Here is a 72089-nt window from a genome sequence, read left to right as displayed (position 1 = left end):
TGGGATATATCAGAGTGTTACAGTGAGGGGTGTGGGATATATCACTGTGTTTCAGTGAGGGGTGTGGGATATATCAGAGTGTTACAGTGAGGGGTGTGGGATATATCAGAGTGTTACAGTGAGGGGTGTGGGATATATCAGAGTGTTACAGTGAGGGGTGTGGGATATATCAGAGTGTTACAGTGAGGGGTGTGGGATATGTCAGAGTGTTACAGTGAGGGGTGTGGGATATATTAGAGTGTTACAGTGAGGGGTGTGGGATATATCAGATTGTTACAGTGAGGGGTGTGGGATATACCAGAGTGTTACAGTGAGGGGTGTGGGGTATATCAGAGTGTTACAGTGAGGGGTGTCGGATATATCAGGGTGTTACAGTGAGGGGTGTGGGATATATCAGGGTGTTACAGTGAGGGGTGTGGGATATATCAGAGTGTTACAGTGAGGGGTGTGGGATATATCACTGTGTTTCAGTGAGGGGTGTGGGATATATCAGAGTGTTACAGTGAGGGGTGTGGGATATATCAGAGTGTTACAGTGAGGGGTGTGGGATATATCAGAGTGTTACAGTGAGGGGTGTGGGATATATCAGAGTGTTACAGTGAGGGGTGTGGGGTATATCAGTGTGTTACAGTGAGGGGTGTGGGATATATTAGAGTGTTACAGTGAGGGGTGTGGGATATATCAGAGTGTTACAGTGAGGGGTGTGGGGTATATCAGAGTGTTACAGTGAGGGGTGTGGGGTACATCAGAGTGTTACAGTGAGAGGTGTGGGATACATCAGAGTGTTACAGTGAGTGGTGTGGGATATATCAGAGTGTTACAGTGAGGGGTGTGGGGTATATCAGATTGTTACAGTGAGGGGTGTGGGATATACCAGAGTGTTACAGTGAGGGGTGTGGGGTATATCAGAGTGTTACAGTGAGGGGTGTCGGATATATCAGGGTGTTACAGTGAGGGGTGTGGGATATATCAGGGTGTTACAGTGAGGGGTGTGGGATATATCAGAGTGTTACAGTGAGGGGTGTGGGATATATCACTGTGTTTCAGTGAGGGGTGTGGGATATATCAGAGTGTTACAGTGAGGGGTGTGGGATATATCAGAGTGTTACAGTGAGGGGTGTGGGATATATCAGAGTGTTACAGTGAGGGGTGTGGGATATATCAGAGTGTTACAGTGAGGGGTGTGGGATATATCAGAGTGTTACAGTGAGGGGAGTGGGATATATCAGAGTGTTACAGTGAGGGGTGTGGGATATATCAGAGTGTTACAGTGAGGGGTGTGGGATATATCCGAGTGTTACAGTGAAGGGTGTGGAATATATCTGAATGTTACAGTGAGGGGTGTGGGATATATTAGAGTGTTACAGTGAGGGGTGTGGGATATATCAGAGTGTTACAGTGAGGGGTGTGGGGTATATCAGAGTGTTACAGTGAGGGGTGTGGGGTACATCAGAGTGTTACAGTGAGAGGTGTGGGATTCATCAGAGTGTTACAGTGAGTAGTGTGGGATATATCAGAGTGTTACAGTGAGGGGTGTGGGGTATATCAGAGTGTTACAGTGAGGGGTGTGGGATATACCAGAGTGTTACAGTGAGGGGTGTGGGATATATCAGAGTGTTACAGTGAGGGGTGTGTGATATATCAGAGTGTTACAGTGAGGGGTGTGGGATATATCAGAGTGTTACAGTGAGGGGTGTGGGATATATCAGAGTGTTACAGTGAGGGGTGTGGGATATATCAGACTGTTACAGTGAGGGGTGTGGGATATATCAGAGTGTCACAGTGAGGGGTGTGGGATATATCAGAGTGTTACAGTGAGGGGTGTGGGATATATCAGAGTGTTACAGTGAGGGGTGTGGGATATATCAGAGTGTTACAGTGAGGGGTGTGGTGTATATCAGAGTGTTACAGTGAGGGGTGTGGGATATATCAGAGTGTTACAGTGAGGGGTGTGGGATATATCAGAGTGTTACAGTGAGGGGTGTGGGATATATCAGAGTGTTACAGTGAGGGGTGTGGGATATATCAGAGTGTTACAGTGAGGGGTGTGGGATATATCAGAGTGTTACAGTGAGGGGTGTGGGGTATATCAGAGTGTTACAGTGAGGGGTGTGGGATATATCAGAGTGTTACAGTGAGAGGTATGGGATATATCAGAGTGTTACAGTGAGGGGTGTGGGATATATCAGAGTGTTACAGTGAGGGGTGTGGGATATATCAGAGTGTTACAGTGAGGGGTGTGGGATATATCAGAGTGTTACAGTGAGGGGTGTGGGATATATCAGTGTGTTACAGTGAGGGGTGTGGGATATATCAGAGTGTTACAGTGAGGGGTGTGGGATATATCAGAGTGTTACAGTGAGGGGTGTGGGATATATCAGAGTGTTACAGTGAGGGGTGTGGGATATATCAGAGTGTTACAGTGAGGGGTGTGGGATATATCAGAGTGTTACAGTGAGGGGTGTGGGATATATCAGAGTGTTACAGTGAGGGGTGTGGGATATATCAGAGTGTTACAGTGAGGGGTGTGGGATATATCAGAGTGTTACAGTGAGGGGTGTGCGATATATCAGTGTGTTTCAGTGAGGGGTGTGGGATATATCAGAGTGTTACAGTGAGGGGTGTGGGATATATCAGAGTGTTACAGTGAGGGATGTGGGATATATCAGAGTGTTACAGTGAGGGGTGTGTGATATATCAGAGTGTTACAGTGAGGGGTGTGGGATATATCAATTTGCTATGTTCAGCAGTGTTGGATATATCATAATTATGAAACATTAAACTTGTGATATATCAGAGTTTTCCTATCATGTCGGTATGATGTGAAATTAATTATTATTTGTTGCAATCTATCATTTCATTTTTTCCCAATTGAAATCTGAGCTCTGCCAAAAAATGTCTGCTGTAAGTCACATGATTTATTTTCACACAATGTTCAGTAAATTCCCAAGAGAGTTTACTGGACTGATGTCCAATGCTCCTCCTTTTCTGTGTGTCTAAATCTCTTCCCTCCACATCCCAATTAACATCAGACACGTTTTGTAAATTCTGTTTCAGATATTTGAACCCACCTGAACTGTAATTCCTCCGTGAATTGTCGCTCAGTGGACTCGAAGCTTCTGGACTAACATGAACTGATCTCCATATCAGTGGTGATTATTATTTGAACATTCCTCCAAGTTGACATATCTCCTCTCTCCTCATTTTGCCTTGTGTGTGTTTATATATTTGTGACTATTCCCCGGGTTTGAATGTATGAGTAAATTAAACTTCTAATTGAGCCTTGCAGTGAGTTCACAGCAAGTTACTTGACACAGTGATGTCACAGGGTTTGTTTACCACTGCACAAATTATTAAACAATTAAAGAATCCCTGGTTACTGAAGGAGGACTGAGAAAATAAAGAATTTAGTTTCCCCTCCCCTCCCCTCTCTGTAACGGTTACAGTGCGAGACACATTTACCTACCCTGGACTCTCAGTCCAATAGCAATGGCCAGACTGATGATTAAGACAATGAGGGCGATTCGGCCCAGATGTGTTGAAGTTATTGAACATCTTCCTCCAGCTGTTTCCTGTCCAAATTCATCTGTAACAGAGAAGTTCAGAATGTTGTGAAACTTGTACAACTTTACGGGACAGAGAATTAGAAACATAGAAAACTACAGCACAAAACAGGCCCTTCGGCCCCACAAGTTGTGCCGAACATATCCCTACCTTTTAGGTCTACCTATAACCCTCCATCCTATTAAGTCCCATGTACTCATCCAGGAGTCTCTTAAAAGACCCTATTGAGTTCGCCTCCACCACCACTGACGGCAGCCGATTCCACTCGCCCACCACCCTCTGTGTGAAAAACTTCCCCCTAACATCTCCCCTGTACCTCCCCCCCAGCACCTTAAACCTGTGTCCTCTCGTAGCAGACATTTCCACCCTGGGAAAAAGCCTCTGAGAGTCCACCCGATCTATGCCTCTCAACATCTTATATACCTCTATTAGGTCTCCTCTCATCCTATGTCTCTCCAAGGAGAAAAGACTGAGCTCCCTCAGCCTATCCTCATAAGGCATGCCACTCAATCCAGGCAACATCCCTGTAAATCTCCTCTGCACCCTTTCAATCTTTTCCACATCCTTCCTGTAATAAGGCGACCAGAACTGAGCACCGTACTCCATATGGGGTCTGACGAGGGTCTTACATAGCTCGAATTGTGAGAACTATACACACGGGGTTAAATACAGAGCAAAGTACTCGACAATGTCCCCATCAAACACTCCCAGGACAGGTACAGCACGGGGTTAGATACAGAGTAAAGCTCCCTCTACACTGTCCCCATCAAACACTCCCAGGACAGGTACAGCACGGAGTTAGATGGAGAGTAAAGCTCCCTCTACACTGTCCCCATCAATCACTCTCAGGACAGGTACAGCATGGGGTTAGATACAGAGTAAAGCTCCCTCTACACTGTCCCCATCAAACACTCCCAGGACAGGTACAGCACGGGGTTAGATACAGAGTAAAGCTCCCTCTGCACTGTCCCCCATCAAACACTCCCAGGACAGGTACAGCACGGGGTTAGATACAGAGTAAAGCTCCCTCTCCACTGTCCCCCATCAAACACCCCCAGGACAGGTACAGCACGGGGTTAGATGCAGAGTAAAGCTCCCTCTACACTGTCCCCCATCAAACACTCCCAGGACAGGTACAACACGGGGTTAGATACAGAGTAAAGCTCCCTCTACACTGTCCCCCATCAAACACTCCCAGGACAGGTACAGCACGGGGTTAGATACAGAGTAAAGCTCCCTCTACACTGCCCCCATCAAACACCCCCAGGACAGGTACAGCACGGGGTTAGATACAGAGTAAAGCTCCCTCTACACTGCCCCCATCAAACACCCCCAGGACAGGTACAGCACGGGATTAGATACAGAGTAAAGCTCCCTCTACACTGTCCCCCATCAAACACCCCCAGGACAGCTCCAGCCCAATGTTAAATACAGAGTAAAGCTCCCTCTACCCTGTCCCCCATCGAACACTCCCAGGACAGGTACAGCACGGGGTTAGATACAGAGTATAGCTCCCTCTACACTGTCCCCCATCAAACACTCCCAGGACAGGTACAGCACGGAGTCAGATGGAGAGTAAAGCTCCCTCTACACTGTCCCCATCGAACACTCCCAGGACAGGTACAGCATGGGATTTGATACAGAGTAAAGCTCCTTATACACTGTCCCCATCAAACACTCCCAGGACAGGTACAGCACGGTGTTAGATACAGAGTAAAGCTCCCTCTACACTGTCCCCATCAAACACTCCCAGGACAGGTACAGCATGGGGTTAGATACAGAGTAAAGTTCCCGCTACACTGTCCCCATCAAACACTCCCAGGACAGGTACAGCACGGGGTTAGATACAGATTAAAGCTCCCTCTACACTGTCCCCATCAAACACTCCCAGGACAGGGACAGCACGGGGTTAGATACAGAGTAAAGCTCCCTCTGCACATTCCCCATCAAACACTCCCAGGACAGGTACAACATGGGGTTCAATACAGAGTAAAGCTCCCACTACACTGTCCCCCACTGTCCCTCTGTCGTTGGAATTGTATCCCTCATCTCCCTGTCTCTCTCTCTCTGTCTCTCTCCATGTCTCTCTCTTTCTCTCTCTGTCTCTCTCCATGTCTCTCTCTCTCTTACCCTCTCTCTCTCTGTCTCTCTCACTGTCTCTCTCTCTCTCTGTCTCTCTCTGTCTCTCTCCATGTATCTCTCTCTCTTACCCTCTCTCTCTCTCTCACTGTTTCTCTTTCTCTCTGTCTCTCTCTCTGTCCCTCTCTCTCTGTCTCTGTCTCTATCCCTCCCTCTCTCTCTGTCTCTCTCTCTTACCCTCTCTCTCTCTCTGTGTGTCTCTCTCTCTGTCTCTGTCTATCTTTCTCTGTCTCTATCCCTCCCTCTCTCTCTGTCTCTATCCCTCCGTCTCCCTCTCTATCTCTCTCTGCTTCTCTATTAAGAATTTCTCTTACCTGCTCTGGGTGTTGTTCTGTCCTTGTTCTTTCCTCGCGTATTGATATAGACTCCGTCTGGCTCCATTCTTTGTGTCTGTCTGTCCCCCTCTGTCTCTCTCTCTCTGCCTCCCTCACTTTCACCCTCCATTCCTCTCCCGTCTCCTTCTCTCTCTCCCACTTGTGTCTCAGTCTCTCCTCAGAGTCGATGTGAGTGTGAGAACTTCCTTCAAACTCTTTGTGACGGTTTGTTCCTTTCGCAATGCCCCTTCCCCTGAGATCGGAGTGAGAGACTGGTTGTACTGACTCCCTGGGCACCAACCTCTCAGTCTCAAGCTCTCTCCCTCTCCATCTCTCAAACTCTCCAATTGGTTTGTGTCCAATTATCTCTCTGTCTCTCTCTGTCTCTCTTCCTCTCTCAAGCTCTCTCTGTCTCTTTCTGCTTCTTTCTCTGTTCCTCAGTGGTTAACACTGCTGTCTCACAGCGCCAGCAACCCCGGTTCGATTCCCCGCTTGGGTCACAATCTGTGCAGAGTCTGCACATTCTCCCCGTGTCTGCGTGGGTTTCCTCTGGGCGCTCCGGCTTCCTCCCACAGTCCGAAAGACGTGCTGGTTAGGGTGCATTGGGTCGTGCTAAATTCTCCTTCAGTGTACCCGAACAGGCGCCGGGGTGTGGCGACTCGGGGATTTTCACAGTAACTTCATTGCAGCGTTAATATAAGCCGACTTGTGACACTAATAAATAAACTTTGCCTCATCAAACTCTCCCTGTCTTTTCCTCCCTCTCTCTTCATCTCTCTATCTGAAGATTTCTACCTTTCTCTTTCACTTGCGTGCTTGACTTCCAAGTTGAATGTTGGATTGGAAAAGGAACATATACAATTGGGAGATCGTAAAGGTGAAAGGCAAAATAATCAGTTAAATTGATACATATTGGAGCCAGAAGGTCATATAACGAAAACTTGATCTGTTCTGGAGAGTGGAAATTCTAAAGCCTTGTGTACCTGGAGTATTGGGCAAAGTTTTGGTTCCCATCTTTGAGGAAAGATGTAGTGACATTGGAGGCAGTTCGGAGGAGGTTCACTAGATTGATTCCAGAGATGAGAGGTTTGTCGTATGAAGAGAGATTGAACAGTTTAGGCCAAAATTCTCTGGAATTGAGAAGAATGAGGGGAGATCAAATTGAGGTATTCAAGATGACAAAAGGTTTGGATAAAGTAGACGTGGAGCGGATGCTTCCTCTTGTTGTACATTCTAGGACGAGAGGTCATCGTCTGAGGATAAGGAGCAGCAAATTTAAAACAGAGTTGAGGAGGAACGACTTCTCCCAAAGGGTTGTGAATCTGTGGAATTCGCTGCCCCAAAGCGCGGTGGATGCCGGGACAGTGAGTAAATTTAAGGAGGAGTTGGACAGATTTTTAATTGGGAATGGGGTTGAAGGGTTATGGGGGGGAGGCAGGAAAATGGGGATGAGGAGCGTATCAGCCATGATAGAATGGCGGAGCGGACTCGATGGGCCGAGTGGCCTAATTCTGCTCCTATATCTTATGAACTAATGAAATTATTTTCCCGAGAGTGGCAGGGAAATGTTTGGGACTTTAACTGGATGTTTCGCATTGAGACAATCTGTTAGGACTGTTGCCTTGGAAAGGGGTGTTATGCATGATTTTATTGAGGACAATGTGCTCTGAGGAATTGTACCAGAATGTAAATGCTTTGATTACAGAGTGTTTGTTTAAGTCTTTCCCCCGATGCAGTTGTTCTACAGCTGTCTGCCTGGAGTGTGTGGGTTCTGGCGGGCTTTTGGGCATAATTCCCTGAGCAAGACCTGTTTTTCCAGTGCTCCTGTTTTCATTATTGTTCCTGTTATTCTCATTCTGCTGAGTTACTGGTCATTGTTAAACTTTGCAATTAGCCGTTAAATTTAAGAGAATCATCTGAAAGAAAACGCATTCCATGACCTTCTTTGTGTCACCAAGTTACCGTGTCACCCTGGCGACGAGGAAAAAATTGGAAAATGAAGGGAAAACATTGTGTTTCCATGTTCAGTATGACAACACGGGATCGCATGCCATGAGCAGCTGGTTAGAAGATTCATCAGTAGTCTACTGTAGGTCGCAACACAACCGTCAAGCTTCTGTCAGGGTTTCCGAGAGTGTGTGGGCTTTTGGAGGGATCTCCAGTCTGCAAGAGCATGTTCCTGAAAACAAGGACTGTTTTTCTAGTGCTCCTGTTTTCAAACACTTGTTCATGTTCTGCTGAGTTTCTGTTATTGTTAAACATCGTTAATTATTGATATAAGGAAGATCATTCCTGAACCAGCACATTAAACAACCTTAGTTGTGGTCTCCAGTGACCACAGACATGTTGTTAGAAGGCACTGTTAATTGTGGGAAGTTATTCCCTGTGTTTTCAGATGTTACTGGTATTCTTTATTTCAATAAATGTTTAAATTCAAAAGATAAAATCATTATAAGAGGTCAGATGGTTAATTACCCTGATTTCAGATACATCCTCATAATATACAAATTGCAAACTGTTGTGGCAGCTTCTCTTTTTTTCCCTTTGGGGTTTGGGCAGACGGGCACTGACCACCTACAGTGCCGGGACATGTGGAAAAAAACATTGAACCAACCATTCGAAGTATGTAAGCTTCCAAAAAAGAAAGATTTTATTTCTTGCAAATGCCGGGTGGGATGATTCCCGGTTTGTTTTCCAGGATCCGTCTCCGATACAAAGTCTGGGCAACAAATGTAAAGCTTTTAGTAATTAGGTTTCACAACAGTGTTCAGTGCAAACTTCAAAAACAGCAAAAGATCCAGACACGGGGACGTGGAGAACAAACACGGTGGAACAGAGGGATATAGAGAGAGGACACACTGGGGAACAGAGGGATATAGAGAGAGGACACACTGGGGAACAGAGGGATATAGAGAGAGGACACACTGGGGAACAGAGGGATATAGAGAGAGGACACACTGGGGAACAGAGGGATATAGAGAGAGGACACACTGGGGAACAGAGGGATACAGAGAGAGGGCACACTGGAGAACAGAGGGATATAGAGAGAGGACACACTGGGGAACAGAGGGATACAGAGAGAGGACACACTGGGGAACAGATGGATATAGAGAGAGGACACACTGGGGAACAGAGGGATATAGAGAGAGGACACACTGGGGAACAGAGGGATATAGAGAGAGGACACACTGGGGAACAGAGGGATATAGAGAGAGGGCACACTGGGGAACAGAGGGATATAGAGAGAGGACACACTGGGGAACAGAGGGATATAGAGAGAGGGCACACTGGGGAACAGAGGGATATAGAGAGAGGACACACTGGGGAACAGAGGGATATAGAGAGAGGACACACTGGGGAACAGAGGGATATAGAGATAGGACACACTGGGGAACAGAGAGAAATAGAGAGAGGACACACTGGGGAACAGAGGGATATAGAGAGAGGACACACTGGGGAACAGAGGGATATAGAGAGAGGACACACTGGGGAACAGAGGGATATAGAGAGAGGACACACTGGGGAACAGAGGGATATAGAGAGAGGACACACTGGGGAACAGAGGGATACAGAGAGAGGACACACTGGGGAACAGAGGGATACAGAGAGAGGACACACTGGGGAACAGAGGGATATAGAGAGAGGACACACTGGGGAACAGAGGGATATAGAGAGAGGACACACTGGGGAACAGAGGGATATAGAGAGAGGACACACTGGGGAACAGAGGGATATAGAGAGAGGACACACTGGGGAACAGAGGGATATAGAGAGAGGACACACTGGGGAACAGAGGGATATAGAGAGAGGACACACTGGGGAACAGAGGGATATAGAAAGGACACACTGGGGAACAGAGGGATATAGAGAGAGGACACACTGGGGAACAGAGGGATATAGAGAGAGGACACACTGGGGAACAGAGGGATATAGAGAGAGGACACACTGGGGAACAGAGGGGGATAGAGAGAGGACACACTGGGGAACAGAGGGATATAGAGAGAGGACACACTGGGGAACAGAGGGATATAGAGAGAGGACACACTGGGGAACAGAGGGATATAGAGAGAGGACACACTGGGGAACAGAGGGATATAGAGAGAGGACACACTGGGGAACAGAGGGATATAGAAAGGACACACTGGGGAACAGAGGGATATAGAGAGAGGACACACTGGGGAACAGAGGGATATAGAGAGAGGACACACTGGGGAACAGAGGGATATAGAGAGAGGACACACTGGGGAACAGAGGGGGATAGAGAGAGGACACACTGGGGAACAGAGGGATATAGAGAGAGGGCACACTGGTGAACAGAGGGATATAGAGAGAGGACACACTGGGGAACAGAGGGATATAGAGAGAGGACACACTGGGGAACAGAGGGATATAGAAAGGACACACTGGGGAACAGAGGGATATAGAGAGAGGACACACTGGGGAACAGAGGGATATAGAGAGAGGACACACTGGGGAACAGAGGGATATAGAGAGAGGACACACTGGGGAACAGAGGGGGATAGAGAGAGGACACACTGGGGAACAGAGGGATATAGAGAGAGGGCACACTGGTGAACAGAGGGATATAGAGAGAGGACACACTGGGGAACAGAGGGATATAGAGAGAGGATACACTGGGGAACAGAGGGATATAGAGAGAGGACACACTGTGGAACAGAGGGATACAGGGAGAGGACACATAAGAACATAAGAAATAGGAGCCGGATTAGGCCATCTAGCCCCTTGAGCCTGCCCCGCCATTCAACAAGATCATGGCTGATCTGAAGCGAATCAGTTCCACTTACCCGCCTGCTCCCCATATCCCTTAATTCCCTTATCGATCAGAAATCTATCCACCCGTGATTTAAACATATTCAACGAGGTAGCCTCCACCACTTCAATGGGCAGAGAATTCCAGAGATTCACCACCCTCTGAGAGAAGAAGTTCCCCCTCAACTCTCTTCTGAACCGGCCCCCACTTATTTTGAGGCTGAGCCCTCTGTTCTGGCTTACCTTCTAAGTGGAAAGAATCTCTCCACCTCTACCCTATCCAGCCCCTTCATTATCTTATATGTCTCGAAAAGATCACCCCTCATCCTGCTAAACTCCAACAAGTACAGACCCAATCTGTTCAAGCTCTCCTCATAAGCTACACCCCTCATCTCCAATATCAACCTGGTGAACCTTCTCTGCACTCCCTCCAAGGCCAATATATCCTTTCGCAAATAAGGGGACCAAAACTGCACACAGTACTCCAGTTGTGGCCTCACCAGTGCCTTGTACAGTTGCAGCAAGACCTCCCTGCTTTTATATTCTATCCCCCTCGCGATAAAGGCCAATATTCCATTCGCCTTCTTGATCACCTGCTGCACCTGCAGACTGAGTTGTTGCGATTCGTGCACAAGGACCCCCAGGTCCCTCTGCACAGTCGCACGATGTAATTTTTCTCCATTTAAATAATATTCCAATTTACTATTATTTCTTCCAAAGTGGATAACCTCACATTTGCCAATGTTATATTCCATCTGCCAGATCCTCGCCCACTTGCTCAGCCTATCCAAATCTCTCTGCAGACTTTCCGCGTCCTCCACACAATTTGCTTTCCCACTCATCTTCGTGTCATCAGCAAACTTTGATACCCTACACTCAGTCCCCTCCTCCAGATCATCTATGTAAATGGTAAACAGTTGAGGCCCCAGCACCGATCCCTGCGGCACGCCACTGGTCACCAACTGCCAACCAGAAAAAGCACCCATTTATTCCAACTCTCTGCTTCCTGTTAGATAGCCAATCCCCAATCCACGCCAACACCTTACCCCCAACTCCGTGTGACCCAATCTTCTGCAGCAAACGTTCGTTGGGGCATCTTATCGAATGCCTTCTGAAAATCTCAAAACACCACATCCACCGGTTCCCCTCTGTCAACCGCACTAGTCACATCTTCAGAAAAATCCAGTAAATTCGTCAAACACGACTTTCCCTTCATGAATCCATGCTGCGTCTGCTTGATCGAACCACTCTTGTCCAGGTGCTCTGCTATTTCCTCTTTAATGATGGACTCCAGCATCTTCCCAACCTCGGACGTTAAGCTAACCGGCCTGTAGTTACCCGCCTTTTGTCTACTTCCTTTTTTAAACAGCGGCGTAACAGTAGCTGTTTTCCAGTCAGCCGGCACTACCCCAGAGTCCAGCGAATTTTGATAAATAACGACTAACGCATCTGCTATTACCTCAGCCATTTCTTTCAGTACCCTGGGATGCATTCCATCCGGGCCCGGGGACTTGTCTGCCTTCAGTCCCATTAGTCTACCAAGCACTACCTCTTTGGGAGCAGCAATTGTATTAAGGACCTCCCCTCCCACCAACTCTCCATCTCTAATATTCGGTAAACTATTTGTGTCTTCCACCGTGAAGACCGACACAAAGAACTTATTCAAAGTCTCAGCCATTTCCTCGTTTCCCACTATTAAATCCCCCCTCTCGTCCTCCAAGGGTCCAACATTCACTCTTGCCACTCTATTCCTTTTTATATGCTTGTAAAAACTTTTACTATCATTTTTTTATATTTTGAGCTCGTTTAGTTTCATAATCTATCTTTCCTGTCTTAATCGCTTTCTCAGTCGTTCTTTGTTGTTTTTTAAAGCTTTCCCAATCCACTAATTCTCCACTAATTTTGGCCACTCTATACGCATCTGTTTTTATCTTAATACTCTCCTTTATTTCCTTCATTGTCCAAGTCTGGTTATCCCTATTCTCTCATCCTATTCGACCTGCCAAAGTGAACCACCACACACTTATCTGGGTTGAAGTCCATCTGCCACTTCTCCGCCCAGTCTTGCATTTTATCTATGTCTCGTTGCAACTGCTGACATCCCTCTACACTATCCACAACCCCACCAACCTTTGTGTCATCAGCAAACTTGCCAACCTATCCTTCCACTTCCTCATCCAGGTCATTTATAAAAACCACAAAGAGCAAGGGTCCCAGAACAGATCCCTGGGGCACTCGACTAGTGACCGAACTCCATGCTGAAAAAAACCCATCTACAAACACTCTTTGCCTTCTGTGGGCAAGCCAGTTCTGAATCCACAAGGCAACGTCCCCTTGTATCCCATGCCCCTTCACTTTCTCAATAAGCCTTGCATGGGGCACCTTATCAAACGCCTTGCTGAAATCCATATAAACTACATCTACCGCTCTTCCCTTGTCAATGCGTCTCGTTACATTTTCAAAAAAATCACCGAGGCTCGTAAGGCATGATCTGCCTCGGACAAAGCCGTGCTGGCTATTTCTGATCATACTATTCTTCTCCAGATGTCCATAAATCCTGCCTCTCAGAATCTTCTCCATCAACTTACCAACCACTGAGGTTAGACTCACTGGTCTATAATTTCGCGGGCTATCTCTTCTCCCTTTCTTGAATAATGGAACAACATCCGCAATCCTCCAATCCTCCGGAACCTCTCCCGTCTCCATTGATGACGCATTGATGATTTACCCGAAGTTTCCAAACAGCAGAGAAATCTACAATCTGCGATATCTTTGTGGGACAGAAACTCTGGGTAGTGCACACACACAGGGAGGGCACAAACCCAACTACACTGGTTTCTTCAGGTTCACTTATATACATACATACAAAGACAAATGGGCTCTATTGCCGGGAGACAGAGTGGGAGAATGGGAGATTATAGCCCTGTATCAATCCCAAATTAATCCAACTGCCCCACTCTCCCCATAGCCCTGTATCAATCCCCAAAATAATCCCACTGCCCCGCTCTCCCCATACCCCTGTACCAACCCCAAACTAATCCCACTGTCCCACTCTCTCCCCATAGCCCTGTATCAATCCACAAACTAATCCACTGTCGCACTCTCTCCCCATAGCCCTGTATCAAACCACAAACTAATCCCACTGTCCCACTCTCTCCCCATAGCCCTGTATCAAACCCCAATTGGGGGAGGGGAAAAGGGAATGGGAGTGAGATGGGAAGGTGGTGGCAAAGATGAAATAGCACACACTGGGGAACAGAGGGATATAGAGAGAGGACACACTGGGGAACAGAGGGATACAGAGAGAGGACACACTGGGGAACAGAGGGATATAGAGAGAGGACACACTGGGGAACAGAGGGATATAGAGAGAGGACACACTGGGGAACAGAGGGATATAGAGAGAGGACACACTGGGGAACAGAGGGATATAGAGAGAGGACACACTGGGGAACAGAGGGACATAAAGAGAGGACACACTGGGAACAGAGGGATATAGAGAGAGGACACACTGGGAACAGAGGGATATAGAGAGAGGACACACTGGGGAACAGAGGGATATAGAGAGAGGACACACTGGGAACAGAGGGATATAGAGAGAGGACTCACTGGGAACAGAGGGATATAGAGAGAGGACACACTGGGGAACAGAGGGATATAGAGAGAGGACACACTGGGGAACAGAGGGATATAGAGAGAGAGGACACACTGGGGAACAGAGGGATATAGAGAGAGGACACACTGGGGAACAGAGGGATATAGAGAGAGGACACACTGGGGAACAGAGGGATATAGAGAGAGGACACACTGGGGAACAGAGGGACATAAAGAGAGGACACACTGGGGAACAGAGGGATATAGAGAGAGGACACACTGGGAACAGAGGGATATAGAGAGAGGACACACTGGGGAACAGAGGGATACAGAGAGAGGACACACTGGGGAACAGAGGGATATAGAGAGAGGACACACTGGGGAACAGAGGGATATAGAGAGAGGACACACTGGGGAACAGAGGGATATAGAGAGAGGACACACTGGGGAACAGAGGGATATAGAGAGAGGACACACTGGGGAACAGAGGGACATAAAGAGAGGACACACTGGGAACAGAGGGATATAGAGAGAGGACACACTGGGAACAGAGGGATATAGAGAGAGGACACACTGGGGAACAGAGGGATATAGAGAGAGGACACACTGGGAACAGAGGGATATAGAGAGAGGACTCACTGGGAACAGAGGGATATAGAGAGAGGACACACTGGGGAACAGAGGGATATAGAGAGAGGACACACTGGGGAACAGAGGGATATAGAGAGAGGACACACTGGGGAACAGAGGGATATAGAGAGAGGACACACTGGGGAACAGAGGGATATAGAGAGAGGACACACTGGGGAACAGAGGGATATAGAGAGAGGATACACTGGGGAACAGAGGGATATAGGGAGAGGACACACTGGGGAACAGAGGGATATAGAGAGAGGACACACTGGGGAACAGAGGGATATAGAGAGAGGACACACTGGGGAACAGAGGGATATAGAGAGAGGACACACTGGGGAACAGAGGGATATAGAGAGAGGACACACTGGGGAACAGAGGGATATAGAGAGAGGACACACTGGGGAACAGAGGGATATAGAGATAGGACACACTGGGGAACAGAGGGATATAGAGAGAGGAGACACTGGGGAACAGAGGGACATAAAGAGAGGACACACTGGGAACAGAGGGATATAGAGAGAGGACACACTGGGGAACAGAGGGATATAGAGAGAGGACACACTGGGGAACAGAGGGATATAGAGAGAGGACACACTGGGGAACACAGGGATACAGAGAGGACACACTGGGAACAGAGGGATATAGAGAGAGGACTCACTGGGAACAGAGGGATATAGAGAGAGGACACACTGGGAACAGAGGGATATAGAGAGAGGACTCACTGGGAACAGAGGGATATAGAGAGAGGACACACTGGGAACAGAGGGATATAGAGAGAGGACTCACTGGGAACAGAGGGATATAGAGAGAGGACACACTGGGGAACAGAGGGATGTAGAGAGAGGACACACTGGGGAACAGAGGGATGTAGAGAGAGGACACACTGGGGAACAGAGGGATATAGAGAGAGGACACACTGGGGAACAGAGGGATATAGAGAGAGGACACACTGGGGAACAGAGGGATATAGAGAGAGGACACACTGGGGAACAGAGGGATATAGAGAGAGGGCACACTGGAGAACAGAGGGATATAGAGAGAGGACACACTGGGGAACAGAGGGATATAGAGAGAGGGCACACTGGAGAACAGAGGGATATAGAGAGAGGACACACTGGGGAACAGAGGGATATAGAGAGAGGACACACTGGGGAACAGAGGGATATAGAGAGAGGACACACTGGGGAACAGAGGGATATAGAGAGAGGACACACTGGGGAACACAGGGATACAGAGAGAGGACACACTGGGAACAGAGGGATATAGAGAGAGGACTCACTGGGAACAGAGGGATATAGAGAGAGGACACACTGGGAACAGAGGGATATAGAGAGAGGACTCACTGGGAACAGAGGGATATAGAGAGAGGACACACTGGGAACAGAGGGATATAGAGAGAGGACTCACTGGGAACAGAGGGATATAGAGAGAGGACACACTGGGGAACAGAGGGATGTAGAGAGAGGACACACTGGGGAACAGAGGGATGTAGAGAGAGGACACACTGGGGAACAGAGGGATATAGAGAGAGGACACACTGGGGAACAGAGGGATATAGAGAGAGGACACACTGGGGAACAGAGGGATATAGAGAGAGGACACACTGGGGAACAGAGGGATATAGAGAGAGGGCACACTGGAGAACAGAGGGATATAGAGAGAGGACACACTGGGGAACAGAGGGATATAGAGAGAGGGCACACTGGAGAACAGAGGGATATAGAGAGAGGACACACTGGGGAACAGAGGGATATCGAGAGAGGACACACTGGGGAACAGAGGGATATAGAGAGAGGGCACACTGGGAACAGAGGGATATAGAGAGGGGATCTTTACAAAATCCTGGGTCTATCGTTCTGTGACCCAGTCTCTCTTCAGGGACAATATTTCTCAAAGTCAGCTGCCCCGCTGCTGGATGGAGCCGGTTTCTCACAGATAAATTGGAAAACTCTGTTGCAGCGAACATCATTAAATCCAAATGTATCTTCACCGTCCTCTTTAGAAAATGTGCCACAGTCCTCATGGTTCGAATTATCCGGTTGGTTGTTCAGCCAATGAGAATCACTTTGACTGTGGAAAGATATCCATTAAATTCCAATCGGAGTTAGGAAAAAATTCCAACAGATTCTCGTATCAATCCCAAAATAATCCCACTGCCCCACTCTCTCCCCATAGCCCTGTATCAATCCCCAAACTAATCCCACTGCCCCACTCTCTCCCGAAAGTCCTGTTTCAATCCCAACCAATCCCACTGCCCCGCTCTCTCCCCATAGCCCTGTATCAATCCCCAAACTAATCCCACTGCCCCACTCTCCCCATAGACCTGTATCAATCCCCAAACTAATCCAACTGCCCCACTCTGTCCCCATAGCCCTGTATCAATCCCCAAACTAATCCCACTGCCCCACTCTCTCCCCATAGCCCTGCATCAATCCCCAAACTAATCCCACTGCCCCACTCTCTTCCCATAGCCCTGTATCAATCCCCAAACTAATCCCACTGTCCCACTCTCTCCCCATAGCCCTGTATCAATCCCCAAACTAATCCAACTGCCCCACTCTGTCCCCATTGCCCTGTATCAATCCCCAAACTAATCCCACTGCCCCACTCTCTCCCCATAGCCCTGTATCAATCCCCAAACTAATCCCACTGCCCCACTCTCTCCCCATAGCCCTATATCAATCCCCAAACTAATCCCACTGCCCCACTCTGTCCCCATTGCCCTGTATCAATCCCCAAACTAATCCCACTGCCCCACTCTCTCCCCATAGCCCTGTATCAATCCCCAAACTAATCCCACTGTCCCACTCTCTCCCCATAGCCCTGTATCAATCCCCAAACTAATCCCACTGTCCCACTCTCTCCCCATAGCCCTGTATCAATCCACAAACTAATCCACTGTCGCACTCTCTCCCCATAGCCCTGTATCAAACCACAAACTAATCCCACTGTCCCACTCTCTCCCCATAGCCCTGTATCAAACCCCAATTGGGGGAGGGGAAAAGGGAATGGGAGTGAGATGGGAAGGTGGTGGCAAAGATGAAATAGCACACACTGGGGAACAGAGGGATATAGAGAGAGGACACACTGGGGAACAGAGGGATACAGAGAGAGGACACACTGGGGAACAGAGGGATATAGAGAGAGGACACACTGGGGAACAGAGGGATATAGAGAGAGGACACACTGGGGAACAGAGGGATATAGAGAGAGGACACACTGGGGAACAGAGGGATATAGAGAGAGGACACACTGGGGAACAGAGGGACATAAAGAGAGGACACACTGGGAACAGAGGGATATAGAGAGAGGACACACTGGGAACAGAGGGATATAGAGAGAGGACACACTGGGGAACAGAGGGATATAGAGAGAGGACACACTGGGAACAGAGGGATATAGAGAGAGGACTCACTGGGAACAGAGGGATATAGAGAGAGGACACACTGGGGAACAGAGGGATATAGAGAGAGGACACACTGGGGAACAGAGGGATATAGAGAGAGAGGACACACTGGGGAACAGAGGGATATAGAGAGAGGACACACTGGGGAACAGAGGGATATAGAGAGAGGACACACTGGGGAACAGAGGGATATAGAGAGAGGACACACTGGGGAACAGAGGGACATAAAGAGAGGACACACTGGGGAACAGAGGGATATAGAGAGAGGACACACTGGGAACAGAGGGATATAGAGAGAGGACACACTGGGGAACAGAGGGATACAGAGAGAGGACACACTGGGGAACAGAGGGATATAGAGAGAGGACACACTGGGGAACAGAGGGATATAGAGAGAGGACACACTGGGGAACAGAGGGATATAGAGAGAGGACACACTGGGGAACAGAGGGATATAGAGAGAGGACACACTGGGGAACAGAGGGACATAAAGAGAGGACACACTGGGAACAGAGGGATATAGAGAGAGGACACACTGGGAACAGAGGGATATAGAGAGAGGACACACTGGGGAACAGAGGGATATAGAGAGAGGACACACTGGGAACAGAGGGATATAGAGAGAGGACTCACTGGGAACAGAGGGATATAGAGAGAGGACACACTGGGGAACAGAGGGATATAGAGAGAGGACACACTGGGGAACAGAGGGATATAGAGAGAGGACACACTGGGGAACAGAGGGATATAGAGAGAGGACACACTGGGGAACAGAGGGATATAGAGAGAGGACACACTGGGGAACAGAGGGATATAGAGAGAGGATACACTGGGGAACAGAGGGATATAGGGAGAGGACACACTGGGGAACAGAGGGATATAGAGAGAGGACACACTGGGGAACAGAGGGATATAGAGAGAGGACACACTGGGGAACAGAGGGATATAGAGAGAGGACACACTGGGGAACAGAGGGATATAGAGAGAGGACACACTGGGGAACAGAGGGATATAGAGAGAGGACACACTGGGGAACAGAGGGATATAGAGATAGGACACACTGGGGAACAGAGGGATATAGAGAGAGGAGACACTGGGGAACAGAGGGACATAAAGAGAGGACACACTGGGAACAGAGGGATATAGAGAGAGGACACACTGGGGAACAGAGGGATATAGAGAGAGGACACACTGGGGAACAGAGGGATATAGAGAGAGGACACACTGGGGAACACAGGGATACAGAGAGAGGACACACTGGGAACAGAGGGATATAGAGAGAGGACTCACTGGGAACAGAGGGATATAGAGAGAGGACACACTGGGAACAGAGGGATATAGAGAGAGGACTCACTGGGAACAGAGGGATATAGAGAGAGGACACACTGGGAACAGAGGGATATAGAGAGAGGACTCACTGGGAACAGAGGGATATAGAGAGAGGACACACTGGGGAACAGAGGGATGTAGAGAGAGGACACACTGGGGAACAGAGGGATGTAGAGAGAGGACACACTGGGGAACAGAGGGATATAGAGAGAGGACACACTGGGGAACAGAGGGATATAGAGAGAGGACACACTGGGGAACAGAGGGATATAGAGAGAGGACACACTGGGGAACAGAGGGATATAGAGAGAGGGCACACTGGAGAACAGAGGGATATAGAGAGAGGACACACTGGGGAACAGAGGGATATAGAGAGAGGGCACACTGGAGAACAGAGGGATATAGAGAGAGGACACACTGGGGAACAGAGGGCTATAGAGAGAGGACACACTGGGGAACAGAGGGATATAGAGAGAGGACACACTGGGGAACAGAGGGATATAGAGAGAGGACACACTGGGGAACACAGGGATACAGAGAGAGGACACACTGGGAACAGAGGGATATAGAGAGAGGACTCACTGGGAACAGAGGGATATAGAGAGAGGACACACTGGGAACAGAGGGATATAGAGAGAGGACTCACTGGGAACAGAGGGATATAGAGAGAGGACACACTGGGAACAGAGGGATATAGAGAGAGGACTCACTGGGAACAGAGGGATATAGAGAGAGGACACACTGGGGAACAGAGGGATGTAGAGAGAGGACACACTGGGGAACAGAGGGATGTAGAGAGAGGACACACTGGGGAACAGAGGGATATAGAGAGAGGACACACTGGGGAACAGAGGGATATAGAGAGAGGACACACTGGGGAACAGAGGGATATAGAGAGAGGACACACTGGGGAACAGAGGGATATAGAGAGAGGGCACACTGGAGAACAGAGGGATATAGAGAGAGGACACACTGGGGAACAGAGGGATATAGAGAGAGGGCACACTGGAGAACAGAGGGATATAGAGAGAGGACACACTGGGGAACAGAGGGATATCGAGAGAGGACACACTGGGGAACAGAGGGATATAGAGAGAGGGCACACTGGGAACAGAGGGATATAGAGAGGGGATCTTTACAAAATCCTGGGTCTATCGTTCTGTGACCCAGTCTCTCTTCAGGGACAATATTTCTCAAAGTCAGCTGCCCCGCTGCTGGATGGAGCCGGTTTCTCACAGATAAATTGGAAAACTCTGTTGCAGCGAACATCATTAAATCCAAATGTATCTTCACCGTCCTCTTTAGAAAATGTGCCACAGTCCTCATGGTTCGAATTATCCGGTTGGTTGTTCAGCCAATGAGAATCACTTTGACTGTGGAAAGATATCCATTAAATTCCAATCGGAGTTAGGAAAAAATTCCAACAGATTCTCGTATCAATCCCAAAATAATCCCACTGCCCCACTCTCTCCCCATAGCCCTGTATCAATCCCCAAACTAATCCCACTGCCCCACTCTCTCCCGAAAGTCCTGTTTCAATCCCAACCAATCCCACTGCCCCGCTCTCTCCCCATAGCCCTGTATCAATCCCCAAACTAATCCCACTGCCCCACTCTCCCCATAGACCTGTATCAATCCCCAAACTAATCCAACTGCCCCACTCTGTCCCCATAGCCCTGTATCAATCCCCAAACTAATCCCACTGCCCCACTCTCTCCCCATAGCCCTGCATCAATCCCCAAACTAATCCCACTGCCCCACTCTCTTCCCATAGCCCTGTATCAATCCCCAAACTAATCCCACTGTCCCACTCTCTCCCCATAGCCCTGTATCAATCCCCAAACTAATCCAACTGCCCCACTCTGTCCCCATTGCCCTGTATCAATCCCCAAACTAATCCCACTGCCCCACTCTCTCCCCATAGCCCTGTATCAATCCCCAAACTAATCCCACTGCCCCACTCTCTCCCCATAGCCCTATATCAATCCCCAAACTAATCCCACTGCCCCACTCTGTCCCCATTGCCCTGTATCAATCCCCAAACTAATCCCACTGCCCCACTCTCTCCCCATAGCCCTGTATCAATCCCCAAACTAATCCCACTGTCCCACTCTCTCCCCATAGCCCTGTATCAATCCCCAAACTAATCCCACTGTCCCACTCTCTCCCCATAGCCCTGTATCAATCCCCAAACTAACCCCACTGTCCCACTCTCTCCCCATAGCCCTGTATCAATCCCAAACTAATCGCACTGCCCCATTATCTCACCGCAACTCTGTATCAATCCCAAACTTATCCCACTGCCCCACGCTCTTCCCAAAACCCATTATCATTTCCCAAACTAATACCACACTCTCGCTCTCTCCCCATAGCCCTGTATCAATCCCAAACTAATCCCACTGTCCATCTCCACGATCACCCTGATCACCGGTGCCCCACAGGGCTGTGTTCTCAGCCCCCTACTATCTTCCTTAGACACCTATGACTCTGTGGCCAAATTCCATTCCAATTTGATTTTCAAGGTTGCTGACGACACCACCGTAATGGGTCGGATCTCAAACAATGACGAGACAGAGTACAGGAATGAGATAGAGAATCTGGTGAACTGGTGCGGCAACAATAATCTCTCCCTCAATGTCAATAAAACCAAGGAGATTGTCATCGACTTCAGGAAGCGTAAAGGAGAACATCCCCCTGTCTGCATCAACGGGGACGAAGTAGAAAGGGTCGAGAGCTTCAAGTTTTTAGGTGTCCAGATCACCAACAACCTGTCCTGGTCCCCCCATGCCGATACTTATAGTTAAGAAAGCCCCACCAATGCCTCGACTTTCTCAGAAGACTAAGGAAATTTGGCATGTCCGCTACGACTCTCACCAACTTTTACAGATGCACCATAGAAAGCATCCTTTCTGGTTGTATCACAGCTTGGTCTGGGGCTCCTGCTCTGCCCAAGACCGCAAGGAACTCCAAAAGGTCGTGAATGTAGCCCAATCCATCACGCAAACCAGCCTCCCATCCATTGACTCTGTCTACACTTCCCGCTGCCTCGGGGAAAAGCAGCCGGCATAATTAAGGACCCCCCCCCCCACACACCCCGGACATTCTCTCTTCCACCTTCTTCCATCGGGAAAAAGATACAAAAGTCTGAGGTCACGTACCGACCGACTCGAGAACAGCTTCTTCCCTGCTGCTGTCAGACTTGCATTAAGTTGATCTTTCTCTACACCCGAGCTATGACTGTAACATTATATTCGCACTCTCCTTACCTTCTCTATGAACAGTATGCTTTGTCTCTACAATGCGCAATAAATAATACTTTTCCCTGTATCCCAATACACATGACAATAATAAATCAAAGGAATGAAATCAAATCAAATCAAATCTACGCTCATAGCCCTGTATCAATAACAACCTAATCCCACTGCCCCGCTCCTGCCCCATAGCCCTGTATCAATAACAACCTAATCCCACTGTCCCACTCTCTCCCCATAGCCCTGTATCAATAACAACCTAATCCCACTGTCCCGCTCTCTCCCCATAGCCCTGTATCAATAACAACCTAATCCCACTGTCCCGCTCTCTCCCCATAGCCCTGTATCAATCCCCAAACTAATCCCACTGCCCCTCTCTCTCCCCATAGCCCTGTATCAATCCCCAAACTAAACCCACTGTCCCACTCTCTCCCCATAGCCCTGTATCAATCCCCAAACTAATCCCACTGTCCCACTCTCTCCCCATAGCCCTGGATCAATCCCCAAACTAATCCCACTGTCCCACTCTCTCCCCATAGCCCTGTATCAATCCCCAAACTAATCCCACTGCCCCACTCTCTCCCCATAGCCCTGGATCAATCCCCAAACTAATCCCACTGCCCCACTCTGTCCCCATAGCCCTGTATCAATCCTCAAACTAATCCCACTGTCCCGCTCTCTCCCCATAGCCCTGTATCAATCCCCAAACTAATCACACTGTCCCACTCTCTCCCCATAGCCCTGTATCAATCCCCAAACTAATCCCACTGTCCCGCTCTCTCCCCATAGCCCTGTATCAATCCCCAAACTAATCCCACTGCCCCACTCTCTCCCCATAGCCCTGTATCAATCCCCAAACTAATCCCACTGCCCCACTCTGTCCCCATAGCCCTGTATCAATCCCAAACTAATCCCACTGTCCCACTCTCTCCCCATAGCCCTGTATCAATCCCCAAACTAATCCCACTGTCCCACTCTCTCCCCATAGCCCTGTATCAATCCCAAACTAATCCCACTGCCCCGCTCTCTCCCCATAGCCCTGTATCAATCCCCAAACTAATCCCACTGCCCCGCTCTCTCCCCATAGCCCTGGATCAATCCCCAAACTAATCCCACTGTCCCACTCTCTCCCCATAGCCCTGTATCAATCCCAAACTAATCCCACTGCCCCGCTCTCTCCCCATAGCCCTGTATCAATCGCCAAACTAATCCCACTGCCCCGCTCTCTCCCCATAGCCCTGGATCAATCCCCAAACTAATCCCACTGCCCCGCTCTCTCCCCATAGCCCTGTATCAATCCCCAAACTAATCCCACTGTCCCACTCTCTCCCCATAGCCCTGTATCAATCCAAACTAATCCCACTGCCCCACTCTCTCCCCATAGCCCTGTATCAATCCCCAAACTAATCCCACTGCCCCAGTCTCTCCCCATTGCCCTGTATCAATCCCCAAACTAATCCCACTGCCCCAGTCTCTCCCCATTGCCCTGTATCAATCCCCAAACTAATCCCACCGCCCCACTCTCTCCCCATAGCCCTGTATCAATCCCCAAACTAATCCCACTGTCCCACTCTCTCCCCATAGCCCTGTATCAATAACAACCTAATCCCACTGTCCCACTCTCTCCCCATAGCCCTGTATCAATCCCCAAACTAATCCCACTGCCCCACTCTCTCCCCATTGCCCTGTATCAATCCCCAAACTAATCCCACCGCCCCACTCTCTCCCCATAGCCCTGTATCAATCCCCAAACTAATCCCACTGTCCCGCTCTCTCCCCATAGCCCTGTATCAATCCCCAAACTAATCCCACTGCCCCACTCTCTCCCCATAGCCCTGTATCAATCCCCAAACTAATCCCACTGTCCCGCTCTCTCCCCATAGCCCTGTATCAATCCCCAAACTAATCCCACTGCCCCACTCTCTCCCCATTGCCCTGTATCAATCCCCAAACTAATCCCACTGTCCCGCTCTCTCCCCATAGCCCTGTATCAATCCCCAAACTAATCCCACTGTCCCGCTCTCTCCCCATAGCCCTGTATCAATCCCAAACTAATCACACTGCCCCGCTCTCTCCCCATAGCCCTGTATCAATAACAACCTAATCCCACTGTCCCGCTCTCTCCCCATAGCCCTGTATCAATAACAACCTAATCCCACTGTCCCGCTCTCTCCCCATAGCCCTGTATCAATCCCCAAACTAATCCCACTGCCCCTCTCTCTCCCCATAGCCCTGTATCAATCCCCAAACTAAACCCACTGTCCCACTCTCTCCCCATAGCCCTGTATCAATCCCCAAACTAATCCCACTGTCCCACTCTCTCCCCATAGCCCTGGATCAATCCCCAAACTAATCCCACTGTCCCACTCTCTCCCCATCGCCCTGTATCAATCCCCAAACTAATCCCACTGCCCCACTCTCTCCCCATAGCCCTGTATCAATCCCCAAACTAATCCCACTGTCCCGCTCTCTCCCCATAGCCCTGTATCAATCCCCAAACTAATCCCACTGCCCCACTCTCTCCCCATAGCCCTGTATCAATCCCCAAACTAATCCCACTGCCCCACTCTGTCCCCATAGCCCTGTATCAATCCCAAACTAATCCCACTGTCCCACTCTCTCCCCATAGCCCTGTATCAATCCCCAAACTAATCCCACTGTCCAACTCTCTCCCCATAGCCCTGTATCAATCCCAAACTAATCCCACTGCCCCGCTCTCTCCCCATAGCCCTGTATCAATCCCCAAACTAATCCCACTGCCCCGCTCTCTCCCCATAGCCCTGGATCAATCCCCAAACTAATCCCACTGTCCCACTCTCTCCCCATAGCCCTGTATCAATCCCAAACTAATCCCACTGCCCCGCTCTCTCCCCATAGCCCTGTATCAATCGCCAAACTAATCCCACTGCCCCGCTCTCTCCCCATAGCCCTGGATCAATCCCCAAACTAATCCCACTGCCCCGCTCTCTCCCCATAGCCCTGTATCAATCCCCAAACTAATCCCACTGTCCCACTCTCTCCCCATAGCCCTGTATCAATCCAAACTAATCCCACTGCCCCACTCTCTCCCCATAGCCCTGTATCAATCCCCAAACTAATCCCACTGCCCCAGTCTCTCCCCATTGCCCTGTATCAATCCCCAAACTAATCCCACTGCCCCAGTCTCTCCCCATTGCCCTGTATCAATCCCCAAACTAATCCCACCGCCCCACTCTCTCCCCATAGCCCTGTATCAATCCCCAAACTAATCCCACTGTCCCACTCTCTCCCCATAGCCCTGTATCAATAACAACCTAATCCCACTGTCCCACTCTCTCCCCATAGCCCTGTATCAATCCCCAAACTAATCCCACTGCCCCAGTCTCTCCCCATTGCCCTGTATCAATCCCCAAACTAATCCCACCGCCCCACTCTCTCCCCATAGCCCTGTATCAATCCCCAAACTAATCCCACTGTCCCGCTCTCTCCCCATAGCCCTGTATCAATCCCCAAACTAATCCCACTGCCCCACTCTCTCCCCATAGCCCTGTATCAATCCCCAAACTAATCCCACTGTCCCGCTCTCTCCCCATAGCCCTGTATCAATCCCCAAACTAATCCCACTGCCCCACTCTCTCCCCATTGCCCTGTATCAATCCCCAAACTAATCCCACTGTCCCGCTCTCTCCCCATAGCCCTGTATCAATCCCCAAACTAATCCCACTGTCCCGCTCTCTCCCCATAGCCCTGTATCAATCCCAAACTAATCACACTGCCCCGCTCTCTCCCCATAGCCCTGTATCAATCCCAAACTAATCCCACTGTCCCGCTCTCTCCCCATAGCCCTGTATAAATCACAAACTAATCCCACTGTCCCACTCGCTCCCCATAGCCCTGTATCAATCCCCAAACTAATCCCACTGCCCCGCTCTCTCCCCATAGCCCTGTATCAATCCCCAAACTAATCCCACTGTCCCACTCTCTCCCCATAGCCCTGTATCAATCCCCTAACTAATCCCACTGCCCCGCTCTCTCCCCATAGCCCTGTATCAATCCCCAAACTAATCCCACTGCCCCACTCTCTCCCCATAGCCCTGTATCAATCCCAAACTAATCACACTGTCCCACTCTCTCCCCATAGCCCTGTATAAATCCCCAAACTAATCCCACTGCCCCGCTCTCTCCCCATAGCCCTGGATCAATCCCCAAACTAATCCCACTGTCCCACTCTCTCCCCATAGCCCTGTATCAATCCCAAACTAACCCCACTGCCCCGCTCTCTCCCCATAGCCCTGTATCAATCGCCAAACTAATCCCACTGCCCCGCTCTCTCCCCATAGCCCTGGATCAATCCCCAAACTAATCCCACTGCCCCGCTCTCTCCCCATAGCCCTGTATCAATCCCCAAACTAATCCCACTGTCCCACTCTCTCCCCATAGCCCTGTATCAATCCAAACTAATCCCACTGCCCCACTCTCTCCCCATAGCCCTGTATCAATCCCCAAACTAATCCCACTGCCCCAGTCTCTCCCCATTGCCCTGTATCAATCCCCAAACTAATCCCACTGCCCCAGTCTCTCCCCATTGCCCTGTATCAATCCCCAAACTAATCCCACCGCCCCACTCTCTCCCCATAGCCCTGTATCAATCCCCAAACTAATCCCACTGTCCCACTCTCTCCCCATAGCCCTGTATCAATAACAACCTAATCCCACTGTCCCACTCTCTCCCCATAGCCCTGTATCAATCCCCAAACTAATCCCACTGCCCCAGTCTCTCCCCATTGCCCTGTATCAATCCCCAAACTAATCCCACCGCCCCACTCTCTCCCCATAGCCCTGTATCAATCCCCAAACTAATCCCACTGTCCCGCTCTCTCCCCATAGCCCTGTATCAATCCCCAAACTAATCCCACTGCCCCACTCTCTCCCCATAGCCCTGTATCAATCCCCAAACTAATCCCACTGTCCCGCTCTCTCCCCATAGCCCTGTATCAATCCCCAAACTAATCCCACTGCCCCACTCTCTCCCCATTGCCCTGTATCAATCCCCAAACTAATCCCACTGTCCCGCTCTCTCCCCATAGCCCTGTATCAATCCCCAAACTAATCCCACTGTCCCGCTCTCTCCCCATAGCCCTGTATCAATCCCAAACTAATCACACTGCCCCGCTCTCTCCCCATAGCCCTGTATCAATCCCAAACTAATCCCACTGTCCCGCTCTCTCCCCATAGCCCTGTATAAATCCCAAACTAATCCCACTGTCCCACTCGCTCCCCATAGCCCTGTATCAATCCCCAAACTAATCCCACTGCCCCGCTCTCTCCCCATAGCCCTGTATCAATCCCCAAACTAATCCCACTGTCCCACTCTCTCCCCATAGCCCTGTATCAATCCCCAAACTAATCCCACTGCCCCGCTCTCTCCCCATAGCCCTGTATCAATCCCCAAACTAATCCCACTGCCCCACTCTCTCCCCATAGCCCTGTATCAATCCCAAACTAATCACACTGTCCCACTCTCTCCCCATAGCCCTGTATAAATCCCAAACTAATCCCACTGTCCCACTCGCTCCCCATAGCCCTGTATCAATGCCAAACTAATCCCACGGTCCCGCTCCCTCCCCATAGCCCTGTATCAATCCCAAACTAATCCCACTGTCCCGCTCTCTCCCCATAGCCCTGTATCAATCCCAAACTAATCCCACTGTCCCGCTCCCTCCCCATAGCCCTGTATCAATCCCAAACTAATCACACTGTCCCACTCTCTCCCCATAGCCCTGTATAAATCCCAAACTAATCCCACTGTCCCACTCGCTCCCCATAGCCCTGTATCAATCCCCAAACTAATCCCTCTGTCCCGCTCTCTCCGGATCCGATGCTGGGACTCACCTCACTGAGGTCCCATCGACCCATTCCCAGTTTCCTTCACTATCTTGATCTGTGAGTCCAATCAGATACTGCTGATTCTTTTCCGGCATGGATTGGATTACAAAATTCTAGAGAAGAAACAAGTTTGTGGAGTTACTGTCACTGTCTCAACTCACACACACAGCTCCTTATCTCTGTGTTTACTCTGTATCTAACCCCGTGCTGTACCTGTCCTGGGAGTGTTTGATGGGGGACAGTGTAGAGGGAGCTTTACTCTGTATCTAACACCGTGCTGTACCTGTCCTGGGAGTGTTTGATGGGGACAGTGTAGAGGTAGCTTTACTCTGTATCTAACTCCGTGCTGTACCTGTCCTGGGAGTGTTTGATGGGGGACAGTGTAGAGGGAGCTTTACTCTGTATCTAACCCCGTGCTGTACCTGTCCTGGGAGTGTTTGATGGGGGACAGTGTAGAGGGAGCTTTACTCTGTATCTAACCCCGTGCTGTACCTGCCCTGGGAGTGTTTGATGGGGGACAGTGTAGAGGGAGCTTTACTCTGTATCTAACCCCGTGCTGTACCTGTCCTGGGTGTGTTTGATGGGGACAGTGTAGATGGAGATTTACTCTGTATCTAACCCCGTGCTGTACCTGTCCTGGGAGTGTTTGATGAGGGACAGTGTAGAGGGAGCTTTACTCTGTATCTAACCCCGTGCTGTACCTGTCCTGGGAGTGTTTGATGGGGACAGTGTAGAGGGAGCTTTACTCTGTATCTAATCCCGTGCTGTACCTGTCCTGGGAGTGTTTGATGGGGGACAGTGTAGAGGGAGCTTTACTCTCGATCTAAACCCGTGCTGTACGTGCCCTGGGAGTGTTTGATGGAGACAGTATAGAGGGAGCTTTACTCTGTATCTAACCCCGTGCTGTACCTGTCCTGGGAGTGTTTGATGGGGACAGTTTAGAGGGAGCTTTACTCTGTATCTAACCCGTGCTGTACCTGTCCTGAGAGTGTTTGATGGGGACAGTGTAGAGGGAGCTTTACTCTGTATCTAACCCCGTGCTGTACCTGTCCTGGGAGTGTTTGATGGGGACAGTGTAGAGGGAGCTTTACTCTGTATCTCACCCCGTGCTGTACCTGTCCTGGGAGTGTTTGATGGGGACAGTGTAGAGGGAGCTTTACTCTGTATCTAACCCCGTGCTGTACCTGTCCTGGGAGTGTTTGATGGGGGACAGTGTAGATGGAGATTTACTCTGTATCTAACCCCGTGCTGTACCTGTCCTGGGAGTGTTTGATGAGGGACAGTGTAGAGGGAGCTTTACTCTGTATCTAATCCCGTGCTGTACCTGTCCTGGGAGTGTTTGATGGGGGACAGTGTAGAGGGAGCTTTACTCTCGATCTAAACCCGTGCTGTACGTGCCCTGGGAGTGTTTGATGGAGACAGTATAGAGGGAGCTTTACTCTGTATCTAACCCGTGCTGTACCTGTCCTGAGAGTGTTTGATGGGGACAGTGTAGAGGGAGCTTTACTCTGTATCTAACCCCGTGCTGTACCTGTCCTGGGAGTGTTTGATGGGGACAGTGTAGAGGGAGCTTTACTCTGTATCTCACCCCGTGCTGTACCTGTCCTGGGAGTGTTTGATGGGGACAGTGTAGAGGGAGCTTTACTCTGTATCTAACCCCGTGCTGTACCTGTCCTGGGAGTGTTTGATGGGGGACAGTGTAGATGGAGATTTACTCTGTATCTAACCCCGTGCTGTACCTGTCCTGGGAGTGTTTGATGAGGGACAGTGTAGAGGGAGCTTTACTCTGTATCTAATCCCGTGCTGTACCTGTCCTGGGAGTGTTTGATGGGGGACAGTGTAGAGGGAGCTTTACTCTCGATCTAAACCCGTGCTGTACGTGCCCTGGGAGTGTTTGATGGAGACAGTATAGAGGGAGCTTTACTCTGTATCTAACCCCGTGCTGTACCTGTCCTGGGAGTGTTTGATGGGGACAGTTTAGAGGGAGCTTTACTCTGTATCTAACCCGTGCTGTACCTGTCCTGAGAGTGTTTGATGGGGACAGTGTAGAGGGAGCTTTACTCTGTATCTAACCCCGTGCTGTACCTGTCCTGGGAGTGTTTGATGGGGACAGTGTAGAGGGAGCTTTACTCTGTATCTCACCCCGTGCTGTACCTGTCCTGGGAGTGTTTGATGGGGACAGTGTAGAGGGAGCTTTACTCTGTATCTAACCCCGTGCTGTACCTGTCCTGGGAGTGTTTGATGGGGGACAGTGTAGAGGGAGCTTTACTCTGTATCTAATCACGTGCTGTACCTGTCCTGGGAGTGTTTGATGGGGGACAGTGTAGAGGGAGCTTTACTCTGTATCTAACCCCGTGCTGTACCTGTCCTGGGTGTGTTTGATGGGGACAGTGTAGAGGGAGCTTTACTCTGTATCTAACCCCGTGCTGTACCTGTCCTGGGAGTGTTTGATGGGGGACAGTGTAGAGGGAGCTTTACTCTGTATCTAATCACGTGCTGTACCTGTCCTGGGAGTGTTTGATGGGGGACAGTGTAGAGGGAGCTTTACTCTGTATCTAACCCCGTGCTGTACCTGTCCTGGGAGTGTTTGATGGGGGACAGTGTAGAGGGAGCTTTACTCTGTATCTAACCCCGTGCTGTACCTGTCCTGGGAGTATTTGATGGGGGACAGTGTAGAGGGAGCTTTACTCTGTATCTAACCCCGTGCTGTACCTGTCCTGGGTGTGTTTGATGGGGACAGTGTAGATGGAGATTTACTCTGTATCTAACCCCGTGCTGTACCTGTCCTGGGAGTGTTTGATGGGGACAGTGTATAGGGAGCTTTACTCTGTATCTAATCCCGTGCTGTACCTGTCCTGGGAGTGTTTGATGGGGGACAGTGTAGAGGGAGCTTTACTCTGTATCTAACCCCGTGCTGTACCTGTCCTGGTAGTGTTTGATGGGGACAGTGAAGAGGGAACTTTACTCTGTATCTAACCCCGTGCTGTACCTGTCCTGGGAGTGTTTGATGGGGGACAGTGCAGAGCGAGCTTTACTCTGTATCTAACCCCGTGCTGTACCTGTCCTGGGAGTGTTTGATGGGGACAGTGTAGAGGGAGCTTTACTCTCGATCTAAACCCGTGCTGTACGTGCCCTGGGAGTGTTTGATGGAGACAGTATAGAGGGAGCTTTACTCTGTATCTAACCCCGTGCTGTACCTGTCCTGGGAGTGTTTGATGGGGACAGTTTAGAGGGAGCTTTACTCTGTATCTAACCCGTGCTGTACCTGTCCTGAGAGTGTTTGATGGGGACAGTGTAGAGGGAGCTTTACTCTGTATCTAACCCCGTGCTGTACCTGTCCTGGGAGTGTTTGATGGGGACAGTGTAGAGGGAGCTTTACTCTGTATCTAACCCGTGCTGTACCTGTCCTGAGAGTGTTTGATGGGGACAGTGTAGAGGGAGCTTTACTCTGTATCTAACCCCGTGCTGTACCTGTCCTGGGAGTGTTAGATGGGGGAGAGTGTAGAGGGAGCTTTACTCTGTATCTAACCCCGTGCTGTACCTGTCCTGGGAGTGTTTGATGTGGGACAGTGTAGAGGGAGCTTTACTCTGTATCTAACCCCGTGCTGTACCTGTCCTGGGAGTGTTTGATGGGGGACAGTGTAGAGGGAGCTTTACTCTGTATCTAACCCCGTGCTGTACCTGTCCTGGGAGTGTTAGATGGGGGAGAGTGTAGAGGGAGCTTTACTCTGTATCTAACCCCGTGCTGTACCTGTCCTGGGAGTGTTAGATGGGGGAGAGTGTAGAGGGAGCTTTACTCTGTATCTAACCCCGTGCTGTACCTGTCCTGGGAGTGTTTGATGTGGGACAGTGTAGAGGGAGCTTTACTCTGTATCTAACCCCGTGCTGTACCTGTCCTGGGAGTGTTTGATGGGGGACAGTGTAGAGGGAGCTTTACTCTGTATCTAACCCCGTGCTGTACCTGTCCTGGGAGTGTTTGATGGGGGACAGTGTAGAGGGAGCTTTACTCTGTATCTAACCCCGTGCTGTACCTGTCCTGGGAGTGTTTGATGGGGGACAGTGTAGAGGGAGCTTTACTCTGTATCTAACCCCGTGCTGTATCTGTCCTGGGAGTGTTTGATGGGGGACAGTGCAGGGGGATATTTTCTCTCTAACACATTCTGACAGGTGTTGCCATCATTCTCACGTGTTCCTGGTCTGTATTGATGATGAGGAGGTGTGAGTTTAGGGATTCACATTCTCGCTTTGCCGTTTCCCAGTTCTCAGTGGCTATGGAGAATCTGTAGCAGCTGTGATTGTGAAGTTTCCAGCCACTCGGACAGAGAGAATCTGAGAAATAATAAAGTATTCATTCGGAGAAATACATTAAAAATTTGGAACAGGAGGAGGCCATTCAGCCCCTCTCTCTCCAGCCTGTTACACAGGAACAGGAGGAGGCCATTCAGCCCCTCTCTCTCTCCAGCCTGTTACAAAGGATCAGGAGGAGGCCATTCAGCCCATCTCTCTCTCCAGCCTGTTACAAAGGATCAGGAGGAGGCCATTCAGCCCCTCTCTCTCTCCAGCCTGTAACTCAGGAACTGGAGGAGGCCATTCAGCCCCTCTCTCTCTCCAGCCTGTTACACAGGAACAGGAGGAGGCCATTCAGCCCCTCTCTCTCTCCAGCCTGTTACACAGGAACAGGAGGAGGCCATTCAGCCCCTCTCTCTCCAGCCTGTTACACAGGAACAGGAGGAGGCCATTCAGCCCCTCTCTCTCCAGCCTGTTACACAGGAACAGGAGGAGGCCATTCAGCCCCTCTCTCTCTCCAGCCTGTTACACAGGAACAGGAGGAGGCCATTCAGCCCCTCTCTCTCCAGCCTGTTACAGGGGGTGTGTCCCAAGCCCTCCCGCTTCCCCCCCCCCGCAACAATCTCCGTCGCACTATCGTCCGTTGGAACAGAATTCCGGCGGTTACTGCCTGATCTCTCAACAGGAAGACAACTCCAGGCAATGGCCTGCGCTGTCCGCCATCAATCCAGTGGCAGCAGCAACAACTCCCACCCTCATCAAGCCGGCCAAGTGCTGGAGCTCACGCCTGCCGACTGAGTCATCCGTGCGCACCTCATACACCATCGCCTGAGAGATTGAAGCATCTCTGTGTGCTTACCCCCACTGTGGCCGCCACCTCTACAGGAAGAGTCAATTATCCAGCATCAGTCTTCAGCCTGCCGAGCTTTGTGAAGGCTTATACCATTCGACTTTTGATACAGGAGATTGGAATGGAGTCACACAGTAAATCTTTTCACTGTGTGGCCTTCTCCCTGTGTCTCTCACCCTTCCTATTCCCTCCTCCACCAACCCAGCCCTCAGCCCCTCCATCTCCCGCTGCGCACCACCTTCTTTGGTTCTATAAACGGAGCAGGAGAGTCCACGAATAAACTAACCCTCTGAGTTCATCCTGTTTCAGGATTCCTGTGGGATGTTTAATGGATAACTGGGACATGTCAAAATCACAAGGGCGGCACGGTGGCACAGTGGGTTAGCACTGCTGCCTCACAGCGCCAGGGACCCAGGTTCAATTCCCGGCTCGGGACACTGTCTGTGCGGAGTTTGCACGTTCTCCCTGTGTCTGCGTGGGTTTCTTCTGGGTGCTCCAGTTTCCTCCCACAGTTCAAAGATGTGTAGGTTAGGTGGATTGGCCATGCTAAATTTCCCCTTAATGTCCAAAGATGTGTAGGTTGGGTGGATTGGCCATGCTAAATTGTCCCTTAGTGTCCAAAGATGTGTAGGTTGGGTGGATTGGCCATGCTAAATTGCCACTTAGTGTCAAAGATGTGTAGGTTGGGTGGATTGGCCATGCTAAATTGCCACTTAGTGTCCAAAGATGTGTAGGTTGGGTGGATTGGCCATGCTAAATTGTCCCTTAGTGTCCAAAGATGTGCAGGTTGGGTGGATTGGCCATGCTAAATTGTCCCTTAGTGTCCAAAGATGTGTAGGTTAGGGGGATTGGCCATGCTAAATTGTCCCTTAGTGTCCAAAGATGTACAGGTTAGGGTGGATTGGCCATGCTAAATTGCCCCTTCGTGTCCAAAGATGTGCAGGTTAGGTGGATTGGCCATGCTAAATTCCCCCTTAGTGTCCAAAGATGTGCAGGTTAGGTGGATTGGCCATGCTAAATTGCCCCTTAGTGTCCAAAGATGTGCAGGTTAGGTGGATTGGCCATGCTAAATTGTCCCTTAGTGTCCAAAGATGTGCAGGTTAGGGTGGATTGGCCATGCTAAATTGCCACTTAGTGTCCAAAGATGTGTAGGTTGGGTGGATTGGCCATGCTAAATTTCCCCTTAGTGTCCAAAGATGTGTAGGTTGGGTGGATTGGCCATGCTAAATTGCCACTTAGTGTCCAAAGATGCGCAGGTTAGGTGGATTGGCCATGCTAAATTTCCCCTCAGTGTCCAAAGATGTTTAGGTTAGGTGGATTGGCCATGCTAAATTGTCCCTTAGTGTCCAAAGATGTACAGGTTAGGTGGATTGGCCATGCTAAATTGCCCCTTAGTGTCCAAAGATGTGCAGGTTAAGTGGATTGGCCATGCTAAATTCCCCCTTAGTGTCCAAAGATGTGCAGGTTAGGTGGATTGGCCATGCTAAATTGTCCCTTAGTGTCCAAAGATGTGCAGGTTAGGGTGGATTGGCCATGCTAAATTGTCCCTTAGTGTCCAAAGATGTGCAGGTTAGGGTGGATTGGCCATGCTAAATTGCCCCTCAGTGTGAGGGGATCAGCAGGGTAGATTTGTGGGGTTGCGGGGACTGGGCCTGTGTGGGATTGTTGTCGGTACAGATTAGATGGGCCGAATGTCCTACTTCTGCACTGTTGGGATTCTATGATTCGATGAGAGATAGATGGAAATCAAACTGGTAGCACGTTAATCATCACGGACAAAAAACACATTAATCATATGTTTCAGGCAAATAGCTCCCGTCCGTAACAGAACCGAGGGGAGATGTGGGGAGAAGGGGACATCAGGAATCCAGGAAGGGGATAAAGGGTCAGGAGGGGGGATGTGAGGAAAGGGAGGCTATTAGCTCCGACTCACCAGACATGTTTCGGAGGGTGGCGCAGAGAGAGGTTGCACTTTCCCTGCTCTGTGAAAGCATCTTGGACATTTCACGCAGGGTGTGTTGTTCCTTTCTGTAGTCCTGGGTCAACTGTAGGACTGAGAGAGACAGAGCGAGTGAGAGGAGAGAGAGTGGGGTATATCAGAGAGTAACAGTGAGGGGTGTGGGGTATATCAGAGTGTTACAGTGAGGGCTGTGGGATATATCAGAGTGTTACAGTGAGGGGTGTGGGGTATATCAGAGAGTAACAGTGAGGGGTGTGGGGTATATCAGAGTGTTACAGTGAGGGGTGTGGGATATATCAGAGTGTTACAGTGAGGGGTGTGGGGTATATCAGAGTGTTACAGTGAGGGGTGTGGGGTACATCAGAGTGTTACAGTGAGGGGTGTGGGATATATCAGAGTGTTACAGTGAGGGGTGTGGGATATATCAGAGTGTTACAGTGAGGGGTGTGGGATATATCAGAGTGTTACAGTGAGGGCTGTGGGATATATCAGAGTGTTACAGTGAGGGGTGTGGGATATATCAGAGTGTTACAGTGAGGGCTGTGGGATATATCAGAGTGTTACAGTGAGGGGTGTGGGATATATCAGAGTGTTACAGTGAGGGGTGTGGGATATATCAGAGTGTTACAGTGAGGGGTGTGGGGTATATCAGAGTGTTACAGTGAGGGGTGTGGGATATATCAGAGTGTTACAGTGAGGGGTGTGGGGTATATCAGAGTGTTACAGTGAGGGGTGTGGGATATATCAGAGTGTTACAGTGAGGGGTGTGGGGTATATCAGAGTGTTACAGTGAGGGGTGTGGGGTATATCAGAGTGTTACAGTGAGGGGTGTGGGGTATATCAGAGTGTTACAGTGAGGGGTGTGGGATATATCAGAGTGTTACAGTGAGGGGTGTGGGGTATATCAGAGTGTTACAGTGAGGGGTGTGGGATATATCAGAGTGTTACAGTGAGGGGTGTGGGGTATATCAGAGTGTTACAGTGAGGGGTGTGGGGTATATCAGAGTGTTACAGTGAGGGGTGTGGGATATATCAGAGTGTTACAGTGAGGGATGTGGGATATATCAGAGTGTTACAGTGAGGGGTGTGGGGTATATCAGAGTGTTACAGTGAGGGGTGTGGGATATATCAGAGTGTTACAGTGAGGGGTGTGGGGTATATCAGAGTGTTACAGTGAGGGGTGTGGGATATATCAGAGTGTTACAGTGAGGGGTGTGGGGTATATCAGAGTGTTACAGTGAGGGGTGTGGGATATATCAGAGTGTTACAGTGAGGGGTGTGGGGTATATCAGAGTGTTACAGTGAGGGGTGTGGGATATATCAGAGTGTTACAGTGAGGGGTGTGGGGTATATCAGAGTGTTACAGTGAGGGGTGTGGGGTATATCAGAGTGTTACAGTGAGGGGTGTGGGATATATCAGAGTGTTACAGTGAGGGATGTGGGATATATCAGAGTGTTACAGTGAGGGGTGTGGGGTATATCAGAGTGTTACAGTGAGGGGTGTGGGATATATCAGAGTGTTACAGTGAGGGGTGTGGGGTATATCAGAGTGTTACAGTGAGGGGTGTGGGATATATCAGAGTGTTACAGTGAGGGGTGTGGGGTATATCAGAGTGTTACAGTGAGGGGTGTGGGATATATCAGAGTGTTACAGTGAGGGGTGTGGGGTATATCAGAGTGTTACAGTGAGGGGTGTGGGATATATCAGAGTGTTACAGTGAGGGGTGTGGGGTATATCAGAGTGTTACAGTGAGGGGTGTGGGGTATATCAGAGTGTTACAGTGAGGGGTGTGGGATATATCAGAGTGTTACAGTGAGGGGTGTGGGGTATATCAGAGTGTTACAGTGAGGGGTGTGGGATATATCAGAGTGTTACAGTGAGGGGTGTGGGGTATATCAGAGTGTCACAGTGAGGGGTGTGGGGTATATCAGAGTGTTACAGTGAGGGGTGTGGGATATATCAGAGTGTTACAGTGAGGGGTGTGGGATATATCAGAGTGTTACAGTGAGGGGTGTGGGATATATCAGAGTGTTACAGTGAGGGGTGTGGGATATATCAGAGTGTTACAGTGAGGGGTGTGGGTATATCAGAGTGTTACAGTGAGGGGTGTGGGGTATATCAGAGTGTTACAGTGAGGGGTGTGGGGTATATCAGAGTGTTACAGTGAGGGGTGTGGGATATATCAGAGTGTTACAGTGAGGGGTGTGGGATATATCAGAGTGTTACAGTGAGGGGTGTGGGGTATATCAGAGTGTTACAGTGAGGGGTGTGGGATATATCAGAGTGTTACAGTGAGGGGTGTGGGATATATCAGTGTGTTACAGTGAGGGGTGTGGGATATATCAGAGTGTTACAGTGAGGGGTGTGGGGTATATCAGAGTGTTACAGTGAGGGGTGTGGGGTATATCAGAGTGTTACAGTGAGGGGTGTGGGGTATATCAGAGTGTTACAGTGAGGGGTGTGGGGTATATCAGAGTGTTACAGTGAGGGGTGTGGGGTATATCAGAGTGTTACAGTGAGGGGTGTGGGGTATATCAGAATGTTACAGTGAGGGGTGTGGGGTATATCAGAGTGTTACAGTGAGGGGTGTGGGATATATCAGAGAGTAACAGTGAGGGGTGTGGGGTATATCAGAGTGTTACAGTGAGGGGTGTGGGATATATCAGAGTGTTACAGTGAGGGGTGTGGGATATATTAGAGTGTTACAGTGAGGGGTGTGGGGTATATCAGAGTGTTACAGTGAGGGGTGTGGGATATATCAGAGAGTAACAGTGAGGGGTGTGGGATATATCAGAGTGTGACAGTGAGGGGTGTGGGATATATCAGAGTGTTACAGTGAGGGGTGTGGGGTATATCAGAGTGTTACAGTGAGGGGTGTGGGATATATCAGAGTGTTACAGTGAGGGGTGTGGGATATATCAGAGAGTAACAGTGAGGGGTGTGGGATATATCTGAGTGTGACAGTGAGGGGTGTGGGATATATCAGAGTGTTACAGTGAGGGGTGTGGAGTATATCAGAGTGTTACAGTGAGGGGTGTGGGGTATATCAGAGTGTTACAGTGAGGGGTGTGGGATATATCAGAGTGTTACAGTGAGGGGTGTGGGGTATATCAGAGTGTTACATGAGGGGTGTGGGATATATCAGAGAGTAACAGTGAGGGGTGTGGGATATATCAGAGTGTTCCAGTTGGGGGTGTGGGATATATCAGAGTGTTACAGTGAGGGGTGTGAGATATATCAGAGTGTTACAGTGAGGGGTGTGGGATATATCAGAGTGTTACAGTGAGGGGTGTGGGTTATATCAGAGTGTTACAGTGAGGGGTGTGGGATATATCAGAGTGTTACAGTGAGGGGTGTGGGATATATCAGAGTGTTACAGTGCGGGGTGTGGGATATATCAGAGTGTCACAGTGAGGGGTGTGGGATATATCCGAGTGTTACAGTGAGGGGTGTGGGATATATCAGAGTGTTACAGAGAGGGGTGTGAGGTATATCAGAGTGTTACAGTGAGGGGTGTGGGGTATATCAGAGTGTTACAGTGAGGGGTGTGGGGTATATCAGAGTGTTACAGTGAGGGGTGTGGGGTATATCAGAGTTTTGCAGTGAGGGGTGTGGGGTATATCAGAGTGTTACAGTGAGAGGTGTGGGATATATCAGAGTGTTACAGTGAGGGGTGTGGGGTATATCAGAGTGTTACAGTGAGGGGTGTGGGGTATATCAGAGTTTTGCAGTGAGGGGTGTGGGGTATATCAGAGTGTTACAGTGAGGGGTGTGGGATATATCAGAGTGTTACAGTGAGGGGTGTGGGATATATCAGAGTGTTACAGTGAGGGGTGTGGGATATATCAGAGTGTTACAGTGAGGGGTGTAGGATATATCAGAGTGTTACAGTGAGGGGTGTGGGATATATCAGAGTGTTACAGTGAGGGGTGTGGGGTATATCAGAGTGTTACAGTGAGGGGTGTGGGGTATATCAGAGTTTTGCAGTGAGGGGTGTGGGGTATATCAGAGTGTTACAGTGAGGGGTGTGGGATATATCAGAGTGTTACAGTGAGGGGTGTGGGATATATCAGAGTGTTACAGTGAGGGGTGTGGGATATATCAGAGTGTTACAGTGAGGGGTGTGGGATATATCAGAGTGTTACAGTGAGGGGTGTGGGATATATCAGAGTGTTACAGTGAGGGGTGTGGGGTATATCAGAGTGTTACAGTGAGGGGTGTGGGGTATATCAGAGTGTTACAGTGAGGGGTGTGGGGTATATCAGAGTGTTACAGTGAGGGGTGTGGGGCATATCAGAGTGTTACAGTGAGGGGTGTAGGATATATCAGAGTGTTACAGTGAGGTGTGTGGGATATATCAGAGTGTTACAGTGAGGGGTGTGGGATATATCAGAGTGTTACAGTGATGGGTGTGAATATATCAGAGTGTTACAGTGAGGGGTGTGGGGTATATCAGAGTGTTACAGTGAGGGGTGTGGGGAATATCAGTGTGTTACAGTGAGGGGTGTGGGATATATCAGAGTGTTACAGTGAGGGGTGTGGGATATATCAGAGTGTTACAGTGAGGGGTGTGGGATATATCAGAGTGTTACAGTGAGGGTGTGGGATATATCAGAGTGTTACAGTGAGGGGTGTGGGATATATCAGAGTGTTACAGTGAGGGGTGTGAGGTATATCAGAGTGTTACATTGAGGGGTGTGGGATATATCAGAGAGTAACAATGAGGGGTGTGGGATATATCAGAGAGTTACAGTGAGCGGTGTGGGGTATATCAGAGTGTTACAGTGAGGGGTGTGGGGTATATCAGAGTGTTACAGTGAGGGGTGTGGGGTATATCAGAGTGTTACAGTGAGGGGTGTGGGGTATATCAGAGTGTTACAGTGAGGGGTGTGGGATATATCAGAGTGTTACAGTGAGGGGTGTGGGATATATCAGAGTGTTACAGTGAGGGGTGTGGGGTATATCAGAGTTTTGCAGTGAGGGGCGTGGGGTATATCAGAGTGTTACAGTGAGGGATGTGGGATATATCAGAGTGTTACAGTGAGGGGTGTGGGATATATCAGAGTGTTACAGTGAGGGGTGTGGGATATCTCAGAGTGTTACAGTGAGGGGTGTGGGATATATCAGAGTGTTACAGTGAGGGTGTGGGATATATCAGAGCGTTACAGTGAGGGGTGTGGGATATATCAGAGTGTTACAGTGAGGGCTGTGGGATATATCAGAGTGTTACAGTGAGGGTGTCGGATATATCAGAGTGTTACAGTGAGGGGTGTGAGGTATATCAGAGTGTTACATTGAGGGGTGTGGGATATATGAGAGAGTAACAATGAGGGGTGTGGGATATATCAGAGAGTTACAGTGAGCGGTGTGGGATATATCAGAGAGTTACAGTGAGGGGTGTGGGATATATCAGAGTGTTACAGTGAGGGGTGTGGGGTATATCAGAGTGTTACAGTGAGGGGTGTGGGATATATCAGAGTGTTACAGTGAGGGGTGTGGGGTATATCAGAGTGTTACAGTGAGGGGTGTGGGATATATCAGAGTGTTACAGTGAGGGGTGTGGGATATATCAGAGTGTTACAGTGAGGGGTGTGGGATATATCAGAGTGTTACAGTGAGGGGTGTGGGATATATCAGAGTGTTACAGTGAGGGGTGTGGAGTATATCAGAGTGTTACAGTGAGGGGTGTGGGGTATATCAGAGTGTTACAGTGAGGGGTGTGGGATATATCAGAGAGTAACAGTGAGGGGTGTGGGGTATATCAGAGTGTTACAGTGAGGTGTGTGGGGTATATCAGAGTGTTACAGTGAGGGGTGTGGGATATATTAGAGTGTTACAGTGAGGGGTGTGGGGTATATCAGAGTGTTACAGTGAGGGGTGTGGGATATATCAGAGAGTAACAGTGAGGGGTGTGGGATATATCAGAGTGTTACAGTGAGGGGTGTGGGATATATCAGAGTGTTACAGTGAGGGGTGTGGGGTATATCAGAGTGTTACAGTGAGGTGTGAGGGATATATCAGAGTGTTACAGTGAGGGGTGTGGGATATATCAGAGTGTTACAGTGAGGGGTGTGGGATATATCAGAGTGTTACAGTGAGGGGTGTGGGGTATATCAGAGAGTAACAGTGAGGGGTGTGGGATATATCAGAGTGTGACAGTGAGGGGTGTGGGATGTATCAGAGTGTTACAGTGAGGGGTGTGGAGTATATCAGAGTGTTACAGTGAGGGGTGTGGGGTATATCAGAGTGTTACAGTGAGGGGTGTGGGATATATCAGAGTGTTACAGTGAGGGGTGTGGGGTATATCAGAGTGTTACATGAGGGGTGTGGGATATATCAGAGAGTAACAGTGAGGGGTGTGGGATATATCAGAGTGTTACAGTGAGGGTGTGGGATATATCAGAGCGTTACAGTGAGGGGTGTGGGATATATCAGAGTGTTACAGTGAGGGGTGTGGGATATATCAGAGTGTTACAGTGAGGGGTGTGAGGTATATCAGAGTGTTACATTGAGGGGTGTGGGATATATCAGAGAGTAACAATGAGGGGTGTGGGATATATCAGAGAGTTACAGTGAGCGGTGTGGGGTATATCAGAGTGTTACAGTGAGGGGTGTGGGGTATATCAGAGTGTTACAGTGAGGGGTGTGGGGTATATCAGAGTGTTACAGTGAGGGGTGTGGGGTATATCAGAGTGTTACAGTGAGGGGTGTGGGATATATCAGAGTGTTACAGTGAGGGGTGTGGGATATATCAGAGTGTTACAGTGAGGGGTGTGGGGTATATCAGAGTTTTGCAGTGAGGGGTGTGGGGTATATCAGAGTGTTACAGTGAGGGATGTGGGATATATCAGAGTGTTACAGTGAGGGGTGTGGGATATATCAGAGTGTTACAGTGAGGGGTGTGGGATATATCAGAGTGTTACAGTGAGGGTGTGGGATATATCAGAGCGTTACAGTGAGGGGTGTGGGATATATCAGAGTGTTACAGTGAGGGGTGTGGGATATATCAGAGTGTTACAGTGAGGGTGTCGGATATATCAGAGTGTTACAGTGAGGGGTGTGAGGTATATCAGAGTGTTACATTGAGGGGTGTGGGATATATGAGAGAGTAACAATGAGGGGTGTGGGATATATCAGAGAGTTACAGTGAGCGGTGTGGGGTATATCAGAGTGTTACAGTGAGGGGTGTGGGGTATATCAGATTGTGACAGTGAGGATGTGGGATATATCAGAGTGTTACAGTGAGGGGTGTGGGATATATCAGAGTGTTACAGTGAGGGGTGTGGGATGTATCAGAGTGTTACAGTGAGGGGTGTGGGGTATATCAGAGTGTTACAGTGAGGGGTGTGGGATATATCAGAGTGTTACAGTGAGGGGTGTGGGGTATATCAGAGTGTTACAGTGAGGGGTGTGGGATATATCAGAGTGTTACAGTGAGGGCTGTGGGATATATCAGAGTGTTACAGTGAGGGGTGTGGGATATATCAGAGTGTGACAGTGAGGGGTGTGGGATATATCAGAGTGTTACAGTGAGGGGTGTGGAGTATATCAGAGTGTTACAGTGAGGGGTGTGGGGTATATCAGAGTGTTACAGTGAGGGGTGTGGGATATATCAGAGAGGAACAGTGAGGGGTGTGGGGTATATCAGAGTGTTACAGTGAGGGGTGTGGGATATATCAGAGTGTTACAGTGAGGGGTGTGGGGTATATCAGAGTGTTACAGTGAGGGGTGTGGGATATATCAGAGTGTTACAGTGAGGGGTGTGGGATATATCAGAGTGTTACAGTGAGGGGTGTGGGATATATCAGAGTGTTACAGTGAGGGCTGTGGGATATATCAGAGTGTTACAGTGAGGGGTGTGGGATATATCAGAGTGTGACAGTGAGGGGTGTGGGATATATCAGAGTGTTACAGTGAGGGGTGTGGAGTATATCAGAGTGTTACAGTGAGGGGTGTGGGGTATATCAGAGTGTTACAGTGAGGGGTGTGGGATATATCAGAGAGGAACAGTGAGGGGTGTGGGGTATATCAGAGTGTTACAGTGAGGTGTGTGGGGTATATCAGAGTGTTACAGTGAGGGGTGTGGGATATATTAGAGTGTTACAGTGAGGGGTGTGGGGTATATCAGAGTGTTACAGTGAGGGGTGTGGGATATATCAGAGAGTAACAGTGAGGGGTGTGGGATATATCAGAGTGTTACAGTGAGGGGTGTGGGATATATCAGAGTGTTACAGTGAGGGGTGTGGGATGTATCAGAGTGTTACAGTGAGGGGTGTGGAGTATATCAGAGTGTTACAGTGAGGGGTGTGGGGTATATCAGAGTGTTACAGTGAGGGGTGTGGGATATATCAGAGTGTTACAGTGAGGGGTGTGGGGTATATCAGAGTGTTACATGAGGGGTGTGGGATATATCAGAGAGTAACAGTGAGGGGTGTGGGATATATCAGAGTGTTCCAGTTGGGGGTGTGGGATATATCAGAGTGTTACAGTGAGGGGTGTGGGATATATCAGAGTGTTACAGTGAGGGGTGTGGGATATATCAGAGTGTTACAGTGAGGGGTGTGGGTTATATCAGAGTGTTACAGTGAGGGGTGTGGGATATATCAGAGTGTTACAGTGATGGGTGTGGGATATATCAGAGTGTTACAGTGCGGGGTGTGGGATATATCAGAGTGTCACAGTGAGGGGTGTGGGATATATCCGAGTGTTACAGTGAGGGGTGTGGGATATATCAGAGTGTTACAGAGAGGGGTGTGAGGTATATCAGAGTGTTACAGTGAGGGGTGTGGGATATATCAGAGTGTTACAGTGAGGGGTGTGGGATATATCAGAGTGTTACAGTGCGGGGTGTGGGATATATCAGAGTGTCACAGTGAGGGGTGTGGGATATATCCGAGTGTTACAGTGAGGGGTGTGGGATATATCAGAGTGTTACAGTGAGGGGTGTGTGATATATCAGAGTGTTACAGTGAGGGGTGTGGGTATATCAGAGTGTTACAGTGAGGGGTGTGGGATATATTAGAGTGTTACAGTGAGGGGTGTGGGGTATATCAGAGTGTTACAGTGAGGGGTGTGGGATATATCAGAGAGTAACAGTGAGGGGTGTGGGATATATCAGAGTGTTACAGTGAGGGGTGTGGGGTATATCAGAGTGTTACAGTGAGGGGTGTGGGGTATATCAGAGTGTTACAGTGAGGGGTGTGGGGTATATCAGAGTGTTACAGTGAGGGGTGTGGGATATATCAGAGTGTTACAGTGAGGGGTGTGGGATATATCAGAGTGTTACAGTGAGGGGTGTGGGGTATATCAGAGTTTTGCAGTGAGGGGCGTGGGGTATATCAGAGTGTTACAGTGAGGGATGTGGGATATATCAGAGTGTTACAGTGAGGGGTGTGGGATATATCAGAGTGTTACAGTGAGGGGTGTGGGATATCTCAGAGTGTTACAGTGAGGGGTGTGGGATATATCAGAGTGTTACAGTGAGGGTGTGGGATATATCAGAGCGTTACAGTGAGGGGTGTGGGATATATCAGAGTGTTACAGTGAGGGGTGTGGGATATATCAGAGTGTTACAGTGAGGGGGTCGGATATATCAGAGTGTTACAGTGAGGGGTGTGAGGTATATCAGAGTGTTACATTGAGGGGTGTGGGATATATGAGAGAGTAACAATGAGGGGTGTGGGATATATCAGAGAGTTACAGTGAGCGGTGTGGGATATATCAGAGAGTTACAGTGAGGGGTGTGGGATATATCAGAGTGTTACAGTGAGGGGTGTGGGGTATATCAGAGTGTTACAGTGAGGGGTGTGGGATACATCAGAGTGTTACAGTGAGGGGTGTGGGGTATATCAGAGTGTTACAGTGAGGGGTGTGGGATATATCAGAGTGTTACAGTGAGGGGTGTGGGATATATCAGAGTGTTACAGTGAGGGGTGTGGGATATATCAGAGTGTTACAGTGAGGGGTGTGGGATATATCAGAGTGTTACAGTGAGGGGTGTGGAGTATATCAGAGTGTTACAGTGAGGGGTGTGGGGTATATCAGAGTGTTACAGTGAGGGGTGTGGGATATATCAGAGAGTAACAGTGAGGGGTGTGGGGTATATCAGAGTGTTACAGTGAGGTGTGTGGGGTATATCAGAGTGTTACAGTGAGGGGTGTGGGATATATTAGAGTGTTACAGTGAGGGGTGTGGGGTATATCAGAGTGTTACAGTGAGGGGTGTGGGATATATCAGAGAGTAACAGTGAGGGGTGTGGGATATATCAGAGTGTTACAGTGAGGGGTGTGGGATATATCAGAGTGTTACAGTGAGGGGTGTGGGGTATATCAGAGTGTTACAGTGAGGTGTGAGGGATATATCAGAGTGTTACAGTGAGGGGTGTGGGATATATCAGAGTGTTACAGTGAGGGGTGTGGGATATATCAGAGTGTTACAGTGAGGGGTGTGGGGTATATCAGAGAGTAACAGTGAGGGGTGTGGGATATATCAGAGTGTGACAGTGAGGGGTGTGGGATGTATCAGAGTGTTACAGTGAGGGGTGTGGAGTATATCAGAGTGTTACAGTGAGGGGTGTGGGGTATATCAGAGTGTTACAGTGAGGGGTGTGGGATATATCAGAGTGTTACAGTGAGGGGTGTGGGGTATATCAGAGTGTTACATGAGGGGTGTGGGATATATCAGAGAGTAACAGTGAGGGGTGTGGGATATATCAGAGTGTTACAGTGAGGGTGTGGGATATATCAGAGCGTTACAGTGAGGGGTGTGGGATATATCAGAGTGTTACAGTGAGGGGTGTGGGATATATCAGAGTGTTACAGTGAGGGGTGTGAGGTATATCAGAGTGTTACATTGAGGGGTGTGGGATATATCAGAGAGTAACAATGCGGGGTGTGGGATATATCAGAGAGTTACAGTGAGCGGTGTGGGGTATATCAGAGTGTTACAGTGAGGGGTGTGGGGTATATCAGAGTGTTACAGTGAGGGGTGTGGGGTATATCAGAGTGTTACAGTGAGGGGTGTGGGGTATATCAGAGTGTTACAGTGAGGGGTGTGGGATATATCAGAGTGTTACAGTGAGGGGTGTGGGATATATCAGAGTGTTACAGTGAGGGGTGTGGGGTATATCAGAGTTTTGCAGTGAGGGGTGTGGGGTATATCAGAGTGTTACAGTGAGGGATGTGGGATATATCAGAGTGTTACAGTGAGGGGTGTGGGATATATCAGAGTGTTACAGTGAGGGGTGTGGGATATATCAGAGTGTTACAGTGAGGGTGTGGGATATATCAGAGCGTTACAGTGAGGGGTGTGGGATATATCAGAGTGTTACAGTGAGGGGTGTGGGATATATCAGAGTGTTACAGTGAGGGTGTCGGATATATCAGAGTGTTACAGTGAGGGGTGTGAGGTATATCAGAGTGTTACATTGAGGGGTGTGGGATATATGAGAGAGTAACAATGAGGGGTGTGGGATATATCAGAGAGTTACAGTGAGCGGTGTGGGGTATATCAGAGTGTTACAGTGAGGGGTGTGGGGTATATCAGATTGTTACAGTGAGGATGTGGGATATATCAGAGTGTTACAGTGAGGGGTGTGTGATATATCAGAGTGTTACAGTGAGGGGTGTGGGATATATCAGAGTGTTACTGTGAGGGGTGTGGGGTATATCAGAGTGTTACAGTGAGGGGTGTGGGATATATCAGAGTGTTACAGTGAGGGGTGTGGGATATATCAGAGTGTTACAGTGAGGGGTGTGGGATATATCAGAGTGTTACAGTGAGGGGTGTGGGGTATATCAGAGTGTTACAGTGAGGGGTGTGGGATATATCAGAGTGTTACAGTGAGGGGTGTGGGGTATATCAGAGTGTTACAGTGAGGGGTGTGGGATATATCAGAGTGTTACAGTGAGGGGTGTGGGATATATCAGAGTGTTACAGTGAGGGGTGTGGGATATATCAGAGTGTTACAGTGAGGGCTGTGGGATATATCAGAGTGTTACAGTGAGGGGTGTGGGATATATCAGAGTGTGACAGTGAGGGGTGTGGGATATATCAGAGTGTTACAGTGAGGGGTGTGGAGTATATCAGAGTGTTACAGTGAGGGGTGTGGGGTATATCAGAGTGTTACAGTGAGGGGTGTGGGATATATCAGAGAGGAACAGTGAGGGGTGTGGGGTATATCAGAGTGTTACAGTGAGGTGTGTGGGGTATATCAGAGTGTTACAGTGAGGGGTGTGGGATATATTAGAGTGTTACAGTGAGGGGTGTGGGGTATATCAGAGTTTTGCAGTGAGGGGTGTGGGGTATATCAGAGTGTTACAGTGAGGGATGTGGGATATATCAGAGTGTTACAGTGAGGGGTGTGGAATATATCAGAGTGTTACAGTGAGGGGTGTGGGATATATCAGAGTGTTACAGTGAGGGTGTGGGATATATCAGAGCGTTACAGTGAGGGGTGTGGGATATATCAGAGTGTTACAGTGAGGGGTGTGGGATATATCAGAGTGTTACAGTGAGGGTGTCGGATATATCAGAGTGTTACAGTGAGGGGTGTGAGGTATATCAGAGTGTTACATTGAGGGGTGTGGGATATATGAGAGAGTAACAATGAGGGGTGTGGGATATATCAGAGAGTTACAGTGAGCGGTGTGGGGTATATCAGAGTGTTACAGTGAGGGGTGTGGGGTATATCAGATTGTTACAGTGAGGATGTGGGATATATCAGAGTGTTACAGTGAGGGGTGTGGGATATATCAGAGTGTTACAGTGAGGGGTGTGGGATGTATCAGAGTGTTACAGTGAGGGGTGTGGGATATATCAGAGTGTTACAGTGAGGGGTGTGGGATATATCAGAGTGTTACAGTGAGGGGTGTGGGATATATCAGAGTGTTACAGTGAGGGGTGTGGGGTATATCAGAGTGTTACAGTGAGGGGTGTGGGATATATCAGAGTGTTACAGTGAGGGGTGTGGGGTATATCAGAGTGTTACAGTGAGGGGTGTGGGATATATCAGAGTGTTACAGTGAGGGGTGTGGGATATATCAGAGTGTTACAGTGAGGGGTGTGGGATATATCAGAGTGTTACAGTGAGGGCTGTGGGATATATCAGAGTGTTACAGTGAGGGGTGTGGGATATATCAGAGTGTGACAGTGAGGGGTGTGGGATATATCAGAGTGTTACAGTGAGGGGTGTGGAGTATATCAGAGTGTTACAGTGAGGGGTGTGGGGTATATCAGAGTGTTACAGTGAGGGGTGTGGGATATATCAGAGAGGAACAGTGAGGGGTGTGGGGTATATCAGAGTGTTACAGTGAGGTGTGTGGGGTATATCAGAGTGTTACAGTGAGGGGTGTGGGATATATTAGAGTGTTACAGTGAGGGGTGTGGGGTATATCAGAGTGTTACAGTGAGGGGTGTGGGATATATCAGAGAGTAACAGTGAGGGGTGTGGGATATATCAGAGTGTTACAGTGAGGGGTGTGGGATATATCAGAGTGTTACAGTGAGGGGTGTGGGATGTATCAGAGTGTTACAGTGAGGGGTGTGGAGTATATCAGAGTGTTACAGTGAGGGGTGTGGGGTATATCAGAGTGTTACAGTGAGGGGTGTGGGATATATCAGAGTGTTACAGTGAGGGGTGTGGGGTATATCAGAGTGTTACATGAGGGGTGTGGGATATATCAGAGAGTAACAGTGAGGGGTGTGGGATATATCAGAGTGTTCCAGTTGGGGGTGTGGGATATATCAGAGTGTTACAGTGAGGTGTGTGGGATATATCAGAGTGTTACAGTGAGGGGTGTGGGATATATCAGAGTGTTACAGTGAGGGGTGTGGGTTATATCAGAGTGTTACAGTGAGGGGTGTGGGATATATCAGAGTGTTACAGTGATGGGTGTGGGATATATCAGAGTGTTACAGGGCGGGGTGTGGGATATATCAGAGTGTCACAGTGAGGGGTGTGGGATATATCCGAGTGTTACAGTGAGGGGTGTGGGATATATCAGGGTGTTACAGAGAGGGGTGTGAGGTATATCAGAGTGTTACAGTGAGGGGTGTGGGAGATATCAGAGTGTTACAGTGAGGGGTGTGGGATATATCAGAGTGTTACAGTGCGGGGTGTGGGATATATCAGAGTGTCACAGTGAGGGGTGTGGGATATATCCGAGTGTTACAGTGAGGGGTGTGGGATATATCAGAGTGTTACAGTGAGGGGTGTGTGATATATCAGAGTGTTACAGTGAGGGGTGTGGGTATATCAGAGTGTTACAGTGAGGGGTGTGGGATATATTAGAGTGTTACAGTGAGGGGTGTGGGGTATATCAGAGTGTTACAGTGAGGGGTGTGGGATATATCAGAGAGTAACAGTGAGGGGTGTGGGATATATCAGAGTGTTACAGTGAGGGGTGTGGGATATATCAGAGTGTTACAGTGAGGGGTGTGGGATATATCAGAGTGTTACAGTGAGGGGTGTGGGGTATATCAGAGAGTAACAGTGAGAGGTGTGGGATATATCAGAGTGTGACAGTGAGGGGTGTGGGATGTATCAGAGTGTTACAGTGAGGGGTGTGGAGTATATCAGAGTGTTACAGTGAGGGGTGTGGGGTATATCAGAGTGTTACAGTGAGGGGTGTGGGATATATCAGAGTGTTACAGTGAGGGGTGTGGGGTATATCAGAGTGTTACATGAGGGGTGTGGGATATATCAGAGAGTAACAGTGAGGGGTGTGGGATATATCAGAGTGTTCCAGTTGGGGGTGTGGGATATATCAGAGTGTTACAGTGAGGGGTGTGGGATATATCAGAGTGTTACAGTGAGGGGTGTGGGATATATCAGAGTGTTACAGTGAGGGGTGTGGGTTATATCAGAGTGTTACAGTGAGGGGTGTGGGATATATCAGAGTGTTACAGTGAGGGGTGTGGGATATATCAGAGTGTTACAGTGCGGGGTGTGGGATATATCAGAGTGTCACAGTGAGGGGTGTGGGATATATCCGAGTGTTACAGTGAGGGGTGTGGGATATATCAGAGTGTTACAGAGAGGGGTGTGAGGTATATCAGAGTGTTACAGTGAGGGGTGTGGGGTATATCAGAGTGTTACAGTGAGGGGTGTGGGGTATATCAGAGTGTTACAGTGAGGGGTGTGGGGCATATCAGAGTTTTGCAGTGAGGGGTGTGGGGTATATCAGAGTGTTACAGTGAGGGGTGTGGGATATATCAGAGTGTTACAGTGAGGGGTGTGGGGTATATCAGAGTGTTACAGTGAGGGGTGTGGGATATATCAGAGTGTTACAGTGAGGGGTGTGGGATATATCAAAGTGTTACAGTGAGGGGTGTAGGATATATCAGAGTGTTACAGTGAGGGGTGTGGGATATATCAGAGTGTTACAGTGAGGTGTGAGGGATATATCAGAGTGTTACAGTGAGGGGTGTGGGATATATCAGAGTGTTACAGTGAGGGGTGTGGGATATATCAGAGTGTTACAGTGAGGGGTGTGGGGTATATCAGAGAGTAACAGTGAGGGGTGTGGGATATATCAGAGTGTGACAGTGAGGGGTGTGGGATGTATCAGAGTGTTACAGTGAGGGGTGTGGAGTATATCAGAGTGTTACAGTGAGGGGTGTGGGGTATATCAGAGTGTTACAGTGAGGGGTGTGGGATATATCAGAGTGTTAGAGTGAGGGGTGTGGGGTATATCAGAGTGTTACATGAGGGGTGTGGGATATATCAGAGAGTAACAGTGAGGGGTGTGGGATATATCAGAGTGTTACAGTGAGGGTGTGGGATATATCAGAGCGTTACAGTGAGGGGTGTGGGATATATCAGAGTGTTACAGTGAGGGGTGTGGGATATATCAGAGTGTTACAGTGAGGGGTGTGAGGTATATCAGAGTGTTACATTGAGGGGTGTGGGATATATCAGAGAGTAACAATGAGGGGTGTGGGATATATCAGAGAGTTACAGTGAGCGGTGTGGGGTATATCAGAGTGTTACAGTGAGGGGTGTGGGGTATATCAGAGTGTTACAGTGAGGGGTGTGGGGTATATCAGAGTGTTACAGTGAGGGGTGTGGGGTATATCAGAGTGTTACAGTGAGGGGTGTGGGATATATCAGAGTGTTACAGTGAGGGGTGTGGGATATATCAGAGTGTTACAGTGAGGGGTGTGGGGTATATCAGAGTTTTGCAGTGAGGGGTGTGGGGTATATCAGAGTGTTACAGTGAGGGATGTGGGATATATCAGAGTGTTACAGTGAGGGGTGTGGGATATATCAGAGTGTTACAGTGAGGGGTGTGGGATATATCAGAGTGTTACAGTGAGGGTGTGGGATATATCAGAGCGTTACAGTGAGGGGTGTGGGATATATCAGAGTGTTACAGTGAGGGGTGTGGGATATATCAGAGTGTTACAGTGAGGGTGTCGGATATATCAGAGTGTTACAGTGAGGGGTGTGAGGTATATCAGAGTGTTACATTGAGGGGTGTGGGATATATGAGAGAGTAACAATGAGGGGTGTGGGATATATCAGAGAGTTACAGTGAGCGGTGTGGGGTATATCAGAGTGTTACAGTGAGGGGTGTGGGGTATATCAGATTGTTACAGTGAGGATGTGGGATATATCAGAGTGTTACAGTGAGGGGTGTGGGATATATCAGAGTGTTACAGTGAGGGGTGTGGGATGTATCAGAGTGTTACAGTGAGGGGTGTGGGATATATCAGAGTGTTACAGTGAGGGGTGTGGGATATATCAGAGTGTTACAGTGAGGGGTGTGGGATATATCAGAGTGTTACAGTGAGGGGTGTGGGGTATATCAGAGTGTTACAGTGAGGGGTGTGGGATATATCAGAGTGTTACAGTGAGGGGTGTGGGGTATATCAGAGTGTTACAGTGAGGGGTGTGGGATATATCAGAGTGTTACAGTGAGGGGTGTGGGATATATCAGAGTGTTACAGTGAGGGGTGTGGGATATATCAGAGTGTTACAGTGAGGGCTGTGGGATATATCAGAGTGTTACAGTGAGGGGTGTGGGATATATCAGAGTGTGACAGTGAGGGGTGTGGGATATATCAGAGTGTTACAGTGAGGGGTGTGGAGTATATCAGAGTGTTACAGTGAGGGGTGTGGGGTATATCAGAGTGTTACAGTGAGGGGTGTGGGATATATCAGAGAGGAACAGTGAGGGGTGTGGGGTATATCAGAGTGTTACAGTGAGGTGTGTGGGGTATATCAGAGTGTTACAGTGAGGGGTGTGGGATATATTAGAGTGTTACAGTGAGGGGTGTGGGGTATATCAGAGTTTTGCAGTGAGGGGTGTGGGGTATATCAGAGTGTTACAGTGAGGGATGTGGGATATATCAGAGTGTTACAGTGAGGGGTGTGGAATATATCAGAGTGTTACAGTGAGGGGTGTGGGATATATCAGAGTGTTACAGTGAGGGTGTGGGATATATCAGAGCGTTACAGTGAGGGGTGTGGGATATATCAGAGTGTTACAGTGAGGGGTGTGGGATATATCAGAGTGTTACAGTGAGGGTGTCGGATATATCAGAGTGTTACAGTGAGGGGTGTGAGGTATATCAGAGTGTTACATTGAGGGGTGTGGGATATATGAGAGAGTAACAATGAGGGGTGTGGGATATATCAGAGAGTTACAGTGAGCGGTGTGGGGTATATCAGAGTGTTACAGTGAGGGGTGTGGGGTATATCAGATTGTTACAGTGAGGATGTGGGATATATCAGAGTGTTACAGTGAGGGGTGTGGGATATATCAGAGTGTTACAGTGAGGGGTGTGGGATGTATCAGAGTGTTACAGTGAGGGGTGTGGGATATATCAGAGTGTTACAGTGAGGGGTGTGGGATATATCAGAGTGTTACAGTGAGGGGTGTGGGATATATCAGAGTGTTACAGTGAGGGGTGTGGGGTATATCAGAGTGTTACAGTGAGGGGTGTGGGATATATCAGAGTGTTACAGTGAGGGGTGTGGGGTATATCAGAGTGTTACAGTGAGGGGTGTGGGATATATCAGAGTGTTACAGTGAGGGGTGTGGGATATATCAGAGTGTTACAGTGAGGGGTGTGGGATATATCAGAGTGTTACAGTGAGGGCTGTGGGATATATCAGAGTGTTACAGTGAGGGGTGTGGGATATATCAGAGTGTGACAGTGAGGGGTGTGGGATATATCAGAGTGTTACAGTGAGGGGTGTGGAGTATATCAGAGTGTTACAGTGAGGGGTGTGGGGTATATCAGAGTGTTACAGTGAGGGGTGTGGGATATATCAGAGAGGAACAGTGAGGGGTGTGGGGAATATCAGAGTGTTACAGTGAGGTGTGTGGGGTATATCAGAGTGTTACAGTGAGGGGTGTGGGATATATTAGAGTGTTACAGTGAGGGGTGTGGGGTATATCAGAGTGTTACAGTGAGGGGTGTGGGATATATCAGAGAGTAACAGTGAGGGGTGTGGGATATATCAGAGTGTTACAGTGAGGGGTGTGGGATATATCAGAGTGTTACAGTGAGGGGTGTGGGATGTATCAGAGTGTTACAGTGAGGGGTGTGGAGTATATCAGAGTGTTACAGTGAGGGGTGTGGGGTATATCAGAGTGTTACAGTGAGGGGTGTGGGATATATCAGAGTGTTACAGTGAGGGGTGTGGGGTATATCAGAGTGTTACATGAGGGGTGTGGGATATATCAGAGAGTAACAGTGAGGGGTGTGGGATATATCAGAGTGTTCCAGTTGGGGGTGTGGGATATATCAGAGTGTTACAGTGAGGGGTGTGGGATATATCAGAGTGTTACAGTGAGGGGTGTGGGATATATCAGAGTGTTACAGTGAGGGGTGTGGGTTATATCAGAGTGTTACAGTGAGGGGTGTGGGATATATCAGAGTGTTACAGTGATGGGTGTGGGATATATCAGAGTGTTACAGGGCGGGGTGTGGGATATATCAGAGTGTCACAGTGAGGGGTGTGGGATATATCCGAGTGTTACAGTGAGGGGTGTGGGATATATCAGGGTGTTACAGAGAGGGGTGTGAGGTATATCAGAGTGTTACAGTGAGGGGTGTGGGAGATATCAGAGTGTTACAGTGAGGGGTGTGGGATATATCAGAGTGTTACAGTGCGGGGTGTGGGATATATCAGAGTGTCACAGTGAGGGGTGTGGGATATATCCGAGTGTTACAGTGAGGGGTGTGGGATATATCAGAGTGTTACAGTGAGGGGTGTGTGATATATCAGAGTGTTACAGTGAGGGGTGTGGGTATATCAGAGTGTTACAGTGAGGGGTGTGGGATATATTAGAGTGTTACTGTGAGGGGTGTGGGGTATATCAGAGTGTTACAGTGAGGGGTGTGGGATATATCAGAGAGTAACAGTGAGGGGTGTGGGATATATCAGAGTGTTACAGTGAGGGGTGTGGGATATATCAGAGTGTTACAGTGAGGGGTGTGGGATATATCAGAGTGTTACAGTGAGGGGTGTGGGGTATATCAGAGAGTAACAGTGAGAGGTGTGGGATATATCAGAGTGTGACAGTGAGGGGTGTGGGATGTATCAGAGTGTTACAGTGAGGGGTGTGGAGTATATCAGAGTGTTACAGTGAGGGGTGTGGGGTATATCAGAGTGTTACAGTGAGGGGTGTGGGATATATCAGAGTGTTACAGTGAGGGGTGTGGGGTATATCAGAGTGTTACATGAGGGGTGTGGGATATATCAGAGAGTAACAGTGAGGGGTGTGGGATATATCAGAGTGTTCCAGTTGGGGGTGTGGGATATATCAGAGTGTTACAGTGAGGGGTGTGGGATATATCAGAGTGTTACAGTGAGGGGTGTGGGATATATCAGAGTGTTACAGTGAGGGGTGTGGGTTATATCAGAGTGTTACAGTGAGGGGTGTGGGATATATCAGAGTGTTACAGTGAGGGGTGTGGGATATATCAGAGTGTTACAGTGCGGGGTGTGGGATATATCAGAGTGTCACAGTGAGGGGTGTGGGATATATCCGAGTGTTACAGTGAGGGGTGTGGGATATATCAGAGTGTTACAGAGAGGGGTGTGAGGTATATCAGAGTGTTACAGTGAGGGGTGTGGGGTATATCAGAGTGTTACAGTGAGGGGTGTGGGGTATATCAGAGTGTTACAGTGAGGGGTGTGGGGCATATCAGAGAGATACAGTGAGCGGTGTGGGGTATATCAGAGTGTTACAGTGAGGGGAGTGGGGTATATCAGATTGTTACAGTGAGGAGTGTGGGATATATCAGAGTGTTACAGTGAGGGGTGTGGGATATATCAGAGTGTTACAGTGAGGGGTGAGGGATATATCAGAGTGTTACAGTGAGGGGTGTGGGATGTATCAGAGTGTTACAGTGAGGGGTGTGGGATATATCAGAGTGTTACAGTGAGGGGTGTGGGATATATCAGAGTGTTACAGTGAGGGGTGTGGGATATCTCAGAGTGTTACAGAGAGGGGTGTGAGGTATATCAGAGTGTTACAGTGAGGGGTGTGGGGTATATCAGAGTGTTACAGTGAGGGGTGTGGGGTATATCAGAGTGTTACAGTGAGGGGTGTGGGGCATATCAGAGCTTTGCAGTGAGGGGTGTGGGGTATATCAGAGTGTTACAGTGAGGGGTGTGGGATATATCAGAGTGTTACAGTGAGGGGTGTGGGGTATATCAGAGTGTTACAGTGAGGGGTGTGGGATATATCAGAGTGTTACAGTGAGGGGTGTGGGACATATCAGAGTGTTACAGTGAGGGGTGTGGGATATATCAAAGTGTTACAGTGAGGGGTGTAGGATATATCAGAGTGTTACAGTGAGGGGTGTGGGATATATCAGAGTGTTACAGTGAGGGGTGTGGGGTATATCAGAGTGTTACAGTGAGGGGTGTGGGGTATATCAGAGTTTTGCAGTGAGGGGTGTGGGGTATATCAGAGTGTTACAGTGAGGGGTGTGGGATATATCAGAGTGTTACAGTGAGGGGTGTGGGATATATCAGAGTGTTACAGTGAGGGGTGTAGGATATATCAGAGTGTTACAGTGAGGTGTGTGGGATATATCAGAGTGTTACAGTGAGGGCTGTGGGATATATCAGAGTGTTACAGTGATGGGTGTGAATATATCAGAGTGTTACAGTGAGGGGTGTGGGGTATATCAGAGTGTTACAGTGAGGGGTGTGGGGAATATCAGTGTGTTACAGTGAGGGGTGTGGGATATATCAGAGTGTTACAGTGAGGGGTGTGGGATATATCAGAGTGTTACAGTGAGGGGTGTGGGATATATCAGAGTGTTACAGTGAGGGTGTGGGATATATCAGAGCGTTACAGTGAGGGGTGTGGGATATATCAGAGTGTTACAGTGAGGGGTGTGGGATATATCAGAGTGTTACATTGAGGGGTGTGAGGTATATCAGAGTGTTACATTGAGGGGTGTGGGATATATCAGAGAGTAACAATGAGGGGTGTGGGATATATCAGAGAGTTACAGTGAGCGGTGTGGGGTATATCAGAGTGTTACAGTGAGGGGTGTGGGGTATATCAGAGTGTTACAGTGAGGGGTGTGGGGTATATCAGAGTGTTACAGTGAGGGGTGTGGGGTATATCAGAGTGTTACAGTGAGGGGTGTGGGATATATCAGAGTGTTACAGTGAGGGGTGTGGGATATATCAGAGTGTTACAGTGAGGGGTGTGGGTTATATCAGAGTTTTGCAGTGAGGGGTGTGGGGTATATCAGAGTGTTACAGTGAGGGATGTGGGATATATCAGAGTGTTACAGTGAGGGGTGTGGGATATATCAGAGTGTTACAGTGAGGGGTGTGGGATATCTCAGAGTGTTACAGTGAGGGGTGTGGGATATATCAGAGTGTTACAGTGAGGGTGTGGGATATATCAGAGCGTTACAGTGAGGGGTGTGGGATATATCAGAGTGTTACAGTGAGGGGTGTGGGATATATCAGAGTGTTACAGTGAGGGTGTCGGATATATCAGAGTGTTACAGTGAGGGGTGTGAGGTATATCAGAGTGTTACATTGAGGGGTGTGGGATATATGAGAGAGTAACAATGAGGGGTGTGGGATATATCAGAGAGTTACAGTGAGCGGTGTGGGGTATATCAGAGTGTTACAGTGAGGGGAGTGGGGTATATCAGATTGTTACAGTGAGGAGTGTGGGATATATCAGAGTGTTACAGTGAGGGGTGTGGGATATATCAGAGTGTTACAGTGAGGGGTGTGGGATATATCAGAGTGTTACAGTGAGGGGTGTGGGATGTATCAGAGTGTTACAGTGAGGGGTGTGGGATATATCAGAGTGTTACAGTGAGGGGTGTGGGATATATCAGAGTGTTACAGTGAGGGGTGTGGGATATCTCAGAGTGTTACAGAGAGGGGTGTGAGGTATATCAGAGTGTTACAGTGAGGGGTGTGGGGTATATCAGAGTGTTACAGTGAGGGGTGTGGGGTATATCAGAGTGTTACAGTGAGGGGTGTGGGGCATATCAGAGCTTTGCAGTGAGGGGTGTGGGGTATATCAGAGTGTTACAGTGAGGGGTGTGGGATATATCAGAGTGTTACAGTGAGGGGTGTGGGGTATATCAGAGTGTTACAGTGAGGGGTGTGGGATATATCAGAGTGTTACAGTGAGGGGTGTGGGACATATCAGAGTGTTACAGTGAGGGGTGTGGGATATATCAAAGTGTTACAGTGAGGGGTGTGGGATATATCAGAGTGTTACAGTGAGGGGTGTGGGATATATCAGAGTGTTACAGTGAGGGGTGTGGGGTATATCAGAGTGTTACAGTGAGGGGTGTGGGGTATATCAGAGTTTTGCAGTGAGGGGTGTGGGGTATATCAGAGTGTTACAGTGAGGGGTGTGGGATATATCAGAGTGTTACAGTGAGGGGTGTGGGATATATCAGAGTGTTACAGTGAGGGGTGTAGGATATATCAGAGTGTTACAGTGAGGTGTGTGGGATATATCAGAGTGTTACAGTGAGGGGTGTGGGATATATCAGAGTGTTACAGTGATGGGTGTGAATATATCAGAGTGTTACAGTGAGGGGTGTGGGGTATATCAGAGTGTTACAGTGAGGGGTGTGGGGAATATCAGTGTGTTACAGTGAGGGGTGTGGGATATATCAGAGTGTTACAGTGAGGGGTGTGGGATATATCAGAGTGTTACAGTGAGGGGTGTGGGATATATCAGAGTGTTACAGTGAGGGTGTGGGATATATCAGAGCGTTACAGTGAGGGGTGTGGGATATATCAGAGTGTTACAGTGAGGGGTGTGGGATATATCAGAGTGTTACAGTGAGGGGTGTGAGGTATATCAGAGTGTTACATTGAGGGGTGTGGGATATATCAGAGAGTAACAATGAGGGGTGTGGGATATATCAGAGAGTTACAGTGAGCGGTGTGGGGTATATCAGAGTGTTACAGTGAGGGGTGTGGGGTATATCAGAGTGTTACAGTGAGGGGTGTGGGGTATATCAGAGTGTTACAGTGAGGGGTGTGGGGTATATCAGAGTGTTACAGTGAGGGGTGTGGGATATATCAGAGTGTTACAGTGAGGGGTGTGGGATATATCAGAGTGTTACAGTGAGGGGTGTGGGGTATATCAGAGTTTTGCAGTGAGGGGTGTGGGGTATATCAGGGTGTTACAGTGAGGGATGTGGGATATATCAGAGTGTTACAGTGAGGGGTGTGGGATATATCAGAGTGTTACAGTGAGGGGTGTGGGATATCTCAGAGTGTTACAGTGAGGGGTGTGGGATATATCAGAGTGTTACAGTGAGGGTGTGGGATATATCAGAGCGTTACAGTGAGGGGTGTGGGATATATCAGAGTGTTACAGTGAGGGGTGTGGGATATATCAGAGTGTTACAGTGAGGGTGTCGGATATATCAGAGTGTTACAGTGAGGGGTGTGAGGTATATCAGAGTGTTACATTGAGGGGTGTGGGATATATGAGAGAGTAACAATGAGGGGTGTGGGGTATATCAGATTGTTACAGTGAGGAGTGTGGGATATATCAGAGTGTTACAGTGAGGGGTGTGGGATATATCAGAGTGTTACAGTGAGGGGTGTGGGATATATCAGAGTGTTACAGTGAGGGGTGTGGGATGTATCAGAGTGTTACAGTGAGGGGTGTGGGATATATCAGAGTGTTACAGTGAGGGGTGTGGGATATATCAGAGTGTTACAGTGAGGGGTGTGGGATATCTCAGAGTGTTACAGTGAGGGGTGTGGGATATATCAGAGTGTTACAGTGAGGGTGTGGGATATATCAGAGCGTTACAGTGAGGGGTGTGGGATATATCAGAGTGTTACAGTGAGGGGTGTGGGATATATCAGAGTGTTACAGTGAGGGTGTCGGATATATCAGAGTGTTACAGTGAGGGGTGTGAGGTATATCAGAGTGTTACATTGAGGGGTGTGGGATATATGAGAGAGTAACAATGAGGGGTGTGGGATATATCAGAGAGTTACAGTGAGCGGTGCGGGGTATATCAGAGTGTTACAGTGAGGGGTGTGGGGTATATCAGATTGTTACAGTGAGGAGTGTGGGATATATCAGAGTGTTACAGTGAGGGGTGTGGGATATATCAGAGTGTTACAGTGAGGGGTGTGGGATGTATCAGAGTGTTACAGTGAGGGGTGTGGGATATATCAGAGTGTTACAGTGTGGGGTGTGGGATATATCAGAGTGTTCCAGTGAGGGGTGTGGGATATATCAGAGTGTTACAGTGAGGGGTGTGGGATATATCAGAGTGTTACAGTGCGGGGTGTGGGATATATCAGAGTGTTACAGTGAGGGGTGTGGGGTATATCAGAGTGTTACAGTGAGGGGTGTGGGATATATCAGAGTGTTACAGTGAGGGGTGTGGGGTATATCAGAGTGTTACAGTGAGGGGTGTGGGGTATATCAGAGTGTTACAGTGAGGGGTGTGGGATATATCAGAGTGTTCCAGTGAGGGGTGTGGGATATATCAGAGTGTTACAGTGAGGGGTGTGGGATATATCAGAGTGTTACAGTGAGGGGTGTGGGATATATCAGAGTGTTACAGTGAGGGGTGTGGGATATATCAGAGTGTTACAGTGAGGGGTGTGGGATATATCAGAGTGTTACAGTGAGGGGTGTGGGATATATCAGAGTGTTACAGTGAGGGGTGTGGGATATATCAGAGTGTTACAGTGAGGGGTGTGGGATATATCAGAGTGTTCCAGGATATTATTTATCAATGTACCATATATGGTTAATCCGAAGATTATTGCGAAAAGCGATAATATGATGAGGAGTGCGACCAGTCCGAGACATCTGGATTTTTTTGAGTTGGTTCCTCCAGCTGTTTCCTGTTGTCCTTGATCTGGAACAGAGAAGTTGAGAAGGTCGGGAACCTTGTGTAACGTTACGGGACTGGCGATGGTGACATTTTCCCATCGCCCAGAGAGATAAACAACACACCTCACCCGATTGTAGGGACAGGAGGAGGTTACAGAGATAGGGAGGGGGTGTAGAGGCTGGAGGAGGTTACAGAGATAGGGAGGGGTATAGGGACAGGAGGAGGTTACAGAGTTAGGGAGGGGTATAGGGACAGGAGGAGGTTACAGAAATAGGGAGGGGTATAGGGACAGGAGGAAGTTACAGAGATATGGAAGGGTGTCGGGGGCTGGAGGAGGTTACAGAGATAGGGAGAGGTGTAGGGGGCTGGAGGAGGTTACAGAGATAGGGAGGGGTGTAGGGGCTGGAGGAGGTTACAGAGATAGGGAGGGGTGTAGGGGGCTGGAGGAGGTTACAGAGATAGGGAGGGGTGTAGGGGCTGGAGGAGGTTACAGAGATGGGGAGGGGGTGTATGGGGTTGGAGGGGGTTACAGAGATAGGGAGGGGTGTAGGGGCTGGAGGAGGTTACAGAGATAGGGAGGGGTGTAGGGGCTGGAGGAGGTTACAGAGATGGGGAGGGGGTGTATGGGGTTGGAGGGGGTTACAGAGATAGGGAGGGATGTAGGGACTGGAGGAGGTTACAGAGATAGGGAGGGGGTGTAGGGGCTGGAGGAGCTTACAGAGATAGGGAGGGGGTGTAGGGGCTGGAGGAGGTTACAGAGATAGGGAGCGGGTGTAGGCGGCTGGAGGAGGTTACAGAGATAGGGAGGGATGTAGGGGGCCGGAGAACGTTACAGAGATAGGGAGGGGGTGCAGGGACTGCAGGAGGTTACAGCGATAGATCGGGGTGTCTGAGGCTGGAGGAGGTTACAGAGATAGGGAGCCGGTGTCGGGGCTGGAGGAGGTTACAGAGATCGTGACGGGGTGTAGGGTCTGGAAGAGGTTACAGAGTTAGGGACGGGGTGTGGGGACTGGAGGAGTTTACAGAGATCGGGACGGGGTGTAGGGTCTGGAAGAGGTTACAGAGTTCGGGACGGGGTGTAGGGACTGGAGGAGTTTACAGAGATCGGGACGGGGTGTAGGGTCTGGAAGAGGTTACAGAGTTAGGGACGGGGTGTAGGGACTGGAGGAGTTTCCAGAGATAAGGAGATTATCAATGAGATATTGTCCAATCTTATGAATTTCGGAAGTTTAAAGTTTATCCATCAGTGCCACAAGTAGGCTGACATTAACACTGCAATGAAGTTGCTGTGAGAATCCCCCAGTCGCCCACACTCCGGCGCCTGTTCGGGTAACACAGAGGGAGAATTTAGCACGGCCCAATGCACCCGAACCAGCACGTCTTTCAGACTGTGGGAGGGAACCGGAGCACCCGGAGGAAACCCACGCAGACACGGGGAGAATGTGCAGACTCCGCACAGACAGTGACCCGAGCCGGGAATCGAAGCCGGCTCCCTGGCGCTGTGAGGCAGCAGTGCGAACCCACTGTGCCACCCTGCTGCCCGTGCCAGGTTTTGGGGGGATGTGGGTTATCTCTCTGTCACCCTCAGCACGGGTGTCAGAGTGAATCCCCCCTTCCCCCGCCCCCCCCCGGAACGCCCTGAACCACCGTGACCTCTGACCCCAAGTGTGACTGACCTTTGCCCGGGGTGGCCTCTGACCCTGGGTTCCGTTGGGCGCTCTGCGATCTGACTGCGATTTGAGCGTAAGTTGTCTCCGGTTCGGCTGCGAGAGACGGAGGGAGAGAGAGCGTGAGACGGTGCGAGGGACGCGAAGGGTCTCTGGGAAGTACGGGTGACGGAGGGTGACCCAGAGGACAACAACACAGCCTTGACGCACACACACCCCCTGAGCATCAGCCCCACACACACACACACACTGAGACGTAACCGCAACGTAACCCGGTGCATCGTAAACCCTTCCTTCCCCAGCAACGCACACTGAGCACGGAACTGCCTCTTAGTAAAGACCTAACTCTCCCCGACACCCAGTCTAACATATAACAAGTAGATCTGGAGACTGAGCTGGAACCAGCATGGATTCATGAGGGGAAAGTCGTGCTTGACGAACATGTTGGATTTTTATGAAGATGTGACGAGGGCGGTTGATGGAGGAGAACCGGTGGATGCGGTGTTTTTGGATTTCCAAAAGGCGTTTGATAAGGTGCCCCATAAAAGGCTGCTGAAGAAGATGAGGGCACACGGAGTTGGGGGTAGGGTGTTAGCGTGGATTGGGGATTGGCTATCCGACAGGAAGCAGAGAGTCGGAATAAATGGGTGTTTTTCCGGTTGGAGGAAGGTAACTAGTGGCGTGCCGGAGGGATCGGTACTCGGGCCGCAACTGTTTACCATTTATATAGATGATCTGGAGGAGGGGACGGAGTGTAGGGTAACGAAGTTTGCAGACGACACAAAGATAAGTGGAAAAGTGAATCGTGTGGAGGACGGAGAAGATCTGCAGAGAGATTTGGTCAGGCTGAGTGAGTGGGCGAGGATATGGCAAATGGAGTATAACGTTGATAAATGCGAGGTGATACACTTTGGAGGAAATAATAACAAATGGGATTACTATCTCAATGGAAACAAATTAAAACATGCTACCGTGCAAAGGGACCTGGGGGGTCCTTGTGCATGAGACGCAAAAGCCCAGTCTGCAGGTACAACAGGTGATCAAGAAGGCAAATGGGATGTTGGCCTATATCGCGAGGGGGATAGAATATAAAAGCAGGGATGTCTTGCTGCATCTGTCCAGGGCATTGGTGAGGCCGCAGCTGGAATACTGTGTGCAGTATTGGTCCCCTTATTTGCGGAAGGATATATTGGCCTTGGAGGGAGTGCAGAGAAGGTTCACCAGGTTGATACCGGAGATGAGGGGTTTGGATTATGAGGAGAGGCTGAGGAGATTGGGTTTGTACTCGTTGGAGTTTAGAAGGATGAGGGGGGATCTTATGGAGACTTATAAGATAATGCGGGGGCTGGATAGGGTGGAGGCGGAGAGATTCTTTCCACTTAGTAAGGAAGTTAAAACTAGAGGACACAGCCTCAAAATAAAGGGGGGGTCGGTTTAGGACAGAGTTGAGGAGGAACTTCTTCTCCCAGAGGGTGGTGAATCTCTGGAATTCTCTGCCAACTGAAGTGGTGGAGGCTACCTCGCTGAATATGTTTAAAGCGCGGATGGATGGATTCCTGATCGGTAAGGGAATTAAGGGTTATGGGGATCAGGCGGGTAAGTGGTACTGATCCACGTCAGATCAGCCATGATCTTATTGAATGGCGGGGCAGGCTCGAGGGGCCAGATGGCCTACTCCTGCTCCTATTTCTTATGTTCTTATGTCGCTACGATGCAAATTTGAGGAGAGTAATTTTAAATTGGTGTGTTTAATATTGTAAAACAGTCAGGGGACGGGGGAGCATTGCAATGTCATAGAGTCATAGAGGTTTACAGCATGGAGACAGGCCCTTTGGCCCAACTTCTCCATGCCGTCCCTTTTTTTTAAACCCCCCAGCTAGTCCCAGTTGCCCGCATTTGACCCATATCCCTCTCTACCCATCTGACCCGTGTAAATGTCTAAACGCTTTTTAAAAAACAAAATTCTACCCACCTCTACTACTACCTCTGGCAGCTTGTTCCAGACACTCACCACCCTCTGTGTAAAAAAATTGCCCCTCTGGACCCTTTTGTATCTCTCCCCTCTCACCTTAAACCTATGCCCTCTAGTTTGAGACTCCCCTACCTTTGGGAAAAGATATTGACGATCTAGCTGATCTCTGCCCCTCATTATTTTATAGACCTCTATAAGATCACCCCTCAGCCTCCTACGCTCCAGAGAAAAAAGTCCCAGTCTATTCAGCCTCTCCTTATAACCCAAACCATCCAAAAGATGTGCGGGTTAGGTTGATTGGCCATGCTAAAAATTGCCCCTTAGTGTCCTGGGATGCGTAGATTAGAGGGATTAGTGGGTAAAATATGTAGGGATATGGGGGTAGGGCCTGGGTGGGATTGTGGTCGGTGCAGACTCGATGGGCCGAATGGCCTCTTTCTGTACTGTAGGGTTTCTATGATTTCTATGAAGTCCCGGTCGCATCCTCGTAAAATTTGCTGCACGCCTTCTAGTTTAATAATATCCTTTCGATAATAGGGTGACCAGAATTGCACACAGTATTCCAAGTGTGGCCTTACCAATGTCTTGTACAACTTCAACAAGACGTCCCAACTCCAGTATTCAATGTTCTGACCGATGAAACCAAGCGTGCCGAATGCCTTCTTCACCACTCTGTCCACCTGTGACTCCACTTTCAAGGAGCTATGAACCTGTATCCCTCGATCACTTTGTTCTATAACTCTCCCCAACGCCCAACCATTAACTGAGTAAGTCCTGCCCTGGTTCGATCGACCAAAATGCATCACCTCACATTTATCGAAATTAAACTCCATCTGCCATTCGTCAGCCCACTGGCCCAATTGATCAAGATCCCATTACAATCCGAGATAACCTTCTTCACTGTCCACTATGCTACCACTCTTGGTGTCATCTGCTAATTTACTAACCATGCCTATTGAAACCTACTAAATGTCCCTTTAAAAGGTGGTTCTTTTTTAATGCTGAGAGATTGAAATAAATGCAAGTACACAGAGAGCCCAAACTGAAACATTCGTATCGAAGGCCAAGCAGCAGTGTTACCAAGACAACAAAGAACAAAGAACAGTACAGCACAGGAAACAGGCCCTTCGGCCCTCCAAGCCTGTGCCGCTCCTTGGTCCAACTAGACCAATCGTTTGTATCCCTCCATTCCCAGGCTGCTCATGTGACTATCCAGGTAAGTCTTAAACGATGTCAGCGTGCCTGCCTCCACCACCCTACTTGGCAGCGCATTCCAGGCCCCCACCACCCTCTGTGTAAAAAACATCTCTCTAATATCTGAGTTATACCTCGCCCCTCTCACCTTGAGCCCATGACCCCTCGTGATCGTCACCTCCGACCTGGGAAAAAGCTTCCCACTGTTCACCCTATCTATACCCTTCATAATCTTGTACACCTCTATTAGATCTCCCCTCATTCTCCGTCTTTCCAAGGAGAACAACCCCAGTCTACCCAATCTTTCCTCATAGCTAAGACCCTCCATACCAGGCAACATCCTGGTAAACCTTCTCTGCACTCTCTCTAACACCTCCACGTCCTTCTGGTAGTGCGGCGACCAGAACTGGACGCAGTACTCCAAATGTGGCCTAACCAGCGTTCTATACAGCTGCATCATCAGACTCCAGCTTTTATACTCTATACCCCGTCCTATAAAGGCAAGCATACCATATGCCTTCTTCACCACCTTCTCCACCTGTGTTGCCACCTTCAAGGATTCGTGGACTTGCACACCTCGGTCCCTCTGTGTTTCTATACTCCTGATGACTCTGCCATTTATTGTATAGCTCCTCCCGACATTATTTCTTCCAAAATGCATCACTTCGCATTTATCCGGATGAAACTCCATCTGCCACCTCTCCGCCCAATTTTCCAGCCTATCTATATCCTGCTGTATTGCCCGACAATGCTCTTCGCTCTCCGCAAGTCCAGCCATCTTCGTGTCATCCGCAAACTTGCTGATTACACCAGTTACACCTTCTTCCAAATCATTTATATATATCACAAATAGCAGAGGTCCCAGTACAGAGCCCTGCGGAACACCACTGGTCACAGACCTCCAGCCGGAAAAAGACCCTTCGACCACTACCCTCTGTCTCCTATGGCCAAGCCAGTTCTCCACCCATCTAGCCACTTCTCCTTGTATCCCATGAGCCTTAACCTTCTTAACCAACCTGCCATGTGGGACTTTGTCAAATGCCTTACTGAAACAGGCTTTTGAATTCGGCCAATCTGTTTGAATCAGGCACTTCGACACCAAGAACCTTTTAAATTTAAATCGGATGGTTTTGACCACCAATAGGACCAATGCGATTGTGGGAAATATTGATGTGTCAACAGGGGTTTAAGAGAAGGGGGACAGTGGGACAAAAAGGAGAAAGCAACTGCCACCTCCCCGCAGCTCACAACTCTTATCTCAAAGCATCATCTGGACAGCAAAGGGGCCAAAGAAGAACTTCCAGGCAGAAGAATCAACATGGAAGGCCCGGAATATTCCGGAAGGATACAAAACCTGGTTGTAATTTAGAGAGTGACTGAATTTGATTTTTTTGTTAATGAGTGGGAATTGTATTTATTGGAACTGGACAGGGAAATGTAAGTATCAGGATAGAACCTATAGCATCACAGACAACGCAATTGAGATGTGACTGATGTGTAACAGGTGTGAGACACACACGATGTCCGTAACTGACCTCTTGTGCGGATCGTGGAGTTCTGAGAGGCTGCAGCAAAATTCAGCTCCGAATACGTCAACTCAGAATCATCTAGAACAATTCAACAGGAACCAAATATGTGAGTGTTAGATACAGAGTAAATTCCCTCCACACTGCCCCCCATCAAACACTCCCAGGAAAGGTGCAGCACGGGGTTCGATACAGAGTAAAGCTCCCTCTACACTGTCCCCCCATCAAACACTCCCAGGACAGGTACAGCACGGGGTTAGACACAGAGTAAAGCTCCCTCTCCACTGTCCCCATCAAACACTCCCAGGACAGGTACAGCACGGGGTTAGATACAGAGTAAAGCTCCCTCGACACTGTCCCCCATCAAACACTCCCAGGACAGGTACAGCATGGGGTTAGATACAGAGTAAAGCTCCCTCTACACTGTCCCCCCATCAAACACTCCCAGGACAGGTACAGCACGGGGTTAGATACAGAGTAAATTCCCTCCACACTGCCCCCCATCAAACACTCCCAGGAAAGGTGCAGCACGGGGTTAGATACAGAGTAAAGCTCCCTCTACACTGTCCCCCATCAAACATTCGCAGGACAGATACAGCACGGGGTTAGATACAGAGTAAAGCTCCCTCTACACTGTCCCCCATCAAACACTCCCAGGACAGGTACAGCACGGGGTTAGATACAGAGAAAAGCTCCCTCTACACTGTCCCCATCAAACACTCCCAGGACAGGTACAGCACGGGGTTAGATACAGAGTAAAGCTCCCTCTACACTGTCGCCCATCAAACACTCCCAGGACAGGTACAGCACGGGGTTAGATACAGAGTAAAGCTCCCTCTACACTGTCCCCCATCAAACACTCCCAGGACAGGGTACAGCACGGGGTTAGATACAGAGTAAAGCTCCCTCTGCACTGTCCCCCATCAAACACTCCCAGGACAGGTACAGCACGGGGTTAGATACAGAGTAAAGCTCCCTCTACATTGTCCCCATCAAACACTCCCAGGACAGGTACAGCACGGGGTTAGATACAGAGTAAAGCTCCCTCTGCACTGTCCTCCATCAAACACTCCCAGGACAGGTACAGCACGGGGTTAGATACAGAGTAAAGCTCCCTCTACACTGTCCCCCATCAAACACTCCCAGGACAGGTACAGCACGGGGTTAGATACAGAGTAAAGCTCCCTCTGCACTGTCCCCCATCAAACACTCCCAGGACAGGTACAGCACGGGGTTAGATACAGAGTAAAGCTCCCTCTACACTGTCCCCCATCAAACACTCCCAGGATAGGTACAGCTTCTCTCTCTCTTTCTGTCTCTCTCTCTCCCTCTCTGTCTCTCTGTCTCTCTATCTCTCTCTGTCTCTGTCTCTCTCCCTGTCTCTGTCTCTCTCTCTCTATTAAAAGTTTCTCTTACCTGCACTGGGTGCTGTTTTGTTGTTTTTGTTGTTTCTCATGTTGATGAAGTTACTTTTCCGCTCCCTGGTTTGTGTCCAATGGTCTATCTCTCTCTGCCTCTCTTTGTCTCTCTCTCTCTCTCTCTCTCTCTGTCCCTCTCTCTCTGTGTCTCTGTCTCTGTCTCTCTGGCTCTCTCTCTGTCTCTCTCTCTCTCTGTCTCTCTATCTCTGTCTCACTCTCTCTCTCTGTCTCTCTCTGTCTGTCTCTCTCTCTCTCTGTCTCACTCTCTCTGTCTCTCTCCCTCTCTCTCTGTCTCTCTCTCTCTCTGTCTCTCTCTCTGTCTCTCTCTCTCTCTCTCTGTCCCTCTCTCTCTCTCTCTCTCTGTCTCTCTCTCTCTCTCTCTCTCTGTCTCTCTCTCTCTCTGTTCTGCTCCTGTCTAATTTTCTCGCTCTCTGATGTGTCTCAGTCTTTCCACAATTTTGCTTATTTTATCTAAACTTCCTCCAAACTCTTTGTGACGGTTTGTTCCTTTCGCAATGCCCCTTCCCCTGAGATCAGTGTGAGAGACTGGTTGTCCTGACTCCCCGGGCACCAATCTCTCAGTCTCAATCTCTCTCTCTCTCTCTCCATCTCTCAAACTCACCCTGTCTCTTTGTCTCTCTCCATCTCTCATACTCACATTGGCTCTCGCTCTCTCTTTCTGTACCTTTATCTTTCTCTCTCTCTCTCTCTCTCTTTCTCTCTCTCTGTCTGTTTCTCTCTTTCTGTCACTCTCTTTTTCTGTCACTCTCTCTCTCTTTTTGTCACTCTCTCTTTCTGTCACTCTCTCTCTCTGTCTCGCTCTTTGTCTCGCTCTGTCTTTCTCTCTCTTTCTGTCTCTCTATCACTCTCTCTCTCTCTGCCTCTCTCTCTCTCTCTGTCTGTCTCTGTGTCTCTCCCTCTGGTGCTATTCTCTCTCACTGTCTCATTCTGTCTCTCCCTCTTTCTGACTCACTCTCTTTGTCTCTTCACCTTGGCTCTCTCTCTCTCTCTCTGTTTCTCTCTGTCTCTCTCTCACTCTCTATCTGTCTCTCTGTCTCTCTCTCTGTCTGTCTCTCTGTCTCTCTCTCTCTCTATCTACCTCTCTGTCTCTCTCTCTCTCTCCATAAGACCAGAAGACATAGGAGCAGAATGAGGCCACTCGGCCCATCGAGTCTGCTCCGTCATTCAAACATGGCTGATATTTTTCTCATCCCCATTCTCCTGCCTTTTCCCCACAACCCCTGATCCCCTTATTAATCAAGAACCTATCTATCTCTGTCTTAAAGACACTCAATGACCCGGCCTCCACAGCCTTCTACGGCAAAGAGTTCCACAGATTCACCACTCTCTGGCTGAAGAAATTCCTCCTCATCTCTGTTTTAAAGGGTTGTCCCTTCAGCCTGAGGTTGTGCCCTCTGGTTCTAGTTTTTCCTACTGGTGGAAACATCCTCTCCACGTCCACTCTATCCAGGCCTCGCAGTATCCTGTAAGTTTCAATAAGATCCCCCCCTCATCCTTCTAAACTCCAATGAGTACAGACCCAGAGTCCTCAACCCGTTCCTCACACGACAAGCTCTTCATTCCAGGGATCATTCTTCTGAACCTCCTCTGGACCCTTTCCAAGGCCCAGCACGTCCTTCCTTAGATACGGGGCCCAAAACTGCTCACAATACTCCAAATGGGGTCTGACTAGAGCCTTATACAGCCTCAGGAGTACATCCCTGCTCTTGTATTCTAGCTCTCTGTCTCTCTCTCTCTGTCTCTGTCTATCTCTCTGTCTCTCTCTCTCTCTCTCTCTCTGTCTCTCTGTCTCTCTCTCTCTCTGTTCTGCTCCTGTCTAATTCTCTCTGTCTCTGTCTATCTCTCTGTCTCTCTCTCTCTCTCTCTGTCTCTCTGTCTCTCTCTCTCTGTTCTGCTCCTGTCTAATTCTCTCGCTCTCTGATGTGTCTCAGTCTTTCCACAATTTTGCTTATTTTATCTAAACTTCCTCCAAACTCTTTGTGACGGTTTGTTCCTTTCGCAATGCCCCTTCCCCTGAGATCAGTGTGAGAGACTGGTTGTACTGACTCCCTGGGCACCAATCTCTCAGTCTCAATCTCTCTCTCTCTCCCCATCTCTCAAACTCTCCCTGTCTCTTTGTCTCTCTCCATCTCTCATACTCACATTGGCTCTCGCTCTCTCTTTCTGTCCCTTTATCTTTCTCTCTCTCTCTCTCTCTCTTTCTCTCTCTCTGTCTGTTTCTCTCTTTCTGTCACTCTCTTTTTCTGTCACTCTCTCTCTCTTTTTGTCACTCTCTCTTTCTGTCACTCTCTCTCTCTGTCTCGCTCTTTGTCTCGCTCTGTCTTTCTCTCTCTTTCTGTCTCTCTATCACTCTCTCTCTCTCTGCCTCTCTCTCTCTCTCTGTCTGTCTCTGTGTCTCTCCCTCTGGTGCTATTCTCTCTCACTGTCTCATTCTGTCTCTCCCTCTTTCTGACTCACTCTCTTTGTCTCTTCACCTTGGCTCTCTCTCTCTCTCTCTGTTTCTCTCTGTCTCTCTCTCACTCTCTATCTGTCTCTCTGTCTCTCTCTCTGTCTGTCTCTCTGTCTCTCTCTCTCTCTATCTACCTCTCTGTCTCTCTCTCTCTCTCCATAAGACCAGAAGACATAGGAGCAGAATGAGGCCACTCGGCCCATCGAGTCTGCTCCGTCATTCAAACATGGCTGATATTTTTCTCATCCCCATTCTCCTGCCTTTTCCCCACAACCCCTGATCCCCTTATTAATCAAGAACCTATCTATCTCTGTCTTAAAGACACTCAATGACCCGGCCTCCACAGCCTTCTACGGCAAAGAGTTCCACAGATTCACCACTCTCTGGCTGAAGAAATTCCTCCTCATCTCTGTTTTAAAGGGTTGTCCCTTCAGCCTGAGGTTGTGCCCTCTGGTTCTAGTTTTTCCTACTGGTGGAAACATCCTCTCCACGTCCACTCTATCCAGGCCTCGCAGTATCCTGTAAGTTTCAATAAGAT

General features: G+C 49.1%; 2 protein-coding genes across 2 annotated transcripts in view; both read right to left on the bottom strand.

Annotated features, from left to right (window-relative positions):
- The window catches only part of LOC144487032 (C-type lectin domain family 4 member E-like), a 15969-nt gene extending 9791 nt beyond the window's left edge, over positions 1-6178 (bottom strand). The window contains exons 1-2 of the mRNA XM_078205076.1: positions 6018-6178; positions 3467-3586 (exon numbers count right to left, since the gene is read on the bottom strand). Coding sequence (XP_078061202.1) covers positions 3467-3586; positions 6018-6147 — 250 coding nt within the window. The 5' untranslated portion in view covers positions 6148-6178. The remainder of the gene's footprint in view (positions 1-3466; positions 3587-6017) is intronic.
- Positions 6179-20839: 14661 nt separating this feature from the next.
- On the bottom strand, positions 20840-69477 carry LOC144487031 (CD209 antigen-like protein C). The gene is made up of 8 exons (XM_078205075.1): positions 69080-69477; positions 67673-67744; positions 62981-63067; positions 61209-61328; positions 35939-36058; positions 33055-33197; positions 28875-28981; positions 20840-21125 (listed from the first exon to the last, which is right to left on the bottom strand). Exons 1-8 carry the CDS (start codon positions 69117-69119, stop codon positions 20930-20932), a joined length of 885 nt encoding a protein of 294 aa, XP_078061201.1. The 5' UTR covers positions 69120-69477; the 3' UTR covers positions 20840-20929.
- Positions 69478-72089: the final 2612 nt, after the last annotated feature.

The sequence above is a fragment of the Mustelus asterias genome, unplaced genomic scaffold (genome assembly GCF_964213995.1).
Source record: "Mustelus asterias unplaced genomic scaffold, sMusAst1.hap1.1 HAP1_SCAFFOLD_555, whole genome shotgun sequence".
NCBI classification, from domain to species: domain Eukaryota; kingdom Metazoa; phylum Chordata; class Chondrichthyes; order Carcharhiniformes; family Triakidae; genus Mustelus; species Mustelus asterias.
This window is presented reverse-complemented; position numbering and strand designations above follow the sequence as displayed.

Excerpts from the sequence above, each read along its gene's own strand:
- LOC144487031 (XM_078205075.1), bottom strand. The coding sequence starts at position 69,119 with ATGAGAAACAACAAAAACAACAAAACAGCACCCAGTGCAG. Across the intron at positions 28,982-33,054 it reads TCAATACAGACCAGGAACAC|AATTTTGTAATCCAATCCAT; the intron begins GTGAGAATGATG and ends TTTCTTCTCTAG. Across the intron at positions 21,126-28,874 it reads GTCGATGGGACCTCAGTGAG|TCAAAGTGATTCTCATTGGC; the intron begins GTGAGTCCCAGC and ends ATCTTTCCACAG.